The sequence below is a fragment of the Ochotona curzoniae genome, unplaced genomic scaffold, assembly GCF_017591425.1.
Source record: "Ochotona curzoniae isolate NIBS_2020 unplaced genomic scaffold, NIBS_Ocur_1.0 contig_2144, whole genome shotgun sequence".
Taxonomy (NCBI): domain Eukaryota; kingdom Metazoa; phylum Chordata; class Mammalia; order Lagomorpha; family Ochotonidae; genus Ochotona; species Ochotona curzoniae.
Genome location: NW_024465342.1, coordinates 95,874 through 167,962, shown reverse-complemented (window position 1 = coordinate 167,962; position 72,089 = coordinate 95,874). Strand labels below are relative to the sequence as shown.

Sequence of the window (72,089 nt, the reverse complement as noted above, 5' to 3'; positions counted from 1 at the left end):
CTGTGTTAAAGTACAAAAGCGGTGATTATTGTAGTGTGTAGAATTTGCCACTGGTTCACACTTAAGTATCTTTAAGGCCTCAGACACCATCACACTCTTAGGCCCATGGCCTGTACTTCCCAGGTTCATTTAGACTTGAAGACCAGATTAACACTAAATATTTTATAATCAAACATTTGTATAGATAAGTCAAACATGGATACTGCATCTTCTGAATATTCACGAAACTTTGGAAAAGAGAAATAGGACTGCTATCTGTTCAATCACACCATTACTATGAATGGTTCTTGTTTTAGGACATGCAAGTTGCTATCTGGGAAAGTTTTTACAATTTCTCTTTTGGAGTCATTAGGCAAGGAAAAAGGAAACTCACACACAGTACACAATATGCCTAAATTCAGATGACATGAACATCTTGGTAAGGAAGTAAAATTTTAAATTAGTTGTGAGATATAATGGTCTTATTTTGTGTAAGTTGGCTTCTTATGTTTGGGGACTGTTTTCAATGATTTCATTCCATATAACTCAATTATAATTAAAGTAATAAGATTGTGATCACCAGCAAGTATGTAAAACTATGATTGACAAACAGTTTAACATTACCAATTTATGTAAAGCTCAATTGTTTTTTATTAAAATTTATTTATTTTTATTGGAAAGTCAGGTATACAGAGAGGAGAGACAGGGAAGATCTTCCACGCTTGACCCTCCGAGAGGCTGCAATGACCAGAGCTGAACTGATCCATAGCCAGGAGCCTCTTCCAGGTCTCCACATGGTTGCAGGGTTCTAAGGCTTTGGGCCATCCTCTGATGATTTTCCAGGCCACAAGCAGGGAGCTGATGGTAAGCAGGGCTGCTGGGATTAGAACTGACACGCTTATGGGATCCCAGCACATGCAAGGTGAGGGCCTTAACCATTAGGCTACTAGGCCAGGACTTTACTTATTATTAGTATTGGTTTTAATCCAATGAAGCTTTAGTCTGTTTATTCGAGTTAAGCTAATGGAGTGTGTGTATATTGTACCACCACAAAGTTTAAATGCAGGATCAGAATTTCACTCTTTGAGACCATGATATGTGATGAATTTAATTTGAAGATTAATTATTTAACAAAAACTAACACTTAGGAATCCATTGTTCATTCACATTCACAGAGCAAGTATGCAATGGCTATGGATGGCTGGTGACACACACTGGAAAGCAAGCAAAACAAACATGTCAAGAGCAGCAGCAAGTTCTGTTGGATGACACTGCTAAGGGAAATGGTAGAGTGACATTAGCAAAGACCACCCCCCCTTCTAAAAGAGTTAGTGAAGGTTGTGCAATTTATCATCTTCATTAAGTGACATGGTGACAACAGCATGGAGCTTGCTTGATACCCCTGACTTCAGTAAACAGGCTGCTTCAGTACTGTAGTGGGAGTAGACCCGGCTTCCAGGCACATGAGGTTGTGAGAGTATTTAATTGCATCAAAATGTGTTTATCTTAATGTGTGCTAAATTGAGTCTATGTACCTATCATGCTTAAAGACTGTTTTACAAAATTACCTCCCCATTTTCTGTGCCTTCTGTTAATGTATATTGGGTATCAGGAGAGATATACTGTTACTTGGCTATGAAATAGCTCCAAATGCTTACATTAGCAACATCTTTCGTAGTGATCACTATTTTAAGCTATTCCTCACACCATGTTCCATTAGACCATATCAGGTCCTGTACGTGAGTTATTAAACGCTGCTACTTGACTTCAAAATTACAAACCAGTCTAAGTGTAAGAGAGATACTTTCAGAGTTAAGGCCATGGTAAGAATATGTCCCATCAATCACTTCTCTGAGGACTAGAATTGCCATTTTACAACAGGGCCATCACTGTTTTCTCTCAATCTAACCTGAGAAGCTGTAACAGCTGTTACTGGAACCACAAGCTGTTGTCTAGGCTCTTATTATTATAGGTTCCATGCATTGCTCAAATTTTCTTCGCAGAGTATTTTCTGTAAAGGTAGATCTCAAATCGCATTTAGACCGGATTTCCAACAAAGTGCATTTGCATCTTAATTAAGGAACCAGATTTAATAATAAAATTGAAACTGATTTTGTGATGCAGCGCTATTCTATGGAAGATATTCTTGTGACTTGTGTTGATTAAAACTGCTCCTAGTATGACCTGAAATTTGTTACTCTGTTTTCACTTCTGTTTGTGCTGTTTTAGCTTGTTTTAGCTATTTAGGGTCCCCTTATGTTCCCATATAAGTTTCAGCATATTTTTTAAAAGGATTATTCATTTTCATTTAAAGGGCAGATTTTACACACACACACACACACACACACACACACACACACACTCAGAGAGAGAGAGAGAGAATTTTCCAGTTGCTGGTTCAATCCATAAACGGCCACAATGGCCAGAGCTGAGCTGGTCTGAAGCTGAGAATCAAGTTCTTCTTCCCGGTCCCCCATGTGGTTGCAGGGTCCCAAGCACTTAAGAACATCTTCTACTGTCTTCCCAAGCCAAAAGAAAGAGTTGGATTGAAAATGGAGCAGCTGAACACAAATTGCCAACCATATGGATGTTGGTACTACAGGACAGAGGATTATCCTGCAGTACCATCATTGCAGCCCCAGCTTAAGGTTTTTAGCATGAAATCATGCTGTATTTTGTCAAATGTTTTCTCCATATTAATTTAAGATAGACGCATGGTTCTTATTATTCAGTTTATTGACACAATTGCATGTGTTGAGACTTACCTTGATACCCAAGGGATTAATCCCTCTTGTCGTGAGTGAATGTTCTTTCTGATACAATTTGTGAATTCTTTTAGCTAGAATTTTGGTGAAAAATTCTGCATCTATGTACACCAGAGAAATTGGTCCACAGTTTTTTTTTTTTGTTATATCATTTTCTATTTTGGAATCAAAATGATTCTGGCCTCAGACAAGAGGTTTGTGGATATTTCTATCTTATCAACTGTTTGATGGTTTGAGAAATGAAGGAAGTTCCTACTGAAAAGTTCAGTGGGATTCAGCAGTGAAGAAATCTGGCCCATTCCTTTTCGCAGTAGGTAGGAGCTGTGTTTGCTTTTCAATCGCTGTCATAGTTATTGGTCTATTGAAGTTTGCAGTGTCTTCCTCACTCAGTTTTAATAGATTGAATGCATCCAGGATTCTATCAATGTCCTTAAAGTTCTAGGATTTGCTGATACTTGCTGAGTGTAGTAATTCCTCTTGATTCTTTTTCTCTACTGCCTTGTTTCATGTGGTTTTTAACCTACGGTTTTATTGAATTTGGTCTTCTCCCTTTGTGTTCACTTCAGATACTGGCACATTAATTTTTTTTTCTCATTTAAAAATCTTGTTTTTACTTTTACTGAGCATTTATAAATTTTATTTCAGTATTGGTCAGAATTTCAATAATTAAAGTACTGTGATAATGTGATAAATGTATTCAGTTTGTATTTTATCAATGAAGTTTGTATTCAGTGTAGATGTAAGAATTGAGAAATATACGGTAAAATATACTCCACTCTATTATTATGTTAACCAGCAGTGTTTACCATCATTGAATTTACCATATTTATTTTTTGACATTTTAATGCTATTGGCATCATTACAACATTAAAACATTTTAAGGATTTCAGATGAAAACATATGTGTGAGTTGATAGTGTTTATTGATGGAATAAAGTCAGCTGGCAAAATCAACCATAATTTGCTCCACAGAAGGATTTTTTGAATAAAATGGACAAATTCCAGAACAATGAATATGGGAAACATTCGATAGGATTGAATTGCAGGAAGGTGTCACTTTGGAAATGGAATTTAATGCAGGTAGTGCTAAAACATAGAATATCACTCTCCAATACAGAGGTGATAGTTCTAGAAGTCCTATCAAATGGTGAAGACTTTACTGCTATTTTCAAATGTTACAGCATATTGGGTCTTAAAGTCTTCACATACAAACTTTTGTTTAATGGCTTAAGAAGCAAGAAATTAAGGTACTCTGAATGCCTGGGGCCTAATTAAATAGAATAGAGCAGAATACACATTATTGCTAATATTTTTAAAGATTTATTCATTTTTTATTGCAAAGTCAGATATATAGAGAAAAGGAAAGACAGAGAGAAAAATCTTCCATCTGATGATTCACTCCCCAAGTGACTGCAATGTCCAGGGCTAGCCAGTCAGAAACCAAGAGCCAGGAGCCTCTTCCAGGTCTCCAATGCTGGTGCAGGGTCCCAAAGATTTGGGCTGTCCTCAACTGCTTTCCCAAGCCACAGGCAGGGAACTGGATGGGAAGTGGAGCTGCTGGGATTAGAACCGAAGCCCATATGGGATCCCGGTGCATTCAAAGTGAGGACTTTAGCCTCTAGGTCATGCTGCCGGGCCCAGAGGACACATTATTTATGCTTTTGTAAATTTGCCATTAGATAGATTTGCTAGAGTTATCACCTCCTTATCTTGTGTGGCGAAATATACATAACATCTGTTATTTTGCTTCTTATACTCAGCAAGAATATAGTGATTGCTTCCTCTGTTTCTTCCATTTTAAATATTGTTAAAGATGAAAATACTATTCTCACGAAGATAATATTGATGGATAAGTTTCACAACCAAAATGAAATTGAAGAGGCACTTTTTACACATAAATCATTTAAAAAGAAAATTGAACTTGAAAGTTTTGAAGGAAATAAGAAATATTGATGATGGTGACAATTTTTCTATTTTGAACATTATTCCCTTTTGTTATTGCAAAGCATTTCATTACCACTTCTTAAAAAACTTCACTATGTTTATCAGTATTTAAAATCTATTCTATAAACATAAATACTAAAACTAAACTCACTTTAAGAAAGCATTTGGACCCCACACAATATCCTAATGGCTACATCTTTGCCCTGCAACTGCCAGGATCCCCTTTCCCTGAAAAAGCAGTAGAGGATGGCCTGAAACCTCGCAACTCTGCACCCACAAGGGAGACCTGGGAGAAACTCCTGGCTCCTGGCTTCAGATCAGCTGAGCTCTGGCAATTGCCGCCACTTGGGCAATAAGCCAATGGAAAGAAGCTCTCTACCTTTGCTTCTCTATAAATCTGGCTTTCCAATTAAAAAAAATCTAATTAAAAAAACTGAATTGACACTGTATACTTTCATGTAATATTCACTTCATTTGTGAGCCCAAACAATAGTCGAATGGTAAATCCTTGCCCTGCAACTGCCAGAATCCCCTTTCCTCTGTCCATTGTGCAGGGACCCATCATTGTGTAGAGACAGTGGGAGACCTGGAAGAAGCTCCTGGCTCCTGGCTTTGGGACCAGCAGAGCTCTGGCGATTGCAGCCCCTTGGGAATGAACCAACAGATGGAAGACTTTTATCTCTATTTCTCATTATCTCTAATAAGCCTCCTTTTCCTATTAAAGTAAGTTTTTTTTTTTTTTAACAATGGACTGTACACTTCCATGTAATATTTGTAAGTTAATAACTTTAAAAATATAAGTAAAGAGTATTTTCTGATATGTTTATGGTAGGTAGAAAAGCATGGCACCATTCTGTATAACAGGAACCCATTGGCATTCCCTCCTGTTAAAAACTCAACCTTGTTTAGTGTTAGAATATTACCTGCTTTATATTGCCATTAAGTAAAAATGCTGTAAAAATTTCTCAAGTATCTTAAAATATTTCGAAACTTTGGAGAACAAAGTAAATATCTTGAAAGTACACTAAATTAGCTCAAGTTTGGTGAAACTGATTAAATAACATTTAATCTTAATAAATAGCCTAAACTAAATCAAGTTGAAAATATATTACAATGAGAGTAATTTGTAAAACTGAAATTCAAACACATAACAAATTATAAATATACTTTTACAAATATGTTCACATTTACAATTACATATTTAATTTGAAAAACTGAGTGTTTTATGTCTCAAAAGGGTAATCTCTAAGCTTGATAGAGGCAGATAATTTTAGTGCCATTTGTCATTTGTCATCTGAGAAACTACTTGCTCTTAGAGAACTTTGTCCTTGACACAGAAATAAAACCCACAGCTAAGCCTCTGTTGTGAATCCATTGCGAGACGAATGCTCAAGATGCGGCTGTAGAGAAGGGAAGGCAACAGCTCATCTCCCTCCCGGCCCATGACTGTCATTTCACCTGTAAAAGCAGGACAGCCCAGGCCTTAGTGTCATTATAACAGGAGCCACTCTAGGTAAAAGGTAAACTCTCCTGGTTTCTAGGAGACAGCAAAGATTAGCTGGGTTTCAGTTTTCTCTCCTGTGGACGCATTTCTCCAAGGCAGGCCTGCCTCGGCAGGTTTCTGCTCCCAGTCCCTGTTAACAAACAAAAGCAGTAAATTAATTTCAAGACAATACCAGCCACAGCTGGTTTCTCAAACTATTCCCACTGGCCCAGCAGACTCAGGGGAGCATCCCAATGGTTCTCCTGAGGTGGCAGCTACTCAGTGAAAGAATGCAGCCCCTGTGAATCAGGAAACTGTATCTCCAACTCCAATCATAATCACAAAAAAATATTTTACCCTTGCCTGGGGATATATCCCTGAGCCAGGGACTCTGCATTGGGAGCAGAATGCAGCCTGCATTTCCTCTACTTTCCTCTACTCCAGGTTAAGTGCTTTTCTGAGGGCAGGGAGACACACCCCTTTACAGCAGCACAGAGACTCAAGGTCAAGACAACTTATCCAAAGATGCCACACCCAGTGTCCAGTACTGTGTCACTTCTCCATCAGTCTCCACTGCCAGTTGCATTCAGTCTTTTTTATTCCACACTGCTTTTGATTTTTACAGTGAAATACTTTTAATTTGTTTTATAACAGCCAAATTAACCCTCCAGTAAGTGAAGAACTCAACAAGTCACAGAGGTTGTGTTCAGATATTTATAGCACCAGGGGTTCATTTACAAGTAAATCAAAATCTAATATAAACAATGAGATAAAGCCTAAGCTTAATTATCACTATCTAAATACATGCTTTATCTTGGAGGACGTCCACAGAGCATTAACTATACAAAATAAAGAACTGACTTATTTTTGTCTGCATATTCAGAATTGATATTCTCTGAATGCCATCTTATTTTCAATTCTTGCTGATGCACAAATTCCTTAATGATTAATCTGCTGAACAGATTTTCAGCAGTACATGTTAACAACAGTCAGAGAGATTCTCCCCCATGAATAGTCAGTAGAAGTGTGTCCTCTGCCCACCCTCACTCAGGAGGAGATAAGAACACAGTGTGACAACTCAGGAGCTATTGGCCTTTGGATACCTGAGGGAACTTCTGAACAAAGTGCCTAGAACCTATTTCACAGGATTCTGTTCATGCTGGCATTGCACCTTCCTATCTGAGAACACATTCGAACACCGCCCTGATACATAATGGTGCCTTACATACAGCCAAGAGACTGGAGACCACCTAGAGACATCACACTAAACCCAAACAAGGCAGGCACTGCATCATTTCCCCTTTGCTGGATTGCCAGAGTGTCTCTAGTAGCAACACCACCTGCAACAAGCATCGCTAATATTTTGATCATACTAGAAAGGATGACTATACTGGTATATCAGAACAACTCAAAGAGATTTTATGCTTTAGCAGATTTTCTGTAATCTGGCCATGAAGAAATGTCATCATTACTTACCAAGAGAGTAAAAATGTTACAAAAGAGACACAATTTAAAAATAGAACTGAAGACGGGTTTCTCCTGCATGTATAACCCATGAAAACTCACTGTGACTTAAGATCATGATGTGGGTCTGGCATCATGGCCTAGTGGCTAAAGTTCTTGCCTTGAACCTGCCAGGTTTCCATTTGGGGGGCCGTTCTAATCCTGATAGTCCCAATTTCCATCCATCTCTCTGCTTGTGCCAAGGGAAAGAAATCAAGGATGGCCCAAAGCCTTTGGACCCTGCACTCACATGGGCGACCCGGAATAGGGTCTGGGCTGCCAGCTTTGGATTGGCGCAGCATCAGCCGTTGTGGTCATTCGGGGAGGGAATCATCAGAAGAAAGATATTTCTCTCTGTCTCTCCTACGACCTGCATATATCTGACTTTGAAATAAAATTAAATAAATCTCTTCAAAAAAGATCATTAGATCATTATGTAATCCTTTATCTCTTTTTTTTTTTAAGTTAGTGGTATAAATTTATTCATCAGATGTAATGTACATGTTTATGTCTTAGACTGGCCGAATAGCTGAAGACTCCTGTGTGGAGTTCTCTGTTATGTTAAATGTATTATTTATCAAAAGTAATCTGTAGTCACAACAAATAGAGATAACGTATATAAGTGGAATCTATTGAAATGAGAGCTGATAGAAAAATTATCTGTGTTATTAGACAAGTAAATACATGGTTCCCATTGGAAATATTAAAGTAAGCACCTAAACCTACTCATTATATATTATTTCATTGCTATTAATAAAATAAAAAATGTATGATTAAAATATATTCCTAGTGATATGCATGTGTACTTGGATTTTTTTTTCTTTTTATTATTAATGGGAATCTATTCTGCTCTGTTTATCTTTTTGTTTATTTTTGTGCTCATATAATTTTTATTTATATAACTACACAGAAACCTCTTGAAGTTTGGCATTGAGATGATCATAGCTTTGTTTTTTATTGCTTAATGCTGCTTTAGCCATTTTGGGTTCCTTGGATTTCCATATGAATTTTTTAAATTTATTTTTTGACAGTCTTGACATAAATAGGGTAAAAAGATTCAAGTGCTACAGGAAGATGGGCAAGACAATTAGTTCCATGTTTCCTTAATATATCTGATATAAAAGGGATTTTAAGGGCGAAGCCCCACCCAGTCTCCCACCCACCCCAGGTCCCAGATGTGGGGCATGCACCGAGCGTCTTGCTCAAGTGGTTTTGATAATTCAACAGTTCTAAATTGCTGCCAGTTTCACCACTCCAAGCACGATGAGGTTGTTGAAGAATCCACTAATTGGCATAGTCCATCACAGAGTCCCTGCAGTTTTTCCCTGCCAACATGTAGCTGAGGTGGTTGATTGACTTGTTCTGTCCCCTGTCTTTTGATGGTTAGGGTTCTGAGTCCGGAAGCTCGATTGGGGGATCCCCAAAGAAACATTGTCTGAGGTGTTCCCAGTCCAGATTCTTGTATGTACTAGCAAGTACAGGGCCAGGGGCAGTCCATCACTCCAATAAGTTGTTGGTTGCAATTGCTGAATTGGTTCTGTTTCCATCCCTGTCCTCCACTGGAACCAATGGGTGTCACAGTCCAACCTGGTTCTGCCCAGCACATACAAAGCCCTCACACTAACAAATATGGGCTGCAGCCTAGTTGGAGAGACCCACAATAACCCCCACCAGGCCTGCCCCCTGCCCTGGTTTGCCAGTATGTGTGGCAGGATAATCCAGTCTGTCCCACATCCTTTCTGCTCTCATACATGCTCTCAATGGGTAGTAAACCTTGTTCTATCTAACCAGCTCAACTACCCAGCCTTCACAGATAGTGTTGGGTGTCTCTCAAGCCACCCCAGCCCCTACCCTAATTTTCGTGCCCTTCCATGGGGGGGTGGCAACCCAAGAGGGAGGAGCCCACTGTTTCCCTCCCAGGTCTCTCCCAATCCCGGATTATGCATTCTCCAGGTGGTTCTGTTTTTTTAACTTGACAGAACCAGTCCCCCAGTGCCAGCTTCGGCCAGCTGATGCTGTGGCTAGGCCCCAACAACCCTCACCAACTCCAATTGTAGATTGCACCATCAGGAATAATCAACTCAGCCTGGTTTTTCCCTGATCTGGTCCACATGAAGCACACAGGTGCTGTGGCCCTGCCTGGTCTGGTCTACCCCCATCCCAGCTCATGCTCTCCAGTGGGAGTAGCTGTCCAGCAAGGGAACCACCCCTTATTCTCCTGCCAGCTCTACCCCCTCCCTTCCTGACTCTCATGTGTGCTGGTTTGGTGCTGTGGTCACATCTGGCACAGGCAACCTCACCTTGGCATTCTGTGTCATGTACTGCTTTTTTTTTAAAATTTATTTTATTTTTTTTCACATTTTATTATTATTGCTATCATTTTACGATACAGTTCCATATTCCCCTATCCCCTCCCCAATTCCCCCCCCCCCCGGTTCCTTTATATCATTATTAACATATAGTTCTTCATACTTAATCATATGTTCATCATTGCGGGCATGGACAATGGCAGAGAGTCCAGAATCCTATTGTCAAAATATAAACAGTTTCACTGTAAGTCTATCTTTGTCTGGAAACAGAGATGCTGACCACACTGCATCCTCACATCTGGTTGTTAGTCTCCATTACATAACTACTGTACATTCCCTTAAATGAAAAGTCATGATACAGAATCAACAATAAAAAGAAAAATAGAAATTTACAATGCCATGAAGTCAAATGACATGTTAATAGATATGACAGTCTCCATTACACAACTACTTTACCTTCCCTTAAATGAAGAGCACAAAACAAAATCAACATCTGAGAGAAAAAAGAAATTAACAACACCAAGAAGTTAAACAACATGCTATTAAATGTCCAACGTGTAGCTGAAGAAGTGAAAATCAAGAACCTTCTTGAAGAAAATGATGCCACTGCATGATCTACGAGTCATTGAATGATTTAATCAGAAGAAAGTGTTTTGAGGAGATGAAACCAACAGAAAACAACAAAACCCATGTGATATAGTTTCCGCTGATCTTTGTTGGAGTGTGTCTCCTCCCGACAATAAACAGATGGGTTTTGTTTTTTAATCCAGTCTACTAATCTATGATGTTTGATTGAGCTTAAGCAATTTACATTCAGAGTTAAATATACATAGGTGGTACTTTGGTAATGTCATTTTAGGAATGGGTTGTTCATTGATTTAGTCTTCTGTTGTCATTTTACTGGGATGTTCTTCCCATTTGCCTTTGGTTTTGGTAGGTGCTACTCCTCTTCTCTGTCAAGAGAACAATTGAAGTATCATTTGTAGAGCAGGTTTGGAAGAGGCAAATTCTTTTAGCTTTTCTTTACTCTGGAAGAATTTGATTTCATTTTCAAAGATGAAAGAAAGCTTAATTGGCCTTCTTTTATATGTCAATTGATGTTTTTCATGTGCACATTTAAGGATCTTTTCCTTATGTTCAATTGAAGAGAGCTTGATGATCATATGTCTTGGTGAAGATCGCTTTTGATTAAGCCTGTTGGGAATTCGGTGTCCCTCCTGGATCTTGTTTCCCAATTCTTTCTTCAGATTAGGGAAATTTTCCTTGATTATTTCATTAAATACATTTGCAAACTCAGCTTCTCTTTCTACACCTTCTGGGACTCCCATAACTCTTATATTTGGCCTCTTAATAGTGTCTTTCAATTCTTGAATACTCTTTTTGGCCTGATCCAGCTCTGCTTCCAGCTTTTTGTTTGCTTCCCCCTGGTGACAGGAAATATCTGCCAATTCTGATATTTTTTCTTCTGCTTGCTTCATTATATTTTGGAGACTCTCCACTGTACTTGTAATTTGCTCTACTGTGTTCTTAATTTCTCATATTCCAGCCTTGATTTCCTTTACTGCTTCCTTAAATTCTTTGAACTCTTGCATTAACTTCTCATTCTTGACCAGAATTTTTAAAATGAGTCTTACGGATTCTGTGTCCCCCATTTTCTCAATGTCTTCCTTAGTTAACTCTGAGGTTGGCATAGGGTTTTGCTCCTTTGCAGGGGAGTTTTCAGTAATATTCATTGTGCCTTTGTCTCTTCTTTTGCTCTTGATCATTGTACTTCTGGTTAGTAGAGTCTTCTTCTTGGGGCAGGTTTCTAAGCTGTGTCACCCACAGGTCTACAATGCGATTTTACTTATTGCAGTTGGTACACAACTTTTTGCTTGCAGCCACTTGTGCCACAACCTCCAGGGAGTTCCAGGTCTGGCTTCTTATGTCAGATATCCACCGTGGTCTCCACAGCCCAGCTCTTGGCTCACCACTCTCCACCTCTTGTTACACCGTGCTGAGGCTGCACTGTTGTCTCTGCAACCTGTCTCCCTCTTCTGGTTGGAGTGGGTTTCAGGATTAGAGAGACACCAGGTGTCCTATCTAGTTAGGTTGTTGGTGGCGCTGATCTTGTCGGAACTTGGTGGACGCTAGGTCTGGGTGCCACACGGACCTGTTTTGACCGGTACAATGCCACAGTCAGTATTATTTTCCTGCGGCACCTCAGCAAGTTCTCGCAAGCTCAGCACATGCGCAGTTCACTGTTGCCCCCTGCAGTCCCAAAGCTTTTGCTGCAGTGCGCAAAATGGCGCCCAACGTGCTACCACAACAGTTCTTGATCTGCTGGCTGTCAGATCCAAGGGTTACCCAGACCTGCCCCGGATGGAACCTGTAGAATGCCACGTCATTGCAGTTCACTGAGTCAGAAATGAGCTCACTCCCTCTCAGAGCATGCTCAGTCCTTTCCCTTGCCCTTTCCTCCTTAGGCAAAATGGCGCCCAATTCAGCTCTAGGGGGCTGACTGGGCTATGAAATCCTCGCTGTTCTTGCACTGCCCGCCTGGGACCTGCTGCTCTGTCTCCGCTCCTGGTCAAATCAAATGGATCAGCAGGACAGACAGTGCCCCATCTGGGTTCACCTCCCAAGCTCCCAGTGAAAGTCCCTTCCCACCTGGTTGCTGGCGGAGCTCCGGCTGCTGGTGGAGTTTAGATCGCTGTGCTGGAATATCATTCACTGCAACACCACACTGCTGTGCCCGCTGCTTTCCTGTGTCTGTCAGTCTCCAGGTACCCCTCTGCTGTTGTTCTGTCCTCTCCTATTTCCTGAAGTATGTCCTCTCTGCTTCATTCTGGTTAAATGCTTCTTCGTCCGTTTAAACGTGTCCTTACCCTATTCCGCCATCTTGATTCTCCCTTGTACTGCTTTTGTTGCCACCAAACCTGGCTCGACCCACATTCTGTTCTAGCATTCGGATTTGCCAGTGGATGATGTGAACTGATTCAGCCTGATCTGACCCCAACCCATGCCAAATATACGTCAGTGGGAAGCTTTCCATGACCTGTTCATGGCTGTTTCCTTCCACGCTTCTTGTGCTTACTTGCAGGGTCTGTGTCATGTCAGAGGCGTTGCCCAGGCTCCTCTGCCAGAACCCCTCCGAATGCCAGATTTCACGCATACCAGTGGGTCCATGAGCCAGCACTTCTCAGTTCGCCTCCTATCCTAGAAGGAACAGTGGCTTATCTTAACTGGACCTCAACCCATTTTGGCTCTTGCTGTTGGATGTTTCAGCCCAGCCATGGCTCGTCCATACCCACATAGAGCTCATACATGGCTCAGTTGGGGTTGAGACCTAGCCCAGTCCATCCCACATCTACCCTGGTCCTCCAGAATACCAGAAGTTGTTGCAGTCTGACCCGGCCCGGTGCGTCTAGTCCCCGTCCGCACTTGTGCCAAGGGAGACTACAACTGTAACCTGATCAGAACACAGCCTCCATTCTAGCCCATGCACCCTTTATTGGGAATCTCCACCCAGCTATGATGTCCCCTTAGCTCCCTAACGAGGTCTGTTCCCAGCCAGTGTTCAGCATGTCAGTGATTGCGCTGAGTTCGGCACAACCCATCACCTGTTGTGATCCCTGCCTTAGACACTGTGGCTCAGCTTCCAAGGCTCACGCAGACCAGTTGCTGCAAGAACCTAGCTGGGCATGGCTTGTGCTCCATCCTGGTTTCTAATTTTACTTGTGGGCTAAGGTTTTGCTCAGTACTGCCCGGTGCACCCGTTCCACCACCTTTTTATACCCTGATGAGCAGTTGGAGCTACTTTGTCCAGCTTGTCCTACCCCCAGGCCTGGACCACATGCTCACCAGTGAGAGCTATAACTCACCAGGGGAGTTTCCCAAGTTTTTCTCCTTGATCCTGTCCCAGACCTAGTTCTCATACGTGCCATTGGGTTTTAGGCCAGTGCCTGGCATAGTCTGGCCTTCCTTTTGGCCTTGCATGAGCTGGTGAGCTTAGCAACCCGGCCCATCCCACACCCTATACAGAATGCGCATTTGGGTGCTGCTGCCTTGACCAGTCCAGACTGTTGTCGGTTCTTTAATCTATGATTGACGGCAGTTCCTTGGTCACACCTGGTTTATTCATCACCACTCCATCTCTTGAAGAAACCTATGGGGCTAGATTTTCTATAGGTTTTGGCCCACACATACCCCACAGAATCTTCTCCCACATATGGTTCTTTAGCATGTTTGTTGATGGCATGGCCCTGCTTAATGTGACCAGTCTCTGCTGGGTCAGTTCTGTTTCTAGCCCTATCATCCACTTTGACCAACGGGTATTGTGGTCTAGCTCTATCCTATTCACTTCATACTTGGTCCTCACACAAGCCAGTAGGACCTGCAGCCTAGTTGGAGTGATTCCCCATAACCCCAACAGGCCTGCTCTCTTCTCTAGTTCTCATGCATGCAAGTATGTACCTCAGGCTTGTTCAGTCTGTCCCGCCTCCCATTAAGTTCTAGTACTTGTCAATGGGCATTGAAGCCTAGTTCGACCCAACCAGCCTACTATCCAACCCACACACACACTGGCAGATTCCTTTCTGTTTAGCAACCCCTTCCCCTGTCCTGGTTTTCATGCTCTCGAGTGGGAGTGGTTACCCACTTGGGAGGTGCCCACTATCTCCCGACTAGGCCACTCCAACTCCTGGATTGCACACTCTCCAGGTGGTTCTGGCATTCAACTTAACAGAATTTGCCCCTGGTGCCAGTCTCTGTCAGCAGATGATGTGGCAAAGCCCTACCAACACTTGCCCACTCTAACTTTGCTTGTACCATTCAGAACAGTCAGCTCAATCAGGCCCTTCCCAATCTAGCTCACATGAGGCCCACAGGTGTTTCCCTCACCTGTCTCAGCCTTTGCCTTAAATGCTGTGGCATAGTATCTCTATGTCCTGTAGACCAGTTGTTGTAAGAGCTTGGGTTGGAATGACATGTGCTCTATCCTGATTTCTATTCTTTTTTTGTGAGTTGTAATTTGTTTGGCCCTGTCTAGTCTGCCCCCTTCCAGTTGCAGCTCAGCCCACTCTGCATCCTATTTTAGGATGCTCCTTTGGATGATGATGCCTTGACCTGCCCAGAATGCCATTGGTTTCTTTACCCATAAATGATGGCAGGTGCCATGTTCATTTCTTGCTTAGCCCCTAGCCACCCCAGCTTGCGAGCTAACGTGAGGGACATGTATTTCCACAGGGTTAAGCCCACACTTCCCCCATAGAGTTTACTCCCAGGCCAAATTCTCTCTCATGCTGTTAAGTGTCTTGAACCTGCCAATTGTGACCAGTCCACTGTTCCACCACCCAGTCAAGTAATGGTGCCCAGCTAGACAGGCCCCCATCCATAGCTTTGGTGTGGACTGGCGTGTGGCAATCAGTGATGTTCTATGCTAATAGCTGATGGCTGCCCAGGGCACTGGAGACTAGGGTCTGGTCTGCCCTGCCCCCACATCTCCTAGGCTCCAGCCTGTAACAGGAGGAGGGGCCACAGGAGCCAGTTACGTCACCTACCTGGCGGGATTTCAGGTGACCAATGGCACACCTGAATGGACATTCCTTGCATAGTTGGGGCACAGACAGCCCCTTTGCCTCCCCACGTGTCTAGAGGGGTATAAAACTCCTCCACACGTATCTCAGATGCCCTTTTCGCTTCCCTCTTCCTTCCCCTCTGCGCGAAGGGGGCCCAGGAGCGGATTTTCCAATAAAGCTTCCATCTCAACTCTGAACAACTTGCCGATATTATTTCACCAAGCGGGCGGGCGGTCGGTGGCCATCATCTAACAATAGCTCTTCTCAAGATTCTTAATTTGGCTGGTGATTCAATCTAGCTCAAATAGATCTTATGGACACCCCCTCCAAACCATCAGGTCTCACTCCCCATGCTTACCCGAAAGTTCCAGGAACCTGTAATCAGGAATCACCCAGAATTCATCTCTCACATACACTAAAGCTGACATTATTCATAGGAGTCCCTAAGCAGCAATTTCATATCCTAAAACCCCCAGAACTTGCCGCTGGGCAGCCAGCAGGCAGAGCCAGGCACCGTTTGATGCACTGCCCTCCCAAAGCCAAGGACTCAGTCACTGACTTTTCGCAGTGGTATTGGTCTGCTGAGTCTCAGGTCCAGCCCAGCAGGGGTGCCCCCCAGGGTCGCCACCCCCAACCCCAAGCCCCGAATCCCTCCATATGAATTTAAGTATAATTTTACCTAGATCTGAATAGAATGTTCCAGGTACTTTGAATAGGATTGCACTGAATCTTTAGGTTGATTTCTGCAATATAGACATTTTGATGATATGAAATCAACCAATCTGAATGTAAATGATTTTAATTTTATGGCATTTTATATTTCCCTTTTTAATATTTTGTATGTTTCATGATAGAAGCCCCTTATATCTTTGCATATATGTATTCCACTGTATTTATGTTTTTTAGTTATTGTGCATGGAACTGATTTTACAAGTTATTTCCCAGACAAAGAATTGCTTGTATATGCAAAGAATCCCCGTGTTTCATCCTGAAACTTACCAAATTCACTTATGAGTTCCAACAATCTCCTGGTAGAGTTTACACACAGAAATTGTTTAGTCATTATGGAAGATCATGATGATGGAAATTTTCCAAGTAGAGGAAAAAAGGAAATGATGCAAAACAAACAAGAATAGTTATACAAAATTGTGGTGCAACATGAACTGACATATAAAGGAATGCCAATTAAACTCACAGGAGACCTCTAACAGGGAACTCTACTGGACAGAAGAGATCGGAGCAAAATATTCAAGACTGTAAAAGCAAAAATGTTTCGGCCCAGGATAATGTACCAAGCAAAATAACATCGCAAGACTAAATCAATGAACAACCCATTGCTAAAATGGCAGGAACAAATTAACATCCATTCATATTAATCCTAAATGTAAACAGCTTAACTCATCAATCAAACATCATAGATTAGTAGACTGGATTTAAAAACAAAACCCATCTATTTGTTGCCTACGGGAGACACATTTCACCAAAAAAGACCAGCAGAATCTGCATCTGATGAATTGTGAATTTTTTGTTTCATCTCTTCAAAACATTTTCTTCTCATTAAACTCTTGAATGACTCATATATCATATAGTAGCATCATTTTATTCAAGAAGGTTCTTTATTTTCTCTTTCATCCCTTTAGTGACACACTGGTCATTCAGTAGCATGTCATTTAACTTCATGGTGTTGTTCATTTCTTTTTTTTCCCTTTCTGTTGTTGATTTTGTTTTGTGGCTTTTCATTTAAGGAGATGTACAGTAACTGGAACAGAGACTATCATATCCAGATGTGAGGATACAATGCAGTATGCATCTTTACTTTCAGGCAAAGATGAACTCCCAATGAAACTGTACTGTATCTTGACAATAGGATGCTGGTCTCTGTCATTGTCCATGCTGGCAATGATGGACATGACTGTGTATGAAGATCTATACTACAGTAATAATATAGGGGAAGTCATTGAGGAGGGAGGGATTTGGGGAGGAGGTCAAAGAAATCCCAGAGCCTATGGAACTGTATCATAAATGATAATTAAAACAAGTAAAATTAAAAAAAAAATCCTTGGGATTCACTCTTTTCCTCACTATGAGCAATCAGCTTTATATGAAAAAGGATATTTGTACTATTCTTGTTATTGCACTGGAGGGCAAAAAAAATATATACTGTACATCCAAGATAAACACACAAGCACACACACACAATCACACAGCAGTTCATATACAAATTCTGCTACACAGTAACATTCCCTGCCGTGTCAGAGACTGAACTGTTCTCATGTCTACTCCTTGTGCACAAGGCCCTCCTCCAACTCCTGAACACAGTTCTACCTGCAGGAAAGGGCCATGTGGAGTCGTCTCTGTCTACTGTGAACCAGGAACCCCAGTTTCTGAGTCAAGTGTCACTTTGTCCTCCTATGTGGTACCATTGAGATCACCACATATGCAGCGGTTTCCTCAGTATCTTGGAGATTCTGTCAGGGGGTTGAGGGCCTTCCCCATTGTCCCCAAGTGTCCCACAGCTGAAACAAACAGTCTGCCACACGCATTCAACATGTAGTTCCCAGCACGACAAAGACACATGCTATGTGGTGTGTTTGTTACTTGGAGCTCGTTATCTGAAGGGCTGCGTTTCAGAATTATGTTTCCCAAAGATAAATAAGCGTGGTCAGCAGCTGCGTAGTAAAGTGAGTCTGTGAAGTCTGGTTTGAGAAGGCAGCCTGGGAATTTCAATGTCTGAGACCTCTTTGTATAGAGAAGTGTCCAAGGTGACTGTTGGACCGGCTCTGCTGGACATCTTTGCAACATTGAAAGGTGATTTGTAACTCTGTCTTCAGTTCTTCTGAGAATGTTTTTTTTTTTTTTTTTTCTGCTCAATTACCAGTCTGACCTCACCTACAAACACAAAATTTATCAAACATTTCTGCTGCTCTGCCCATTACTATTAATTTTCCTTTATTTCTGCTGCTATCCTAAGCTAAGGGTACTTGAGCACATGGACCTGTCCTTAATTATAAGCAGTCTTTGAAAATGTGACTGGAGTGGCATTTTAGGATAGCCTAATCAAGGAACCTGAAATTAAAACCAGAATCAGGACCCCCCAGCCAGGAATTCAGCCATGGCCTATGAGTATCCAAGTGCCATTCAACCACTGTTAGCCCTTTTCTTCAGAAACCCAAGACACCAGACAGAGCAAGGGAGGCACATAAAGGGACTTCATTTGCATGAGAAGGGCTGCTGCAAGGCAGAGGGACAGCAGGAGCAGAGACAGCAAGAACAAAGGGAAAAGTAGCATTTACAACCTACAGGTGGATACAGGGAATGCGGGGTCAGGAATTGGCAGTTGTGGCTATAAGGGGACAATAGGGATAAATGCCTCAAGGAATTATTGAGCACAGCCTTCAGGTATGGTGTCATGAAGTACAGCCTATTGGAGGAGAATGCAGCTTAAAGCTAACAGGCTAAAGCTAGGTGAGTGGGCTTTAGGGAGACAAGACCTAGGGGAAGTAGACGGTCTGCATAAGCAGGTTTTTAAGGTGGGGCTGGATGGGGGGTTCTTGTCAGTCTTCCAGGTCACCTTTCCAGTTATTTCTTATAACCAGTGCACCAAATTCCCAGCTCTCATTGAGGTTTTGACTTGCATTTTGTAATAGATAATAATGAATATATTGAAACACATTTGTTAGGAACAAGTATCTCCCTCCCTTTAAAAAAATTTTAAAAATTCTTATTATTTTTTACAGCTTTTTTATTGTTAATAACATTGTATTATGTGACATAGTTTTATAGGTGCTTGGATTTCCCCCGCTCCTCCCACAACCCTCCCCCCATGGTGTGTAACCACAGTTCAAGTTCAGTTGAGATTCCTTCATTGCAAGCACATACCCAGCATTGATTTCAGCATCTTATTGTCCTGATAACTTTAACAGCTTCTTGGGGAAGCCTTCCCTGTTCTGAAGGCAAAGCTAACAGAATAAATTCCCAGTCAGTTAAAAGTCCCAACAAAACATCAACAACAATATATAGTGTTATGGAATTAATTGACATAGTATTGAGTAAACAATATGTTAAAAATAATGCAAGTTCAATTTTTCGAAACACATGTGTTGAGACAATATCAATGACAGGATGAAAAAAAATACAGGTTAAATTAAGGCAAATATGTGGTATCTAACCTTTTGGGATTTGCTCATTTCCCTTAGCATTATAGTTTCCACTTTGGCCCATTTAGCCACAAAGAACTGCAGTTTTTTTTTTTTTTTTTTTTTTTTAGTAGCTGAGTAGTATTCCATGGAGCAGATGAACCAAAGATTTCTTATCCAGTGTTCTGCTGATGAACATTTCAGTTGCTTCCATGTTTTTGCAATTACTGATTGTGCTGCTATGAACATAGGGGTGCATGTTGGTTTGTCGTAAAACAGGTGTTTTGGATATATTCCTAGGAGTGCTATTGCTGGGTCATATGGTATGCAGATTTTGAGTTGTTTAAGTGTTCTCCATATTGATTTCCATAAAGGCTATACCAATCTGCAGCTCCACCAGCAGTGGAGTAGGGTTCCCTTTTCCCCGCATCCTCGCCAACAAGTGTCGTTGGTGTTCTTGTTTATGTGGGCCAATCTTACTGGTGTTAGGTGGTACTTCATTGATGTCTTGATTTGGATTTCCCTTATTGCCAGGGAACTGGAGCATTTTTTCATATGTTTGTTTGCCATTTGGGCTTGTTCCTTTGTGAAATATTTGCCCATTTCCCGTGCCCATTTCTTGAGTGGTTTGTTTGCTTTGGTTCTTTGGTTGTTTTGAAGTTCTTTGTATATCCTGGAAATTAGCCCCCATCACCTACATAGTGTGCAAAGATCTTCTCCCACTCTGTGGGTTGCTTTTTTACTTTGTTGATTGTTTCCCTTGCTGTACAGAAGCTTCTTAGTTTGATGAAGTCCCATTTGTTTATTCTTTTCTCAAATGCTATTGCTTTTGGTGTCCTTCTTAGAAAGTCAGGATCTATTCCTAGGTCTTGCAGGGTATTTCCTACATTTTCTTGCAAGAGTTTGAAGGTTTCTGGATGTAGGTTTAGGTCTTTTATCCATGTAGATTGGATCTTAGTGTATAGTGATAGATGTGAGTCTATCTTTTTGTGTCTGCAGGCTATCAGCCAGTTGTCCCAACAACAATTACTGAAGAGGCCTTCCCATTTGCTTGGACTGCCATCTGTCTTTTTGTGAAAGATTAATTGGCTGTATCCGTGTGGGTTCCCTTTTGGAGCTTCTATTCTGTTCTATTGATCTTCCTCTCTATCTTTGTGCCAGTAAGCATACTTCCCGAGATGAAGGAGAGACAAAGCAAGAACTCTTCCTTCCACTGGATTACTTTCAAAATGGTCATAGTGTCTGCGCTGAACTAACTGGCGTCAAGGAGCCAGTATGTTCTGGCCCTTTAACCATTTTCTGTTGCTTTTTAGGACAAATGCAGAGAGCTGGCTCAGAACCAGTGCCCATTTGGGATGTCATTGCCACAGGTGGAAGATCAATCTTATGTATTTCATTTTTGCTTGAAAAATATACATATAATCAGAAAATATATATGTATGTATATGTATGTGTGCATGTATGAATATAAATATATATGTGTGTGTGTATATATATGTATATATACCCTAACTGAATCTATGGGAAGAGTACTGTTGCTGAATTCTTTTGCGTAATTCACATATTCTTATACTAATCATTGTTCCCATAAATAGCTTAAGATATTTTCTGACATTCTCCCAGTGGAAAATGTTTGGTGATAAAGAGTCGTAGTGTGATATAATCCCATTTGTGTGGTTTGGTTTTGTAACCTCTGCCTTTGCGGTCTTATCCAAATTAGATCAGCTATGTTGATGTCTTGAAGTGTGTCCCCTGTATTTTCACACTTAGGCTCTTGAGCTGTTTTGAGATGTTGAATAGCGTTAGTGATGGGAGGACAGGGAAGAGGGTTCAGTGTTCTCCATTGAATACCAGGCATACATTTATGAAAGCTACTTCATTCCCCAGAGTTTTGTGAATCTTTAATGAAAATGTTTACTGCACATATACTTATTCAATAGTAGGATTTCTCTGCCATTGTAGTATGTGTCTAATTTTATGCTATTTTTATTAAAATGCCTTTGGAATGTGTTAAATCAGGTAATCTGATGTTTTCAGGTTTGTTATTTTTGTTAATTTTTTTGTTTGTCTTTTTGGACTGTTTTGTCCCTCTGTATACATCTTAGGTTTTTAAATGCTTTTTTGCTTTTTTTTTTTTTTTTTTGGAGGAGCGGGGGTGGGATGGTTTTTTGTTTTGTTGTTCTGCAAAGAACATCACTGGTATTTTATTGGGGACCAGTGAATCAATAAGTTACTTTTGCTAGTGTAAACATTTTAGTAATGTTAGTTCTTCCAAAACCCATGAACCTGTGGAATCTTTCCAATGTGTATTTATGAATGTTTAATTTCTTCATGCATGCTTTAAATTCTCACTCTAGAGATCCTCCACATCTTTTTTCATATTCATTCATATTTTTTAGTTCTTAGGGCTATTGAGAATGCAGCTCATTTGAGATTTATTTCTCAGTGAGTTTATTTTATACATCTGATATATAAAAATGTTTCTGATTTTGTGTATTGATATTGTAATTGACATGTTGAGTGAATTCATGTATCGGGTCTAAACATTTTTGGCAGAGTTTTTAGAGTTTCATTAACACTGTCATGTCACCAAGAAATAGAAAACTTTTATTTCAACACTCATTTGGAGAAGTTTAATCATGAGTGGATGTTGAATTTAATCTAATGCATTTTCTACCACTATTGAGATAATAATCTGTTAGCTTTCATTCTGTTGATGTACTGTGCTTATTGACTATGTCTCTTGAATCACCCTCATGTCCTTTGCATAAACCCCACTTGACCATGGTGGGCAACCCTTCTGTTGTGCTCTCATACTTGATCTGCTAAGAAACTTTGTGAAGAATGTGTTTGTGTTGAGCAATTGGTTGCAACTGGCAGGAATTTCTCAGCTATTTAACTTCTTAGGCTTTCTAATTTCCTACTGCCTTAATCTCTATCTTCATTTTTAAGGATTGAAAACAATTGAAGATTTCTTCACTTCTTGGAATCTCAAACATCCCGAAGCAATCTTTATTTTGTATGTGTGTGAATTGAATATTTCATGACATTTATTTTTAAACTCATATATTCTTTTTTTTTCTGCTTGGTCAATTGTGTTGTTTAAGCTTTTAACTCTTTTTCTTTTTTCTTTTTTTTTTTTGCAATTGTTTTAATGAGATTTCTATTATTTCTGCTTGTTTTACAAGATCTTTTTTGATTAATTTCTCATTCATGTCACCAATTATTTACCCGGCTTCCTTCAACTTAATGTTTGTATTCCTCTATATCTCTTTGAACATTCATATAACTCATTCTTTTTGTTTTTTTTTTTTAAGATTTATTTATTTATTGGAAAGTCAGATATACAGAGAGGAGGAGAGACAGAGAGGGAGATCTTCCGTCCAATGATTCACTCCCCAAGTGAGTGCAACGGCTGATGTTATGCCGATCTGAAGCCAGGAACCAGGAGCTTCTTCCAGGTCTCCCACATGGGTGCAGGGTCCCAAGGCTTTTGGCTGTCCTCGACTGCTTTCCCAGGCCACAGGCAGGGAACTGGATGGGAAGTGGAGCTGCCGGGACTAGAACCGGCACCCATATGGGATCCTGGCATGTTCAAGGCTAGGACTTTAGCTGCTAGGCCATGCCACCAGGCCCAAATCATTCTTTCAAATTGTTCATCAGGCATGTACTCAAATGTTTCAATGGGATATTCTAAAATAGCACTGTCTTCCTTTGAAGTCAGAATATTGCCTTACTATTTCATACTGCTCTTTCCCTATACTGATATTTGGTGGATCAATTAAACTCAATGCTTTTAAAAGGTTGCTTAATTGTAAAAGAATGTTTCCAACAGATATGTCTTCAGCTATGCATGTGATCTTAAATTCCAGTTGATTCTGATACTATTCCTATATCTTAATTTACTCTTGTTAATGGCATCTGTGGAGATTTCTGGTAGATGTGGAACATGAGATTATTCAGATTATGTGCAAAGTGGAAAAGAGTTCCTTAATTGTCAGTAAAGAATGATCTCTGTCCATAGGTAAAGTAAAGTTGGGAAGAAATATAGACCACGATTGCTGAAATGATATGTCAGATGCATATGCTAGTGTAGTATTCAGTTGTACTGTGACTTCACACTGTTTCTATCACAATACTGGCATCCCAGGTCTTCATATGTTACCATGTTCTCAGGTTCCCTTTCTGAGTTCCCATGTTGTTTTTCAGGTATTTACACCAAAAATCAAATTATCTGTTAATGATTTAATTATTATCAGTGAAAAACATGATATATGATGCTATATGATTATCTTGCTCCCACACTTTGCAATTTTCAGAAACCATGATCAACTCTTTTGCACCTGGGTCTCAACTGCAATTTATTGGGTGTTTTCCATGAATAAACTGCAATCATGGGATATGTGGAGATACAGAATTACATGTAATTAATTCTTAGATACAGAATTTAGATTACCTACTCAAGACCTAAGAAGACCTACGTTTTAGATATGAAAAAGAGTTTCAGATGAACACAAGGAAAAATATTTTCCTTCAGTAAGTTAGGAAAGTGCAAGAGACAGAAATTTCACACATGAAGAAGTTGAACTAAAAGGAACATATAGACTTTGGAAGTTTCAATGAGAGAAAATGAAAAACAAAAAATTACAAGTAAAATCTTGTCCATATACATTAGATTAGTAATTCTAAACTGGGTGTGGCATGGTATCTTAGTGGACACATCCTTACCTTGCACGCACCAGGATCCTATGTGAGTACCAGTTTGTGTCCTTGCTACTAAACATCCCATCCACTTCTCTGCCTGCAGCCTGAGAAAGCATTAGCGGGTGGGTCAAGGCCTAGGGAGCCTGAACCCATGTGGGGGATCCAGAGGAAGCTCCTGGCTTCTGGTTTCAGATTGGCCCAGCTCTAGCCATTGCAACCACTTATGGATTGAATTAGTGAATGGAAGATCTTTCTCTTTTTCCTTCTCTCTGTGTATCTGACTTTCCAATACAAATAAAATATATCTTAAAAATTCTAGATTACTTAAAGTGTAGAATTTACATTTTCACATTATTGTAGCATCAACCATGATTTGCACAATACCAATTATATTTTTATTAGAACAAATTAGCAACAAAACACTGACAGTGACATAGACATGTCCCGTAAGAATCTCAATATTCAGGGCAACCTGATTCATATTTCCACAGTACAGTTGAGAGGGATGAGATGATGATATCCACTCAATATATAATTGCAAAGAAACTCATCTTGCTGGGGAGATTCTTGGCTAATGTTCATGGTTTGATGCTACCTAGGCCTCCTCTGATGGCTGCATAAAAAAATCATCATGTACATGCCGCAGACCAGCATCCTTCCTACAAAGGAAGCATTCTGGGACAAGATATTCATGAGATATGGTGTCGTGATGATGGAGTTCATTGAGGAAAGTGAGCAGTATTTACTGATATTGAGTAAATTGGTCTTGTTGGAATGAGCTACAGTGTAGATAAGCATGTTGCTGTTGGAAGACAGGTTGAGTGATCAAAGACAGATTAAAGCAACTAGAACATGTTTTGTGAGTTTATGTTTAAATCATGACAAGTGGAAGAATCCGGGATTAATGGTGATGATATGGATGATGCTCAGGGGGCAGGTGGTACATATTGAGAGACTGCTCAACACCCTACCCATGTATAATAAAAACATACACTTTAATTTGTTTGGAAAAGGCAATGATTTGAACATGTTTGCAGATAAAATATCTGCAGAAAATAAGTAGCATTACTATGTGGACAAATGCCACGTGACAGGCAGTTATATCAGTGGGCCTAAGCCTATGAATCTCACAGATTGTGAAGAAGTGGAAGACAAGGAGGAAGGCATTGGCTAAGATTCTAATGCCAGCTTGATGAAAATACACGTATTTATTCATAACATAACTTGGGCTTGTATATCATAACAGACTCAAACATTTCAGATATCTATAAAACGTAAGACATACTTCATGCCATTAGTGATATTTCTTGTCATAAAATCAATCACAAATAATCATCTTATTTTACTCTCTTTTTTAATGAACTCTGAATGTTTAATAGAAATTTTTGTTAACAAAACATCTACAGTACTTTCAACAAAAATGCAGTGTTGTTATAATATCAGTCTTTGATGACTTTGAAGATCCCTCTACTATATGTGGGGTTTTTAAAAGACTGGTATTTTCTGCGGTTGTGTGGCTACAAAGGTTACTGTAGCTTAGGTACACACCAGCAGAACACTAGAGGAGTGGGAAGATCCACAGGGGTGCCCATATCAACAGCATTGACTGCCTGGTGATGATATTACACAGCATGTCTTTGTGCTACAGTGACCTCTCTGGCCTAAGACACCACAGAAAATATAAGCAAAACACTTAAGGAGAAGAAAGAACCACAGACTACCCACATTAGTGGCAGGAACTGCCTGGTGGCTTGGGGACAAAATGTATGTCCTGAACAGAAGGAAGCAAGATGAAATCCACAGACACAAGCAACAAAGCTGCAGGCCTTCCCTGCTACACCACTCCATGTGCTGTAGGCAGGGAAAGAGAGAGAGCGGCTCCACAGTATTCACAAATTTAGAAACAACAAACACAATTTAAAGGCAAGATTTGCTTGAAGCAGGAGGCCACAGATCTGAATGGCTATAGAAAAAAAAAAAAAAGCACCATAAACAAGGAGACCAATGTTTTCCTCAAAAATGAACAAAAGACCATATCAATCTCAGAGCTGTAGGATGAGATTATTAAGGATATCCCAGACAAGCAATGAAAAATTTATAAAACTCTAAAGAGACTGTGAGAAACAAAAACAAGAATTCAAGCAATTTAAGGAATATAACAACAAATTTGCAATGTATAAAACAGGTCAAAATGGAAATACTTGGTACAAAGAATACAATAAAGCATAATAAAAATGTGACAGGAAGCATCACCAATAGAATGAATGAGGTACATGAAAGAAAATCAGAACTGAGAAACAACCTTTTTGAGAACACACCATCAGACGTATTGAAGAGAACCTGAATAAAGCAAACAAAACAAACACATTCCAAGAATTGAATGACAGCACCAAAGAATAAAATATCAGAAGTACAGGAAATGTCTAAAAGGGTGGACAGTCAGGATAGGAAGAAATATTCAATGAAATTATAAGAGAGAACTTCTCAAACATTGAGACCATAGGAGAAGACAAATTCAGGAAGGGCAAGGAACCCCAAACAGATTAGATCCATAAAGATGCTTACCCAGACACGTTAGTGTCAAATCCCCTCAATTGAACATGCGGAAATCATACTGAAACAAGTCCATGAAATGGATCAGATAATATCAGATTCTGATATGTCAGAAGAGACCCTTCAAGCAAGAAGAGAGTGGAATGACATTTTTCAGATCCTAAAACAGAAGATCTTCAAACCCAGAATAATATATTCAGCAAAGCTCTTATTTGTGTTTAAAAATGAAACAAATCATTTCCACACTAACAAGACGCTGAAGATTTCAAAAACACTAAGCCAGCCCTCAAAATGCTACTCAAAATTTCGCTGAAAACAGAAAGAAAGTTAGCTTCACTCCACAACTGCAAGCAGGAAGATTTTCCCATTAAAGTTCACAAAAGAAGCCAAAAATCCCAACATAAAAAATGACAGGACCATCCATAACCTGTCAACATTAAGTCTAAACATAAGTGACTTAAACTCTTCAGTCAAAAGACATAGATTATCACCCCCCCAAAAGACATAGATTAGCAGAAAAGATGAACAAAATATAACCTGTCGATTTGTTGCCTACAAGAGACACAATCAATTAGAAAAGATATATGGAAGCTGAAGGTGAAAGGATGGAAAAGAACATATCATGCCACTTGAAAGGAAAAAAGAAACTGGTGTAGCCATTTTAATATCAATTAATTTTGTTGGAAGTTATTGTCAAATACAGTTTGAAGCCATGTTTGACAGCAGTGAGATTTTATAAGGCACCGTCCCCATGCTAATATCAACTGCTTTTTATTATTGTTTGTTCTGCATGCATGGTTGAACATGAAGGTATTAGATCTTTGTTACCTTCCTATGAATTGTAGTTCTCTATAATTCTGTCAGGCAATAGACACAGAGCTCACATAGAATTAGATATGCGTTAAAGCAAAAAAAAACATAGTAAGTGAAGTTTGCATCTTAAAAATAGTGAACAGGCTTGCAGTCTGATAATAGATATATTATAGTGGATTATTTATGCAGATATGGCTTGGGCAATTGACTAATCATCCAGTAATTAGACCCAGAAACCTCTTAAGGTTAGCAATGCTAAAACAATGGGTACTATATCTACAGCCTAAAAAAGGTACACTGTAGTTTGTTGCTCAACAGTTAATCTCAGATTTACAAACTTCCAAACTTAAAATGTAAATTTAAGTAGACATAGATTTTTGGATTGCAGGAAATTTACAAGTTATTTTCTAGGCCAAAAGCAGGGAGCTGGATGGGAAGCGGGGCTCATGGGATTAAAATCAGTGCCCATATGGGATCCCGGTATATGCAAGGGAAAGACGTAAGCCACTAGGTTGCTTGGATGGGCCTGAGGATTAACAACAAAATATCGGGCCGGCGCAGTGACGCAAGAGGTTAAAGGTCCTCACCTAGCACGCCCGGGATCCCATATGGGCGCCAGTTCTAATCCTGGCAGCCCCACTTCCCTTCCAGCTCCCTGCCTGTGGCCTGGGAAAGCAGTCGAGGACAGCCCAAAGCTTTGGGACCCTGCACCCACGTGGGAGACCCGGAAGAGGCTCCTGGCTTCAGATCGGCATAGTATCGGCCCGTTGCGCTCACTTGGGGAGTGAAGCATCGGACGGAAGATCTTCCTCTCTGTCTCTCCTCTCTGTATATCAGCCTTTCCAATTAAAAAAAAAAAACAAAAACAAAATATGCATGATAAACAATAATGAATGCGTATTTCAGAATAGTAGAGAGGATTTTGGATATACCAAGGACAGAGAAATGAAGAAATAATAAACACTGAGATGTTAGAATACAGCAAATATCATGCTCTGATTATTTCATTTTTTACTCAGGACTGAAATATCATCTTGCATCATATCAATTTGTACAATTACTTTCTGTCAATAAAAATAAAAGCTATACTTAAAGAATAATGATGTATATGAGTGGTAGAATCTCAGGAGAATTGCATTTGACCAAGAGTGTTACTCACCTTCTCCAAGCTCATTGTTAGTTGCCAACCCAGAGGAAGGGAAAAGAAAGGCCCTGCCTGAGGGTGGAGATACAGAGCTGAGGCTTGTGCTCCGGTGTCTCTTTGGGGGATCATAGAGAAAGATTTATTTGTTGCTGTTGTTGTTTTGTGTTGTTTTGCTTTATTTTCTTATGTATCTTTCTCACCTCTCTGCACCTTCAGAGAGCACTGCTGTGTTTGACCCTGGAAATGCTTCATGTCTTTCCTGGAATCCTTCCTTGTCATCTGTAAACCAGATGTAAACCAGGGTGCTTTACAGCATCCATGTTCACTGCAAGAGTTAAATGAACAGATTACGCAATGCACATGCCAGTGACCAGTAAGCAGAAAAACAGGTTTTCTAAATACTTTTCTGTGTTGTCAGGTATCCTCATATCAGTAGTCACATTTCACCAATCCTCTAGTCTTAGGTACTGTTTTACATTGCAGCCTAAGAAAGCGAAAAATTAGAAAAACTGAGATCATAACACAAAAGTGAATAACATCTCACCAATAAGCATTGGGAAGTGACACCAGAAAGAGACATGGTGAAGTGAAAACAAAACTCACCATGCTGGGAGGGAAAGTGCACAAAGCCTGGCAGTCTGTGAGAGGAAGAGCTCTCACCCAGGCTGAAAGCCCAGTGCTGCCAGATGTCCCCAGCTTCCCTCCGACCTGAGAAATGGAGTGGTCTTGGGTTCAGGATATTGGTGACTATGCACAACACAGTCTCCTTCCAGAACCAGACATCCAGGTGCTGCTGGACATATTGGGAAGTGATAGCAACCTCTCCTTGGGTGCTCACAGCTTCCTCTTCCACAGGGACAGTGGTGCTGAGACCCTCCCTCTGTGCACCTGGTCCTGATCAGCTCTGTGTGGGGCAGCTTCCTTTCCTGACCCAAAGGCAGCCCCCCTACACTTAGCACTTACTCACCTGAGCTGTCTGCAGAGACTGGCAGGACTTGTGCAGACTAGCCAAGCCAGGTCTGTTTATCCTTGCCTGAGTCCCCGTTCTCAGGGACACTTTAACTGCTGTCAGTATGTCAGTGCGATAAGGATGGCTCCAAATGCATGCTGTGGATCCTTGGGGCCAGCTCTGCCTCTGCCCACTGTGATCTTCAGAAACAGCCTGATCACGATTACACTGATCCTGCACTGACGAGCAGAAGGCAGCACAGTGATGAGCGTGTCTCAGAGGGTCCAGGTGCCCCGGACTTGATTAGGATCTCAGCTCACCTCTGTCTCTCACCACCAAAGTTTGTGAGCCAATTAAAAAAAGAATCTGAGAGTCAGAAGTAGACACTTCTTCAAGTTTACTTTTAGCCTCGTAATTTATTTAGGCAATCAAAACTGCATCAGAGAGGTTTTTTTTTTTTGATTGATTAATTGCACAACTTACATCATATTTCACAATCTCTTGACATTTCTGCTGATACGGCTTAACTTTATCCAAGTCAACTACACATAGAAAATCTTATAGATGCACAGAAAAATTGAGTTGCAGTTCTTCTTTCTCAGAGAAGAGTGTTGGTATATTTTTGAGCTGTCTATTGCTTTTGTGTTGTTGCTCTGTGTGCACACGTTGCTTCCTTAAAATAGTTTTGTCTAATATACATCAAAACAATTTTCAAATATCCTTTCTGAGCATTTCTGCATACTCTATATTGACCACAAAGGCTGACCACAATCAGAGGCTGCCTTGGAATGTCGTGTCCAGGAGAGGTGTGTTCCTGTCTGCTCATGCTGTTTCATGACCTAATTGATGGTTGATGTATGGAAATAGCTGACTGAGTCTTTCCCATGCGACTCTGCACTTCGGTGTGCATTTCTTCTAAGTGTCCATCGACAGAAAGTCATAATGCCACTGGTTCTGAATATTTGAATTCCAAATTCACAGTCCAGACCTCACCGAGTAGGGCATGACCTCATTGTCATGATGACCTGTTACTTCTGGTGTCCTAAAGCCTTTTCAGAAATGGCCTGTTTCTCATCTGGGCGGGAGACAACCAGGAAAAGGCAGCAACTGGGTTCACACTGTGTTCCCCTGCAGTGCTGACCACTCTCATCACCTTTCATGCTCTCCTCCCCTAGTGGTTAGCCCTGATGCTACTGCAAAGATCTGTGCTGTCCTGTTGGGGTACAGTTGTAATATTATCTTGGGGTGACAATGTTCCAGCCACAGGAGCAGTTATGTTTCTGTCACCAATGACAGGTAACCAGGGAAGGTGGGAGGAGGACCCAGTGCAGCTGGCCCAATGGACAACTCAAGGTTTCCTTACCCAATTCTAAGTCACCCAGTCCTATGTCCTCTGCTACATCCTAGGAATCACTAACCACTCTGCTTACCCAGGCCTATCTGGGGCTTGGAGGAGATGCATTTCCGCACATACCTGCCTCCTGTACACTTGGAGTGCTTTCATGTGACAGGTGAGCACCCCCAACTGCATCGTGTGAATGTGCTACAACCACCCAGACTCTGTCTGTTTGAGTCCAGGCACAGAGAGGATGTAGGCTTTGGCAATTCCTTAACAAGGACACAGGATTTCTCAAGTCTGTACCATGTGTATGAGAAGGTGAACGCAGCATTGGTAAAGAATGGAGCTTTACTGTGTATTCATCTTTGTCTAGCACTGTTAGTACACTAAATCATCTGAGGTATCTAAAACAAGTATTGGTGTTGCAGGCATAAACAATCCAATCAACATTTCAGTAATAAGGTTTTTTTTAAAAATTTTGAATGAGATTGAGATATGGAAAACAGAATTTGAAGAGAAAGGTAGGGGATTACAAAGATACTGAAAGAAGCAGCACTACCCACACTCATTTAGTCAGCCAATGAGGTGATTATTTTCTTTGTAGTGTCACCATCACCGTGTCTTTGGTGAGCCGTGTCTTCCCTACCCCTTCTACATCTGTAAATGGGACAAGAGATGAGATTGCAGAATATTATGCTAGAGGGATCTGAGGCCTATTGCGACCCTGCATGGACCAGAGGCAAAATTCTGGTGCTTTGGACTGTATTTTCAATTAATGTCCTATGGAAGAAGAAGAGAGAGAAAGGGAGACATAGAGGGAGAGAGGGAAAGAGAAAATGAGCAGGAGGAGAGAGAGAGAACTTTGAGAGATTTCCCATCCTCTAGTTCACTCTCCAGATGGCTGCAATGCTCAGGCCAGGCAAGAGCAAACAGGAGCCAAGCGTTTTCTTCAGGGTTCTAACGCTGCAATACAACCTGAGCACTTGCACCGTCCTCTGTGTTTTCCTGTGCATTAACGGAGATCTGATCGAAATGGAGCAGCCAAGATACTAACAGGCACTCACACGGGATGGAAGGGGCCTCTTACCTATTTTACCCGCCACACTGTCAGCCCTTATACTAAATTGTAAGTGATCAGTTTAGTGGCACTGTCTACATATATAAGGTTGTGCAACTATCGCCCCCATCCATTCTAAAACTTCATCATTATCCCCAAAGAAACCCTGTATTCAGGAAACATGGACTGAACACTTGTATGTGCATTCAGTACCCAATGCCTTTGTTCTATTTTCTACCTGCTTGAATATTTCTATATAGAAATCTCATGCACACGAGATCACAAGCACGTTTGTAATAAAAAATGGATTACATTTGGCTTCTCCTCTTAGACCCGTGTGGATTGAAGAAAATGATCTATCCACTATGAGCTTGTTTCATCATGCACTGGAGCAGCTGATACTTAAGTTACCTGGAAAACAAAATCAAATAACATACAAGACGGTAGTGTAATTCTGAGTGAAATGTGCTGAAAGATAGTGAGTATGTGTGGAGTAATATTTCCCTTTAAAAAGAAACAAATAAAAACAAACAAATAAACAAATAAAAAACTGTTCTAAGGATCTGAGGAGAAATGAGGGGCATCTCCATTACCCACCCCCCACATTCCCCTCCCAGGTTATACCTTAACTTTCTTTGTAGTAAGAGTGAAAGACAAAAGAACTAAATTCAGATACAGGACAAATGGATTTTGCACAGGACTCAAGGGGAGAAGTCCTACCTAAATCTTGGCTTTGCTGTTCAGCCTCCTTTACCTCATACTCAGCTATGGCCATTCTTCTACAGGCTGAACCACTTTTCCAGGACACCTTACCCAATAAGAGGTGACTCTTCTCATTCAACCACATCGTTTTCAGGCAAGAACCAGCTTTAAACAGCCTCCCTGCTGGTAATCCAGCTCTGGGATTCACAACGATGACATTTGAAAAGCAAAAGAATGCTGCTTTTCATTGTCCTTCCGTATTTTATGAGGACACATTTTCATAATAGTCAAGCATGTTAATCCATGCATCATGGAGCACAATTGCTTGATCATTTGTGGAGAAGGTAAGGTGAAGATTCTACTTATGACTTTACCTACACTGGATGTTTTGTTTTGAGTCCTGGCTACTCCTCTGAACAAGTTTAATAATGTGAACCCTAGGACGCATCTTGTTGCCTTGGTCCCTGTAAACCATGGGTGCTATCTAGCTGCAGCTCTGCAATTCCTACTCCTCTGAACAAGTTTAATAATGTGGACCCTAGGAGGGATCTTGTTGCCTTGGTCCCTGTAAACCATGTGGGTTAGCTAGCTGCAGCTCTGCAATTCCTATATTGGCCTCATGCAGTCCCAGTTTTCCCTGGCATGAGGGGAATAAAGAACCTGTGGGAAAACACATACTCTCTCTATTGCATCCCCCTACCTTCCTCCTTATTTTAATCATTATGCTCTGAAAAAAAATCAAAAAATTTATGTAGATTGAAGTTTCCCGGTTTTTCTCCTAAGACCCTCTTTTACTATTTTATTAAAAGTCAGGTCCGCAAGTTGCACATTTTCACAAATTTGTTTTCCTGAGAAAGCATTTCTCTATCACTATGAGAGAAACTGTCTAGATACAGAATTCTAGGTTGGGTATTACTTTTGTAACTATTTGAGATTTAATGGTTATTTGATTGTAATTGGTTGGATCTGTCAACAAATGACTCCACATTCTCAATGTTTGCATTAAAAATGTGAGCGAAATCTGCAGTTATATAAATACTCCATTTCTAAACAACCTCAATATCAACTGCATTTTCCTGCCTATTAAACACTCCTGACAAAATTTGCAGGTGTCTTGGGAAGGTTAATCATACACTACGTATTTGTAGCATTCCATGTAGCACACCATTAAGCACTCTATAACACTTCTTTTTTTCATTTGATTACATGTGGATGTTTGAAAATTATTCTAAGTGCAACCTATCCCAGTCTTGACTGGGAGGAGAAAGCGACCTCAGAACATCTAAATTGGGGATGCTTGGGAAGTTCAGACAAACAAAATTATATTCCGAGTTACATGGCATGGAGAAAAGTTCTCATATTATTACAGTGTACTCTCATACTTTAATTTAAAAAGCTAAAATCATCACATATACTTTTAAGACTCCTTAGGAAAATGCTAATATTTTCTGTGTATACCCATATACCTTATTTAAAATACATTCTAATTTTCCTTGAGCTTCTATGAATGCTGTTGTCTTAGTTTTCTTTAGTTTGATTTGTCTGTATATGAGCTTCTTTGGACTTCTACTTGTGTTTGCTGGATTTCATTAACATGATTTATGATTTTTTCTACATCTTGATAGATTAAATAATCCTGGAATATAAACTGGAGAGTTTAGTACTAAGTGATGACGCTATGTCTCCTGTCAGTCTTATGAGCAATAGTACTCTGTTGGTTTTTACAGGCCTTTGAAAGCTTGAATTCAGGTTTCAAGATCAAGTTCTAAGTTGTTGCAAAGCCAGCTCCAGTGTGAAAGAGTATAGTTCTGTGGGTGTGTTCAAGTGGTGTGGGTGGTGGCTCTGGCTTGTTTCAGTTCTGTTCTCATGGTGAGTTATGTCCAGACCCTCTGACCACAGCTCATGGTGTATGTAGCAGTACAAGAGAGACCCCTTAACTGACTCTCTATTGACTTTTTTGAGCATTCTGCTTGCATGGAATTCTAGGTTTTATCCCTTGTGAAGAAATCCTGGCCTTTCCCTGCTTCTGTTCAGTTCCAAACTGATTTGAAACTGCACAAAGATTCAAAGTGAGTCTGATGATCACTACAGGACAGAAACTACATATCCCAGATGGAAGATTCTCATCCTCTCTCTCTGTCTGTCTCTCCCTAACTCCCATTTAAAAATAAATAAATAAATAGATAAATAAATAAATATTTAAAAATGTGAATCTTTCATTGTAATGTAATTGTGATGTTACATCAATACTAGAAATTATTAACCACAATTATAGTTACACACAAAAAAATCATGATTTCACAATTTATTGGTGTGTTGCAAACAAATGATTCTGATCTCAAAAAACTAACATGATTTCCTATGTAGTTTAGATGTTTATAGCAGCCATTGAGTCATCATAATCAAGTTAGATGGCATAAATCAACAGTGAACAATTTTTTTCATGTTTTATAATTTCTATGGAAACCTCTCTTTTGCAAGGATTTTTATTCATTTTGCACCAAAATAAATTTGTTTTCATTCCTTGTCCATAAACTTTTGGAGCAACTCTTTGATTCTTTTGCCTATTTGTTCTTCACAAAGAAGATGTGAATATATACGGTGTATATACACTTACGTAAACATCACATTAGCCCACGTGTTTTTTGGAAAAGTTGTGTGACTGAAAGTCCCTTAGAATCCATTGTAACGGTGCTACTGATGTTACGTGTAAAGTGAATAGTAGTGTGGGCATTTGGTGCAAGTCAGCAATGAAGCCACTTGGTATGCAAGCATCCCATAGCAGAGTGCCTGGGGTGGAGTTCTAGCTGCACCACTGAGTATAGCTCCCTAGCAAGCAGGTCAGCAACAGAAATAACTCAGATGACCAGATACTGCAACCCCTGGGAGACCCTGATTATAATCTTGGCTTTCACTTTATGCCTGATGTTGTCATGGTTGTATCAGATATTTAGGGAATGAATTAATAAAGTGGGAAATCTTTCTCTGCCTTTTTTGGATAAAATAATTTAATTAATACTTTAAAATTTTGAAAGTTTAGTGGATTAAATGGATTTGTTTTGAATACATGCTTTTTACATTTTGAAGTCACCTATGACATCCAATGACACATATTTTAATTTTCTCACAGTATTCAATTACAATTTTTGTACTAACTTGAGAGATTTGTACAGTTAAAATGTCTTGACTTTACTTGTACATTATCATATATTAAAACCCTTTTACTTGCCAAACACAATTCCTGAAATGAGCAATATGAGAGTTCTTGTCATTGTAGAAGTTAAAATCTATGGAATCAGTTATTGAATTTGAGCACATTAAAGTCTATTAAAAAGTGAATAAGTCTAGGAGCACTGTGAATTATGCAGTCCTGGTTAAAGTAGAGGACAGCTATGTAAATCTCAACATCAATAACTACACATTCTAATTTACACTGAAAATTTATCAGGTAATCACCTGATATGTTTCAAAACCAGCGTTATTATTTGTAGTAATATTTCACATTATTCTATTGAAGAGTTGTATTTGAATATGTACACTATGTCAGTTTAAAAGTGTATTTTTTGTAATGTGCCATGTCTCAACAGGCTAATACTGCACCCTCTTGCACCAGTATTCCTTATAGGTACTGGTTTGTGTCCTGGCAGGTCCACTTCCAATCTGGCTCTCTGTTTATGACCTGGAAAGGCAGAGCAGGATAGTTCAAGTGTTTGGGACCCTGTATCCTGGTAGGAGACATAGAAAAGGCTTCCGCTTTTGATCTGCTCAGCTCTGGCTGTTAAACAGGAGATTAGATACCTTCTTTCCCTGTCCCTTCTCTAGGTAAATCTGCATGAGAAATACGATACATATATACAGTGTATATATATATACACATACAATATATACATAATATATATAGTTTTAATATATATATATAAACTTTGTAAAAGTATATATATACATAAGTAAATATATATACTTTTAAAATACACTTATTTATATGCTTTTATATATAATACATATAGACTTTTTAAAACGTGTTGAATTTAAGCAATTTGTGGTGCAGATTCATCATAATCATTGCCTTTGCAATTCCCCCATCATTTGCTTAAAGGTGTCAGTTACCGAGCATTTATTTATTTATTTAAATATTTATTATTTTATGGTAGAGTTCCACTGGCTCTGGGATTTCCCCTCCTCCTGCCCGTTTCCCCCTCCTTCCCGTAATGATTTCCCTCCTGTATTACTATGGATAGTCCTTCATGAGCACCTAATCAGTTTTGCATAAATGGAAATCTGTGTGACTGGGACACTTGGAGATGACAGGGGCAATGCAAACATACTGTGGGAAACACATGTCGCTGAAGCCGCACAGTTTGATTCTCTTAGCAGCTTGAATGCTTACTACATGCATGACACTAAACACACAACTTAGCATTTCAATAAGATCAACTTTGTTGTTCTTGAAAGGAAAGCAGGGTAATGTAATATACATTTTACAATAAATAGTGAGATATTTTCCGCATTTCCTCCCTTCTCTCCCAAATTTTATTGCAGAGCAGTCTCACAGCAGATGAAATATTAGGCATGAAAATAATCATTTGTAGTTACTATGTAATAAGTAAAAATGCTAAATAATGTTCTGGCATTAAAACGTGAAAAAACCATTGCATTTGAAAAGTTAACTAAAATGTACCATATATAAATGTAGTAAAGAAATTACAAGGATTTCTCTTTACCTTTTCTGTTTTTCAAATGTCCTGTAATATGATTATTACTCTTATAAACAAAGCAAAGCATGTATTCAAGTTCTGCCATTCACTTCTTATAGACAGGCATGCAGCAAAAATTTATTTAAATTTGAATGTAAGATTAAAAGCCTAAATAACATTTCCATGAATTCTTCATCAATAAATGAAATTAAAATGTTGTACTCTATTCTACATCACTATGTTCTTTCTAATGAGAACACATAAACTGGAAGAAATAATTGACTCATATAGACTTCTCCTATTCACCAATACAGCTGGGCTCATTTTAACTGTCTTCCTGAGATGATGCACCTAAACAATATATCAGGAGTGTGCAGATGTTCACTTTTGAAAAAAACTCAAAGTGTACAAGGATAACATAAAAATTCCACTGAATAATTGAAAAAAATTATCAGTGGTAAAGAATTTGGACTCCAACATTACACAGAACTTTAAGCAAATTTCAGTTCTTTCACTGACAGTTTGTGTGATTCTGAGCTTCTTTATGTTTTACGCCTTTGTAAGCCTCATTGGTTTTTTTGGCAATCTGGGGACATACCTCACAGAGAAGTAATGAAAATTCAATGAGATAGAAAAAATCATGTAATTCATAGTGCCTGATACAAAATACTGACTTTTACATTGAAGATTATTCAATCATAATTCCCCATTGAAATTACCTCTGACGTTACCACAAGCGAATGTTTATCATTAATATCTCAATATCACAAGATACAAAGATAGGGACAATGCATTCTCTATCCACTAAAGTATTCACAATCAGCCAAAGCAACATACTTGTCAAAGTTGCTATTAAAGTTGACAAATTAGGTAAATGACATATTTGAATTATGTATGTTTCCATGGAAGTAAAAATAATATTGGGGTAGTTCATAATGAAGAAATTATCACTAATCTCAAAGGAGATGAGTTAGGTCTTCAAGACGGGTCATGGTTTTGCTCACTAATCAAATCAAAACAACATACAGAATGCATTCTGTTTTTCTCCCCCGCTGTCTCTCTGCTTTACCGTTTGCATCAATAAATAAGTACAGACATGGTGTAAAAGGGCAGTCATGTCTTGTGGGAACAGTGAAGCTGCTTGAGAAGTCTGTCCCACATGTCAGAGCTCCTAGGTTTGACTTCTGATTCCACTCCTGGTTCATATTATCTGCACATGCACAGTCCCTGCCAGTCACAGGATACAGATTCAGCTGCAGGCTCCTGGGTTTGATGGCTCCCAGGGCTGGTTCCTTCAGGTGATGGGGGAGTGAAACAGAGGGCAAATACGTGCCTTTTATAGTGTCCTTTCCCTCTGTGACTCCAGATGAAATAAAAACTATAGAAAATTAAAAACATAATAAAATATAAACGAATAGAGTAAATAGTACACAGGGAAATTAATTACTTCATCCATGTTAATATCAAAGGGTAGAAGTGTGTAAAAATAATTGAATGAAGATTGTGATCTATTGGTAAAGATTTTGCACAAACACTGTTTTCAGTATTTGGATTTTATTCAGTCACTGAGTCAAAGGGGTTTTAGTAATGAATCTAGACGTAATTTTAGAAACAAATTTTTAAACTCCGTGGTTTAGCACATGACTCTTCATAAAGAATCTGTGAAGGCCATCCCAGAGTGTGAGAAATAGTATGGATTCGCTGGTGCTGATGGAGTGAGTGATACAATTGCAAGCAGTGATGCTAACGGGAGTCCTGGCTGCTCCACTTCTGATTCAGCTCCATGCTCATGTACAGGGGGGGAGCAGTCAGGATGGTGTAAGTCCTCAGGCCTCTGCACCCACGTGGGAGTTCCAGAAAAAGCTTCTGGTTCCAAGCTTTGAATGGGCTCAGTCTAGCCCTTGTGGCCTTTGGAAAGTGAGCAAGCAGCTGGGAGACGTCAAATAGAACTACTAAGAAATCTCTAAACAGATAGAACATAGTGAGTAAACGTTTTATCTAGTGTCTTGCAAATCAATGGTTGAATTCTCCTCCACATTTGGAGCTGATCACACCTATGGCCACAACCTGTGAGAGCAAGACAGAACTTCCTATCAGCTGCTAACTTGTCATGGAGGGATGTGGAACTGAGGTTTGACCGTTTAGGCAGTTGTCTCTAGATACAGTTTAGTCTCAAGTTCCAGGATAAATCTTTCTCAAGTTGTCCCCTATAGTCAGCCAAGATGCTTCGATTTTTGAAAACCAGGCAATTGCTGAGAAAGCAGAATCCCCAGAGCACCCAACAGTCCTGCCCATCAAGCCTCCAGCGCATGCGTACCAACTGGACCTGACCAGGCGTGGAGTGCGCATGCGTCTCACAGCGTTGCCTGGCGACGCTCATTGTGGATTGAGGTGGGAGAATCTGGCAGAGGCCGCAGCTGGGCTCCCTGCAGGGCTGGCGTTGGGATCCTCAGACTGGGAGAACCACTGATAGTGTCGGGCACAGAGGTCCTGCCTCCCCGTATAAGAAGGGCAGGGTCTCTTAAAGTCCACCTGGTGTGTCCATGGTGGGCAGGATGAAATCACAGGTGGGACAAGAAGCCTCGCAGAGCAACCAACCAAGGGGAAGAAGGCACAGGACAGGAGTTCCCCGGATCAAGACAAGTGGAGGACACATTGGGAATCAGAGCAGGTAACACGGGCTGCGAGCTGGGCTGGGTACTGGAGGGTAGGAGAAACGGGCCCTTCAGGACCCAGGGCCCAGACAGGCCAGACGCTCCTGTGACCAAGGATGCTGGGCCCCAGGCCTGGGATGCTGTGCCGCACTGGTTACATTTCATATTAATAAGAAAAGAGAAATCTTAACAGTAAATTATTTTAACCAGAGAGAACCACATAGCTTTTCGTGTCAGGAAACTGAGTTACTGAAGTAATAAACAGTATAATTTGGGGGCAGGAGTTACGATGTGGTGAGTAAAGATGCTGCCTATGATGCTATCGCCCCATGTGGCATTTGTTCCTGTCATGAGTACCCCATTTCCAATCCAGATACCTGCTGAGGCACCTGGGAAAAGCAGCCAGAGACGGTTCTAATGATCTATGGCTTTCCCCGCTCAGTGCTGGCTCTTGTGGCACTTGGAGTGAATTAGCATCACTCTCTCCCTCTCCCGCCCTCTCCTCTCTCTATCCCTTCCTCTCTCCTTCTCTATTTAAAACACTACAATTGGCAAAAGGTCTCAGAAGAAACACGAGTTTCTAGAAATTCCACAGTGAAAAAAATTACTAAAGATGAACTTAAAGCACATAATTCCGAGAGTTGATTTGCTAAAAAAAAAAAAAAAAATCAAGACCTCCGGGGTGCTGGTAGAGCACTTAGTGCACTGTTCAGAACGGCCGTTACCCACACAGGAGTGCTGAGTTCGAGTCCTGGTGGTGGCTCTACCCATCATGAACAATGCCAGCCGCTGGTGTTCTAGTGTCAGACTGTATGTATTCATAATTATTAAACATGTTTTGTTACCCTCCCTTTTCTCCTTTTTGCATAAGCTTTGGATTAAGAGCTGTTCCATGTGAAGTGAATACTGTGATTCATTTGTGGTTTTCATTTGCTTGATATGTTTTTTTCCAGTCCTTCATGTTCGTTTTCAGTTTCTGCCTGTTTTTATCCTTGATGTGAGTTTGTTGGGGGATGAATATATTTTTTTGCATTTTAAAAGTCAGGTCAGTAGCCCTAGAGCTTTAACTGGGGATATAATCCATTTGCCCTTAATGGTAGCTTTAACACATAAGAACTAATTAGTAGAATTTTTTTTATATGTTACAGATTACATCTATTTTATTAATGAATTTGACACTGTTAGACTTTTTTTTTTTTATGTTTACTTCTCATGTAGGGTCTCCAAAATTCTCATAATGTTGGTCTGTTGGCAAATTGTGTCTAGGAAATATTTTGTCTCTTCTTCATCGTAAAGCATATCTTTATCTTGTCTGAAATTTTTCTCTGTTTTTTTTTTTCTCTTTGCTTACAAGATTGTTTCCTGGCCTGTAAGTTTTAACTTGCTAAATCTTTTCTTTTTATTTTTATTTTGAAGTGTTGAATTTTATGCAACAATTTTGTAGAGTCTGGAATTTCTCCCAAAATCCTATCCCCAGATTAATATTTCCAGTGCTGGTGCAATAGTACAGTCCTTCATAAGGAGTCATGATTCCATCCGTCTGTTATTTACATGTACCCAGACATTGCTGGTAGAGACAGTTTCAGACAGTCCAGCATCTTATTGTCTAGACATTTCCAACAGTTTCGTTGAGAGTCCATCTTTGGTTTGGAAGCAAGGACACATGTTGCATTGTATCCCCACATCTAAATATGGTAGTCTCTATTATAGCATGATGATTCGTTCCCTTAAGTGAGAAGCCAATGCAGTAAGGTCAACAACCAGCATGACTAAGAGCAACAATAACAAAAACAAAATTGCAGCACCATGTAGTTGAAAAAATACACCAGTGAATAACCAATGCATGGGTGACAAAAACACAAAAGCCTCTTTGGTAAATGGATTTGACAAGAGAAAAGAAAGTATTTGGAAGAAAAAATAAATCTTATAAATCTAATTTTGTTTCCCTTATAGTAACTTGGCATATTTTCCTTACAATTTTATGATTTTCTACATTTCATCATTTGCTTAAAATTTAATGATAGCAAGTCTTGGAGAATTAGTTTTGCTCTTTACTGAGGTTGGGTTCTTTGAAAATTTATATGTATATGTATAAACACATACATATGTTTGCTTATATATGTTCCAAATTTGTGAAGTTTTTAGTTATTATTTCAGTCTTCTCTTTTATGTTTTATGTTTCCTTATAATTTTTTAATGGTTTTCTACATGTCAGAGATTCTTTCTTCACTATTTATTAGTCTTTATGTTTTGCTGAGTTGCTTCAAAATTCTTTTGTTTGTATTAGAAATTCTGCTGTGTGTATGTTAGATTTTTATTTATTTATTTGAAAGACAGGGTTACAAAGAGGTGGGAGAGATTTTCCATCTATCCTTTTACTCTCCAAATGGCCTCAGTGGCTGTGACTGGACCAGCCAGAAGCAAGGTGCCAGTGGGGTCTTCCAGGCCCCAAATGTTGGTATAAGGGCCTACATGCTGGGGCCACTCTCTGCTTCGTGAGGTACATCAGCAAGGAGCTGTGTTGGAAACATAGCAGCTGGGATTTAGGTTGGCATATTTGTAGGGTGCAGGCACTGCAGAGAATGGCTTAAGTAGCTCTGTCATTGCACTGGTCTCCAAATTAGATTTATTTAGCCCTCGCCTTGACTTTTTTCTGTGCTAGTATCCCCCAGTTGAATTTTTATCACACTGAAGTTTCCCAGTCTAAAATGTGTTCCTTTTACTGACTTTTTAATCTCTTTATTGTATGAATCAGTCATATCACCTGTCGTTTCCCTCACTCCTTTCTCCCTTGCTGTCTGTGTTTTGTTGCATCTTATTTCCTGCAGGAATACTATTTGACTTCTTTTACAGAAATTACATGGGTTTCCTACAGATAAAAGTATGTTTTTTGGAGAAGTACTGAGTTTTCTTAGAAATGACATACTATCATGTTCTTTTCATATTTCCCGTGTTCTTGCACTTGCAGTTGCACACCTGGCGTAATAGTTTTTCTTATGCAATAGGTTTTCTAATTTGACTTGTGTTGTTGTTTTGGCTTTGGTTATGTTTGAGTATAGGATTGTAACTTCTAAAGGATTTCTTCAGTGCTGAACAGTGTCAGCAACTTGTCTAGTCTGTTACAGTTTGTGGAGATGGTCACAGTACTGAAATAGGCATAGGCTTCCAAAGGTGTGTTTCTTAGTCCCTCAAGTGCTGGATGTCAAGAACATTAGATTTTTTTCTTTTACAAAATTTCCAGGTTTCTCATGTTTTCGGCACAAGGGCCTTTTCCCTTTTCGTGAGGCAAGAGTGACACGTGGCCTGTGCATGAGTCGCTGTGGCCCTCAGAGTGCGTGATGTGGATGGGACCCCCTCCTGAATGATGCTGCGGTTTTAGCTCCAATGACACGATACTCAACCCTGGTTAGTGTTAAACGGACATTGTCCAAGCCGTACATTGTGAATTCAAGGTACACTAAGAACTCCTCATTTTTAATTGCTAGCCTTAGTAGCCTACATATAAGCAGGCGCTTCCCTCAATACCACAGTTTGTCCCAATGACTCTGAGGAATGAAACCAGATGTCACAGCCCTGGAGCACTGGGGTACAGTGTGCTCTTTCCCTAGATCTCCCAGGTGAGTGCCAGTTTTGTTCAGTCATTGTGAACTGAGAGCAGCCAATTTCAAATGGAGAAATAGTGCCAAGGTCCTCTAGTTCCTGCAGGCAAGTGCAAGCATCTTTAGAACTTATAGCAGTAGCAGCCAGGCATCTCTTAAGCAAAATGTTATGCCCAGTGATATAAGCCTGTCCCCAAAACACAAATATCATATATCCTCTATGACAAAAGGCAACCTTCATGCATAATGCAAAGCAAGCAAATAGGTAAATGGGTAGATATGTATAATCAACTAGATAAACCAAATAATGGAGACTAGCATGTTTGAAATAAGGATGTGTTGCAGTGTGCATCTCCAAGCCTAAATAAAAGATGGACTTTAGTGAATCAGTTCAATATATCTTGATAGCATAATGTTGAATTGTCTTTGTTCTTTTTTCTAAAATGCATTTATTTCTTTTTTACTTGAATGGCAAATTTATAGAAAGATTCAGAAATGGTTTAAAAACATCTTCCATCTGCTGGTTCCTTACCTAAATGGCTTCAATGGCCAAGGCTGAGCCAATCTGAAAGCAGGAGCCAGGAGCCTCTTCTGTGTCTCCCACATGGGGGCAGGGTCACAAGCTCTTGGGCCGTTCTCACTGCTTTTCCACACCAGCAAGCAGAGAGCTGGACTTGAAATGGACCAGTTGGGAGATGAAACAACACCCATGTGGGATGCTGGCCCTTGAAATTAGATTAGCTGCTGGACAACAGTGACTGTCCCAATCATAGATTTTCTAACAGCCTATGTCTACAATGCCATGATATATTCAAATAGCAGAATGTTTACATGTAACTGTTAATAAAGGACTGTCTACCTGAGGGAAACAATGGAAAGGGAACATGAGAAAGGGGAAAGAAGGGGAGAAAACAGTCTGTATACCTACAAAACTGTATCAGTGACAACAGTAACAACATATATTCAATATAGAAAAGCATCACTCACAACATAAATGTGTCAGATGAAGTGACAATGTGAATGAGCTGTGATAGGACAACGTTGATAAGATACACTGGGACATACACCCCTGGAGATGACTGTGCTGTGATAGGACAACGTTGATAAGATACACTGTGACATACACCCCTGGAGATGACTGTGCTGTGATAGGACAACGTTGATAAGATACACTGGGACATACACCCCTGGAGATGAGTGTGCAGGCTATCTGAACTTTGGAAGGAGATAGATCCAAATTTTCAAACATCTCATGATACATTTTATTCATTAATTTATATATTAAAATATTTTATGTTTATTGGAAAATAAGAAAGTCAGATTTACTGAGAGAAGGAGATAGAGAAAAAGCATTCGTCCACTGATTTGCTCCCCGAGTGAATTCATTGTGACTCCAAGTGGCCAGTACAGCTAGCGCTAAGCCAGTCTGAAGCCAGGAGCCAGAAACTCCCTCTTGTCTCCCATGTGGATGCAGAATTCCAAGATTTTGATCATCCTTAGCTGCTTCCCTAAGTCACAAACAGGGAGCTTGATAGAAAGTATCCATGACACAAACTGGCACCTATATAGGGTCCTGCAAGAAGCAAGGTGAGGACTTTAACTACTAGGCTGTCATGCTGGGATCCTCATGTTATACACACACACACACATATGTATATATATATATATATATATATATATATGTATTTTTTTAACAATTTATTTATTTATTGGAAAGTCAGATATACAGACAGAAGGAGAGACAGAGAAGATCTTCCATCTGATGAGTCACTCCTCAAGTGCCAATCTGAAGCTGGGATCCAGGAACTTCTTCCGGGTCTCCCACGCGGGTGCAGGGTCCCAAAGCTTTGGGCCATCCTCAACTGCTTTCCCAGGCCACAAGCAGGTAGCTGGATGGGAAGTGGCGCTGCCGGGATTAGAACCGGCGCCCATATGGGATTCAAGGTGATGGACTTCAGCTGCTAGGCCACGCCGCCGGACCCTTCATGTTATATTTTAATCAACCAATTTTATTGTCATTAAACCAATGAAAATCAGTTCTGATCATTTGGTATTAGAAGATTATAAGTATCAAATTAATTTTGAAGATTAAATAAAAATGTATGTATGAATGCCCGTAAGTAGGTGTTTACTGCAGCTTATTTTTCCTAATACATACCACTGTATTGAAGCAGTGAGTTAATCTTACTCTTACTGTGACAAATAATCATAATTTATCCTGTGTAGGAGGTAGAACTGTAGTTTACAATGACATCATATAGGTTAAAATGAAATGGAGGAGACTAGTTTCATGGTTCTACATTCACAATGCCAATTTTCTTAGTTTTCCACACCATTTGCTGAAAACAGCTAACCTTTCTCCATGGACTGATTTCTCTTCACTTACCAAAATTAGTTGATGGGAAATGTGATTGTTACTTTTTTGGATTTCCTCTGCTTTCTATTGAGCTTCCTGTCTATCTTTGTGCCAGTATCAGGTTGTTTTGTAAACTTCCCCGGAATCAGTCTTGAAGTGTGGTGTCATGTGTCCAGCTTCTTTTTGCTCTTTAAGATTGCATTAGCTATTCAGTTTTCTGTTTTTTCCAGATGAATTCTAGCATTATTTTTTCTTGATCGTAGAAGAATATTATACTTGTTTTGATTGGGATCATACTGAATCTGTAAAGTCATGACCATAATAGCTTTTCTTTTTTTTTTAATTTAAGATGTCTTTATTTTTATTACAAAGTCAGATACACAGAGAAGAGGAGAGACAGAGAGGAAGATCTTCTGTCTAATGATTCATTCTTCAAGTGAGAGCCACGGTTGATGCTGTGCCGATCCAGAGCCAGGAGCCAGGAAATTCCTCCAGGTCTCCCACACGGGTGCAGGATGCCAAAGCATTGGGCAGTCCTCAACTGCTTTCCCAGGCCACAGCAGGTAGCTGGATTTGAAGTGGAGCTGCCGGGATTAGAACTGGCGCCCATGTGGGATCCTGGCGCATTCAAGGTGAGGACTTTAGCCGCTAGGCCACGCTGCCGGGCCCATGACCATAATAGATTTTCCAAGTTTTTGTGACCTCTGCTTCTTTCTTTAATATTCTGCAGTTATCTCCACTCTCCACAAAGCTGTAAGTTATTTTCTTCTCATAGCCACATGGTGGCAAGCTAACTCTTTAAGAGTAACCTTTGTGTATATGATTAGCATCCTAGTTGAGCATGCCCAAGGTAAGCATTTCTTGGTAAATGACTGAAGCGTCAGCATATCCCAGACTCCGCATTGACTACCTTGGTGAAAGTCAATCTAAACAACACAACATTCCTTGCTCACCATGCCCTGTGTTTTCCATACTCTGCTCTTTTAATCCTTCTCTGGCTTCCTCTAGACTGATACTGAGACCTGTCCTACCCTATGACACACCTGCCGAGATTATTCAAGTCCATGTTTAGAGATTCTATTCCCCAGTAATTTTTACCTCTTCATACAAATTTATGTTAAGCATCTGTATTATTCTAGACCATGGTTATAATATTTATGTCATTTATTATATGTCAGGTGTAGGATGTGTTTTTGTAAGATGTCTTCTCAAACATCACTGCATCTTGGCCATGCTGTTATCCTGTCTGGTAACTGATGCTACGAATCAACTTTCCAGCTGAAGAAATTTACCTTTACTGAAGATGAATAGCTTGCTCAAATGACTCATACATACTGATTATACTGCGATTCTAAATCTCTTCCTTTTCTATCCCCTTAGAAGACTTGCTCTTTGAAAATAATTTTGATATTCACTATCAGATTTCCATAATAGGATCTCAGTATTTGCACATCATATAAAAATTCCATTTCTTTGGTGTGTTATGATGAAGTCAAGATTCACTTTTGTACATCTTGTCATAAGGGGTGATATTTTTGTTTTCAGAACAAAAGCTGTCTTACACTTAAACTTGATTTAGGTTGCCGTCTTATCCTGTCCTGCTATGATGCCATTAGTGCTCAGGTGGGAGTTCATTGTTAATTCCAAGAATGTGAAACATCCCACCATTTCCCGTGGAATCAGGAGTTATCCTTGGATTTAGGCAAGGAATACCTCCCCATTATTGGAAAAAGGTAATCAATATGGAAATTACTGATGTGTCCTTTCTGAGAACAACATCCAATGGACAGAAAATCTCTTGCAAATTGTCAGAAAGTTATTGGATTTCTACATTGTGGATTTACTTGTTACCAGGGAAAAGAAGGGACAGGTGAGAAACAAGCTCTAGCATCAACCGGGAAATTCACCTACTGCCCCTCAAGATCAATAGTGCCTGGGGCTCCTCTGTTTGTACAGGAGCAGGTGGGATCATGATTTGGTGTCCTAGAGAACAACCTGTGTCATATTGCATTGCTGCAAACCAGGAGACTGATGGTTTTCTCAACATACTGAGAATGGGCCAGGTGAAAACCCATGCTTCTCAGGGCACTAACACATGAAGAGCTCCTCATAATGACAGAGAAAGTATATTGGCTTATTATGTCTCTGGGGTCTTCTACCAGGTTACCCAATAGGGCTTCCATCATTTCAAACTCCTTGCATTCCCTTTTCTAATCTTCTTCCTAGCCCTCTCTAACAGATATTTAGAACCTATGCATGTGTGGGGAAGATTGGTTTAAGATCTTGTCTTGATAAGGTTTTCTCCTTTAGAGATTCAGGAACCCATGCAAGTATTTAGTTGTGGTGTTTTCAATATTTGTGTGAAGTCCAGGATCAGCTCTCTGTCTCCTTGATAACACAGGGAGAGTTGTTCAGTAGAGCACCCTAAAGCGCCTTGTGTAATCCAATGGAGAAAGCAATTGTGGCACCAGTCAGTCCTTATGCAGATTCCTTAGGATCCCATCATGGCCAGTGGTTGGAGTTTATTTCACCGAGTTGAGATAGTTGTCATTGGTTAGAATGCTCAAGGCAGTAAGCATTTTCTGTGTGTCCATTTGCATATTCCATCTTATTTTTCTCTATTGGATAGATAGTTTCATTTAAGAAAAAGTAAAAATTTCTCCTGATCAGATAATATAGGGCATAGGGCATTTTCCAGGTGCTAATGTACTTATCTAGGTCATTGATACAATTATCTGGACCTTGTTTAAATGTTGATGCGTATTAAAAGGAAGCAGTAACTCCTCTAGTTGGGGCTTAAGAAACAGGCATCATCTGTGACCCTCTTTGCAGAATGCTGGAAGCTTGTTCTGAATAAAGGAATGCTGGGCAGGTTCTCTGAGCCTCTTCTTTATGGTTAACACAAAATATGGTGGGAAAAAATGTACTCTGCCCCTGAAGATGTCTCCAGTTTTATTTAAAGCTTACCTTACTTTTTCTTTTAATTTTACTTCTTTTCATTATTATCATTATATGATACAGTTCTAGATCACTGCCCCAATGCTCCTCTCTCACTGAGTTCCCCTTTATCATTCCTATAGTACAGTTCTTTATACACAGTCATATGTCCATCATTGCAGGCATGCACAGTGGTAAAGAGTACAGCCTCCTATTGTTAGATATAACCATTTCATTGGGAGTCCATCTTTGTCTGAAAGTAGAGGTTCACACTGCATTGTTTCCTCACATCTGGATATGATAGTCTCCATTACAGCTACTATATATCCCCTTGAATGGAAAGTCACAATGCAAAATCAACAACAGGAAGAAAAATAAATATTTACAGTGCCATGAAGTTAAATAACATGCTGCTAGATATGGAAGTCTCCATTACACAGTAACTATAGTTTCCCTTAAATGAAAAGCCACAAAACAAAATAAACAGCAGGAAGAAAAAAAAATCGACAACACCTGAAGTTACATAACATGCTACTGAATGACTAATGTGTCACAAAAGAAATGTAAAAGAAAATCATGAATGAGAGAATCGAGACGACAGAACAGGGTAAGAACACATTTAAACAGATCAAGAATGATTAGCCACTGTGAATCAGAGAGGGCACATTTCAGGAAATAGGTGAGGTCAGAACAAAAGAAAAGGGGTTTCTGGAGACTGACAGACACAGAAAAGAAGTGAAGACAATGGTGTGGTATTGCAGTGACCCTCAGACCTGATGGCCAGCAGATCAAGAACTCCAGCAGTGGCATGTCAGGCACCATTTTGTACAGTGTGGCAAAAGTTTAGGACTGCAGGGGACAACAGAGAACTGTGCATGTGCTGGATGGTTCCCATCTGTGGAAATAGGACATAGGATCAAGTGATGTTGGCGTCCCTTAGTTACTCATCTCATTTTTGATGCCACTAAATTTTATCCTGGGCCAAGCAGACAGAGGAAGAAATTGTGACTCTGATTTTCCAACTCCAGAGGTGGTCCTTGTCTGTTGCCAGGACTTAGTCATATATTCCCCCAGTATTACCAAGTCACTAGTGCTTCTGTTTTGAAAAGCTTTGATGTGGGTGCAGTCAGACTCCAGGAAACCAACTGAAACCTGGATGACCAACAGTCCTTTCTTCCTGTTCTCAGTGCTGTTTAAACCTGAGGTTTACTGACTGTGCATCAGAGCCTGAATCCGGATGTGAAACAGGCAGAACTGCTACTGGGTTTCTTTAGTTAGAAGTACATTATGTCATTCTTGAATTCCTTCACTTGAAAAGAGTCCCTGATGCAAAACAAAAGTAAGTTTACTGTGTGAACATGAAAAATCTCTGTCTCACTGTCTACAAGTGCTGCATGAACAAAGGAGGGAATCTAATTGGCTGTATCAGGGTGTGCATGAGAACACGCTAGAAGTTTAAAATGAAGAACAGGAAAGTTTATCATCTTTGGAAACAGGAGGAAGATTGTCAGCAAATCCCACCATATGTCTCCCTACCTAGATTTTTCTATCTTTATAATATGTGGCTATTATGCTCTTACAATATTATGATGCTATCTTCAATTGTAAAATCTGAAAGAATCTTTGTTTTATCTCAATTATAAACAATGTGATGGCATAATGAACTGCTATATTACAAAAACCATTGAAAATTCAAACTCAGCTTTGACATCATACCTCTGAATGTAATTTCAAAATGAGCTGTATTGTTTTAAAGCCACATTATGATCTCATAAATCACTTTTGTAATGTTATAAAACCCTAAACCAACTACTTTTTTGCAAGAACAAATTGTGAAACCATAATCCACCATGCTGTCACAACAATTCATATGACAAGTACAGCTGTGATGTCATGAATGGTTGTTTTAATGTCACACACCAAATACTGTGCTATATGTTTAGTTGTGATGTCATACAAAGCACATAGAAATCAACAATTTGTCACAATGAAATGTGAATCATAAAATGGCTTTGTGAAATCATCCAAAAAGCAATGTTTCACCTTGAGAATTTTATAAAGCATAATTTGGATATCAAAATCAATTGTGATTTTGTCAAAATAAATTTAAAGCCAAAACCACAATTTTGTAAAATTTAGATATCATTGCATAGTGATTAGCTCTTAAAAATTCTTGGTGATAAGGTAATAGAAATCATGCTAATATTACCCAAAATATTGGCATGCCATTACCAATTATGGTTTCAAAAAGGTATACCATCACAGTCAATTTTTAGATTGTAAATCAGCTTTATGCTTTTGTAAATATTCTAATATCATAGATCTACAATTGCGATATAATCACTTCCTGTGTCTTGGAGCAACCATTGTGCTGTCAGAATAAATTTTGCTCTTATGAACCTACTATTTTCATGTCCTAGTGAATTCTGGTGGTAAAAGTAAACTTTATGGTGGTGAATTAATCTTTATGTCATAACTAGAAACTGTAATGTCATAAAACATCTTGCTTTCATCACCAGTTGATGATATGGTGATATAAACATATGGTGATGTCATAAAGAATTGGTATGTGGTAAAAAAGACATTGAATTGCCATAATTAATTTTGAAGTGATCAACTAACCATTTTGCCATCACAATTTTCATAGCATAGACCAAATTATTAGTGACATATGAAAAAGTGTGATGTCATAAAGAATTTTATCTTATTAATCACCATTCTGATATCACAAATTTGTCATTATGCCATCAGAATTAATTTGATATCAAAAACCATCATCGCAATGTCATAATCAATGTTGACTTCACACACCATTATTTTTTTGCCAAAGTAAAAGAACCTTATAAGTGACACATGGCGACTACATTTATGATAACACAAAACTGCTTTTTTAAATTATTTTGAACTGTGGTATCATAAATGTACTACTGTGCAATCAAAATCAATCCTTTGATGCCATAAGCCCACACTGTATCCTATATAGTCTTTTTGATGTCATATTCAACTGATTTTTGTTTCAGCACAATTCTGATACATGCTTTCCCAGGTAACTTGATACAAACATGTGATGCAATAAAACAATAGTGCTGCTATAATGTATTTTGACATTATTTTTATAAAGTCATAATCCACTGATTTGGAATAAACATTCTTATAGCATAAAATTGATGTATGATAATCATTTTTGATGTCATAATTCAGTCATTGTGCTATTATAAAATACATGTTATTATAAAGTTACCATTATGTCATAATCAATTCTGATGTCATTAACAATTCAGGTGTCAATAAAATCAATTTTCATTGCATAATCCATAATATCATATTATATTCTAATATTAGAATAATTTGCTGTTTGATAGCCCATTATTGTGATGTGAACATTTGACTGTGATTTCATAATCATTTTAACTTCAACTACCAAGAATTTTGCTTTCATAATGAATTTTTGTGCCATAAAACTCTGATCTATTATAAATACATTCATTACCATAAACAATTGACACATAAAATCCAATTTTCTATTATAAATTTACCTTTTTGAAATGCAAACTGAGATGTCATAAAAATCATTTGCAATCGAAGTAATTAAATTCAAGGTCATCAAACAATCTTATTGCAAAAGATATTTTTAACACATTTAAATATTAATCATTCAACCTTTTGGTTTCTAACTTTGCTTTGACATAATCTTAGTCATAAAACTTATTTAGCCCTCATTTATTTTGATGTTAAAACAACCACCATTTTATCATAACATTGCTATATTGTCATAATCATTATACTGTAAATTACAATTTCGATGTCACCTTACATTTATTGTTGTGATTTTATGACCTCCAGTGAATTTTCCAAAGAACTTCATAATGCCATAATGAACTGGTGATAGTTGGTAATTCTTGTATCATAAACCTACTGTTGCAATATAGTAATCAATTACAATTTCACAAACCAAAATTCTATCATCATAATAAATTTTGATGCCATAGATCAACACTCTGCTGCAAAAATATTATCATACTAAAACTAATTTGTATGTGATCCACTGCCAATCTGATTTCATAAGCCTCCCGCAATGCCATCATAAACAATTACAAGGTTTTGTGTATCATTATTATATATAATGTCATAATCCCCAGTTGTGCTATGAAAACCCTTCTATTGTTCCATAATACTCAGTGCCATATACTTCAATATATTGGGATTAAAAAATACTATTGTAACATTATCTATTGATATATCATAATCCGTATCTTAATTTTACCATGGTGATTTGATGAGTGGTTGCGAATTTACCAATTATAATGTCACATCAATGTTGATGTCTTATATTTCCATTGTAGCAGTATAAGAAAAAGGTTGATGTAGCCTTTCACTGATTTGTGATACATTGTGACATATCACCAGATATCAAGCACCTACTATTACACTGTCATATTCAATTGTGCCATCAAGAATGATTACGATGTCATATCCATCATTGTATCATTGTAATCAGTTCTAAATTTATAGTGATTTTGATAGCATAAATTGACTACTATGCCATCACAATCAATTTTGATGCCAAAAACACATCCATATTGCAATAGTAGATTTATGATACAAGAATTACCAACTATCACCAGTTCATTATGGCATTACAAAGTTCTTTGGAAAATTCATTGGAGGTTCTAAAATCACAACAATAAATTAAAGGTATCCGAATGATAATTTGCAGTATTTGAATTGATTATAACACTGCATTTTTGGGTTAATACTTTACAATCGATAATGATCTGACAAAGGTTTTAAAAATAAAATGCAGGTTAAGGTTATCAAAATTCATGATTATGACACAATGTTTGGTGTAAGACATCATAATTGATTATGATATCTCATTGGTAGGTAAATGATAACAAAATCATATCACATATATATTGAATATGATATAAACATGTTTCATGAGAATGCAATGATAGTTTCTGTAGTATATGTTTATCTCCATATGGAGATGTATGCGGTATTGTCTTTACCCATTGATTCACTGATGGGTGCCTGGGTTGATTCCATTTCTCAGGTTTTCTGAACTGAGCTTCAGCAAACATTGAAGTACACATAAGTCTCATGTGCTGATTTCTTTCTTGGAAAATACTCAGAAGAGGGATGCATGGACCTCATAGCAGGTCAATTTCTGAGTACTCTCCAAACTGTCTTCCATAATGGCTGTGAAGTTTACATTCTTATGACAGTGGACTAGGTTACTTTTTCCAACATCCTTAGCAGCATTCATTGTTGTTGTTTTTGTTTGTTTTGTTTTTTTGGTTTTTTTCTGTATCATATCCATGCTAACTGGAGGGAGATGAAGCATCATTGTTTTTTGTTGTTGTTGTTACTTTTCCCTGAAGGCTATCATTATCCTGAATTATTTTTTTGTATATATTTGGTTGTCTACTTAGATAGCATTCTCGGAAGACTGCCTGCCCTTGTAATTTGCCTCTTTTTAAACTGGACTGTTTGTTGGCTGTTGCTGCATTTGTGGAATTCTTTTTGGATTCTGGATGGGCCCTTTATCAGCTTCATATTCTGCAAATATTTCCTCAAATTTCCTGCTTGCATCTTCATTTCCTTGCAAATTCATTTGCAATACAGAAGCTTCTTAGCTTAATACATTTCTAATTGTATTTTTCACAGCTTTTGGCATATTTTATGATTGTTTCTTATTCATATTAAGTGAGCTAATCCCCCATATTTTATTACACAGATTTAGAAGCATACAATAACTCCCATCCTCCTGCTTGCCCATATGCCCCACTCAACTTTCTTCTTGTTTCTACTTTGCCCTGATATTAATAATAATATATTTTCATTTCACTTTTCAATCACAGACTTAACACTGCATTAACAATGCTATTAACACATAGCAAATAGAAAGAAAAAAAAAACTGCTATTCATCAGTATTACAAAATGGCTTAAATGATAAACATATCCCAGGATGTCAGTCTCACTCACACAGATTACAGATACTATTCTTTGTGTTAGTTATTACAAGAAAAACATATGATGTTTATCTTTCAGGGACTGACTTATTTCAGTAAGAATAATAGTTTCCATGTGGATCCATTCCACTGCAAACCTCGAGGCTCCATTCATTTTTATGGTTCAGTCACATTCCATAAGGCATTTGTACCACATTTTATTTTTTCAATAATCAGATTATGGGTTTCTTGGATGCTTTCATATCTTAGCTCATGTAAACTGAGTTGTTATAAACACAAAGGTACCGATGACTCTATCATAACTGCCTGCTTCTACCAATAAGTTTCTGTGCCACAAACATCTTGCAGAATTTTCCCAGTGTTTCCTCTGGTAACTGATGGTATCTTATCATACCACTAGATGATGATGCATCTAGAATTGATTTTTGTGTGAGGCACAAGGTCACAATGCTGCTTCACATCTCTGCACATATGGGAACACTTTTGCCAGCACTGTTTGTGAGATTACCCTTTTGCAGGAACTGCTTTTAAATCAATTGTCCAAGATTCATTGGTTGTACATGTATGGGTTGATTTCTGAGGCTCTTGTGTACCATTGATCTACATGTCTATTTTTGTTTGTCTTTAACCGTACCAGTGTCCTGCTCTAATTATTACTGTGCTATTGCAGGTCCTGAAATCCATTATTCTGATGTGTCTGGCTTTGTTTTGGCCTTTTAAGATTGCTTTATTTTTTTTATAAATATGTTTTTTCATAATTAAAATGGTGAGGAATCAGATGGGCTGGTTGGTAGTTAGGACATCTGGTTCTTGGAGAAGTTGCTTTTTGAAAATATAAAATCTAGATCTCCCCCACTTTTCACTCTTTGAAGGGTACATTTTAAGTCAGTATGCTTGGGGGAAAGCAAAAGGAAAAAAGTCAGAACAGCAATCCCCATTTCTGAGTTATTGTTGACTACCTTGGAATAACCCTAACTAAAGATGTGGAAGACCTCTATCAGGAGTAAAACAAAATGGCGAAAAAAGTAATAAAAGATTTTATAGATGGAGAAATGTATTACGTTCCTGGATGCAGGGTCAACATAATCAAAATGTTCATATTGTGAAAGTAATATACAGATTCAATCCAATTCTAGTAAAAATCCTAAGAGAATTCTTCAGAATTAAAAAAAAAATCATGTATAAATGATATATATGGGACTACAAATAACCAAAGCTATCTTGAGGAGTAAGAATTCTTCAAGAATTCTTGAAGAGAATCCAGAGAGATCACAATTCCAGGTCTTAAGGTGTATTATAGTGTAATGATAATAAAACAGCCGGGTACTCTTACAGAAATAGAGAAGCGTATTAATGAAACAGGCTAGAAACACCAGAGGAGAGCCCACATATGCACAGCCAACTAATCTTCCACAACAAACTGTTAACAGCCCAGGAAAATGATAGTCTCTTCAACAAATGGAACAATTGGATAGCAGCCTGCAGAATAAGAAGGAAGATGCCCCACTTTGACCTTTACAAGGATCAAATCTAAACGGATAAAGGACTTGATTGTATCCAGAAACAATCAAATATTACAAGAAAACATAGGAAGCACTCTAAAAGATTTAGGCATAAGCTGAAAAGCATAATCTTTGAAGCCCAAAATAAACAACTAGGATTGCATCAAACTAAAGCTTATGTATAGTACAGGCAATGGTAAACCGAGCAAAGAGGCAACCAACACGATGGGAGAAAAATATTTATACATTGCACAACAAATGGGGATACTATCCAAGATATGTGAAGAGCTTCAGAAAAATATCAAAACAAATAAGCCAGTGAAGAAAAAGACCAAGGAAATGAACAGACAGTTTTCAAGGGAACAAACCAAAATGGGTGACAGACATATGAAAAAATGCTCAATCACCTTAGCAACAAGGGAAATACAATAAAAAAAACCATGTTGAGCTTCCTTTCAGCTCAACTGAAAACTGTCTGCATACAAAGATCTATTAATAACACCTGCTGGTGAGGATGTGGGAAAAGATATCCTACTTTGCTGTTGGTGGGAATGTAGGTAGTACAGCCACAAAGTCAGTGTGGTTAATGCTCAGAGAACTGAAATGTCATCTATCATATGACCCAGCAATCCCACTCTTGAAATACGTATCAAAAATAATGAAACCTTCGTATGAGAAAGCACCTTGCATCCCAGTATTCATTGCATCACAAATGATGATAACACAGACATGGAAACATTAATGCCCAATGATGGAGGACTGGATAAAGACATTTATTTTACATTCAATTCATGGGATACTATTAAAATTAAAACCCCCTGGGTGAAGAGAGCCTACAACAGCCTTGTGGCTTCTGGGAGTACCCAGGCCAAGTCAGATTCAATGCTTGGGGCCGTGGCCACAGCCACCACTACCACACAATGAGCCTTTACCAAGGAGGCTCTTGATAATTTACAAACTGAGTGAACAAATATCTCATTACTCTGGGTGAATATTGATAAGCAAAGTAAACTACTTACATAATTTAAGTTAAAAATTTGTCTTGATTTCTGCAGTGCGGCCTCTGCTACTCTTTGTGGCACATACTTCATTTTAATGTTTTATTAGATTTTGTTTTTAAGACTTATTTTTCTTTTTGCTTTTCTGTTTCGATAATCTTTACATAGTTGATTTAGTCAGAAAGTGTCAAGGGCTACAGGAAAGTGGGTAAGACCATTTTTTTCACATTTCTTGTGCATGTATCTGGGGTAAGGAGAGAAATAAAGGCAGAGGTGCCACCCAACCTCCAGCCCCATCCCAGGGCCCCCAATGTGGGCCATGTTCTGAGGGTAGATCAACAGTTCTGAATTGCTGCCAATCTCTCCATTTCAGGCACAATGAAATCTCTCCAGAATCCACTGGTTGACATAGTTGGCCTTATTGTCTGTGTTTGCCTAGAATTTTACTGGCAACATATGGCTGGGGCAGTTCATTGATTTGTTCTGTCCTCTGTTGTGGTACCAGGTGACCTCTTCAGGTTCCAATGGACTGCCGTATTCTCCATGTGCACCTGGATATGCTGTCCACTGCTTTGTCTGAGCCTCTAAGGAGGTTCAGCTATGACTCATGCACTTCATGATCAAACCATGGAACCTGAAATTTCCTCCATGGTTTGGGTTCTGCGTCTAGTGGTAATAATGAGGGTCAGTGTTATCCACACTTTCTGTCTTCTTAAGGTGCCTTGGGGCTTTCCTCTCAGCATGATATTTTAGGTTATCACTTTATGCAGTTAGAACTAAGCTGTATACTCATTTATAAAAGGTGTTTTAATGTACTTAATTTATAGGCAACTGTTCCCAAACTTTTTTCTATCATAATACTCCCACATCTGTAGCATTTATTGCAATTTTAGTCCAAGATAGGTAGGATTATCAAACTACATAAAACGCATAAAAAACATCAATTATACTTTTGGCAAGCTACTCACTTGTGACATTATGTAATTCACAAAACTGATAATTTCATGTCTAGCAGGAGTAATATCTAAGATTGATATCATAAACAGCGAATTTTCCTGACATTTTGTCAAAAAAAAAAAATCCAGCTTCATCACAGAACACACCTGTTCTTGGAGATTTCAGTACATGACACAGGGAAAGACATTCACCCAGCTACGTCTCTGATGTGAATCCATTGAGAGAGGAATCCTCAAGATGTAGTTATAGGGAAAGGATGGCTCCAGATCATCTCCTTCCAGGCCCATGACTGTCATTTCTCCTGCAGTAGAAGGATGGTTTGGGCATTGGCACTATTAAAGCAGGACCAATCCCAAGGAAACAGCAGTTTCTAGGAGACAGCAAAGGAGAGCAATTGGGTTCAAATTTTAACACCTGTACACTCATTTTTCAAGGCAGGCATGCCTGGGCAGGTTGCCTGCTCTCAGTCCTTGTCAACAGACAAAAGTAGAACAATAAGTTTGACTTTGTGGCCGGTACAAGCCACAACGGATTCCCCAAGCTAAATGCATTGCTCTCGGAGACTCATGTAAGCCTCCTCACTTCCTCACTGGTTTCTGTTGTAATGTTAGCATCTCAGTGAAACAACACAGTTCCTGGAAATCAGGAAACCATAACCTCCTGCAATCCTATTCATGAAAAGTGGTATTTTTGTCACAGGTAGCACTTTCCTGAACCAAAGCAACTGCAGTCATAGAATGTAGGTTGTTTCCTTGACTCTCTTCCTCCCCAGTGTCCATGCACTTTAAGGAAAGAGAAATGTTAGCCTTTACTTTAGCAGCACAGATGACCAAGGTCAAGATCACTTACTAAAGATGTTACACCGAATCTCTCCTGTATTGTGCCACCTCTCCTTCAGCGCCTTCTGCTAGTTTCACTCAGCCTTTTCTATTCCACACACTCAGAAGTACAGGAACCAGGTGTAATCAACAGTCACCTCTTCATTATGGCTTGCTTAAAGCTACATTTTAAACCTTATTAAACGAGCTACATCTTAGATCCTGTCTATGAATCCAGTATCTCCTAATGTCAAAGTGGTAATGTTTATCTTCCTCCCAAGCCTATGCACACCTGCACAAATCCTGCCAGACTCTTGGCTCCATTCCGGTGGACCTTTCAAGCACACTGTTTCATCCCGGCTGGAGCAGTTACCCATCTGAAGCCCATCCTTCCCAGTCAAATCTGAATGCCACTTATCCAAGATTGACTGTTGTGGAAACAAACATGTTACTTCTCCAATCTCAGGCTCACTGAGCAGAGCTGCTGTGATCCTTCATTTTCACTATTTGGACAAGTTCATTACCATTTTCTTAACTAGCCAATGTTTTAACATTCTTGGATAAATACAAAAATGTGTGCATATATATGGGCTTTCAAGCAAACATTTGAGAAGCAAAGATACTTAAATAAATATATAAAGTTTTTATTCCACTTGTTTGCTCCTCATAAGACAATAATGGCTAGGGTGAGGCTGGATGAAAGTATGATCCAAAAGTAATCCAGATATCTCGCATGAGTGGCAAGGACAAAACTACTTGATCATTCAACTGCTACATTCGAGGTTTTACAATAGTCAGAAAAAATCAGATTCAGGTACAAGACTCTAACATAGGCCCTTTATGCAGAATGTTGAAATTCTAACCAGGATCTTTATCCTAGGCCAAAAAAAATCTTACCAAAACCCCTACATATCTATTATTTTCCCAAACTAGAAATGCACAATGTATTATTAGATATGATCACCATGCAGTGAAGTGATTCACCAAAATGTTTACTTTTAGTCTTCCTGAAGGGTTGTGTCCTGCAACCAATATTGTTTCCAAATCTCTATCCTATGCTACCTAACCATCTCTGAAAATCAACTTTTATGCTTTTTTTAGTTACTTCATTTGAAGGGACAAAAAAATACTTTTTTTAAGTGCCTGAAGGAATCTCAGAGCTTTGCTGTTGCAAGCAAGAAGGTTACTCACAGGAGTAGATGATTATCACTACTTCCTACGTTGCTTCTCCCCAGTTAACAACATCACTGAATTTGAGCATCTGCTTCTGCAAGATTTCACCAAAGCATCATCGCCCTCTACTGAGCAACCATTATACAAACTCACAAATATTTTCAAATGGTTACATGATCCAGTAAACTCATCTCTGAATATATGATCTAGGGAATTGAAAACAATATGTTTATATCTATGTTTTTGCAGCCTCATTATCAATTCAAGTCCATCAACATTGAATCAATAACAACATATTGTATATCAGGACAACCATGAAGACTTACACTCGACTTGGAAGAGCTTTTTCAATAGACAGCAATTCACCAGTTCTTCCCATTTCATTTCACACAGAGCTATCTGTTATCACTTGCTGGTAACCATTCACCTCTTATTTCTACAGAGTGCAGGATCGGTAACACCTTAGGGATCAGCTGTGTCTTAGTCAAAACACTAGTTACCCCCGTAGCACAGAACAACATCCTAGATTCCTGGATTCTGATATTATTTTGAATAACCAAATCATATTTCCTCTTGACCTCCCAGGAAGTGCCAGCTGTATCCCAGATTATCCCAACTCTACATTAAACCAGAAAGGCATTACTTATTCACACAGTTCTAGGGTCCAGCCCCAAAAAACCAGAAAAACTAGCCCTGGAACTCTAAGCACCATTTTGCAAGTTATCCACCAGTGTTTTATTGATCGTGCCCTGGGAGGCCGTTGCCCTCCAGACATTTTAGCTCATCGGCTTGGATCCAGTCAGCACCCTGGAGAGGTGCAAAGTGCTCAAGAGCAGAGAATCTGGCAGGGCCATTGGCCACTTTGTGTTCCTGTTGCACGACAGGGTTCTGTCTTGTCAGTGAGATAAAATGCAACGGGCCCCACTCTATTCTCTGTGGCTGCTAGTCTGTAGCTAAAGATGCAGGTTCAGAAGCAGATTCATGCAAGGGAAGTACCCTATGCAAACCTAAAGTTGTAAAGCCATCCTGCCCACCGAAGCCCAGGTTTACACTAGCTGCCTTGCCAAAGAGCCAAACTGTGGATTGTGACTGAGGTCTTGGATGTCACTTGATCTGCTTACTGGTACAGCCTGGCTCTGGGTGGTTGTGGTTGTGGGTGTCCCTGGATTATGCATTCCATGGCAACTACCAAGTGGTAGGGATGGTGATGCTACAAGAAATGCTTACTGGGAGGTCTTGGTCCATACCGGCCTTGTCTATGCCCTATGTGGTGAATCACTGCCTCCTGTTTTGGTCCCATGAAAGTAAAGGAAAAAGACCTTTAATCTAGGGCAAGAAGCAAGCAGTTCAAGTGATTTCCAACTGGACAAAAATTCAGAGCAAGGGTTGGTGAAACACTTGTGGTGTACGCTGATTTCCCCTCAGTGCTCTCAATGAAATGTCTGGATATACCAGCTGATTTCCCCTCAGTGCTCTCTCAATGAAATGTCTGGATAAACCAGCTGATTTCCCCTCAGTGCTCTCTCAATGAAATGTCTGGATAAACCAGCTGATTTCCCCTCAGTGCTCTCTCAATGAAATGTCTGGATAAACCAGCTGATTTCCCCTCAGTGCTCTCTCAATGAAATGTCGGGATAAACCAGCTGATTTCCCCTCAGTGCTCCCTCAATGAAATGTCTGGATAAACCAGCTGATTTCCCCTCAGTGCTCTCTCAATGAAATGTCGGGATAAACCAGCTGATTTCCCCTCAGTGCTCTCTCAATGAAATGTTGGGATAAACCAGCTGATTTCCCCTCAGTGCTTTCTCAATGAAATGTTGGGATAAACCAGCTTTCCAGAGCCCACATTAGCATGAAGGCAGCTTTGAACACTGAGAAAGATGGCATGGACAATTTTCAGAGCATTTGCCTCCTCCAGCCATGGTGCTCCTGCTTATCTGACACTGGCTGCACTGGAGACTCTAAAAAAGAAATAAGTTTGAATGCTTCATCCACAGGGCTGTAACAAAGGTAATAACAGGAATTAGAATCTGGGATTACAGGAACAATGTAAGGATGACCTCTTTAAAACCTGAGACGTGGTTTAGATATGTTTACTTCTACTAGGAAAAATAGCAGATACCTTCCCTGAAATGATTAGGTGGAGCCTTCAAGACTTCAGACACATGTTTCCATGTTCGTAAGTTTTTAGTTTAAGAATTTATGATTTGACGCCAATTTAAAAATAGGTCTGGTTCGGTCCTTGGGCTCTGGGGCAACTGACGCTCCCTGCAGTGTGGCTACTGTGGGGGGTGCCCCTGCCGGGTCGGACCCAATGCGGGGGACTCACGCCAAAGACACTGCCACAAGGCAGTGAACGAGTCCTCGGCCTCCCCCAGGACCCAAGAGAGCTCTTCCCTCAGGGTAAGTCCGCCATGAGGGAACTTGGGAACTGGGTGGAAATTCCTAGCTCCGCCCAGCTGCTAAGGCCATGCGGCTGGGGGAGTTTGGGAGGAGTTCGGTCCTTGGGCTCTGGGGCAACTGACGCTCCCTGCAGTGTGGCTACTGTGGGGGGTGCCCCTGCCGGGTCGGACCCAATGCGGGGGACTCACGCCAAAGACACTGCCACAAGGCAGTGAACGAGTCCTCGGCCTCCCCCAGGACCCAAGAGAGCTCTTCCCTCAGGGTAAGTCCGCCATGAGGGAACTTGGGAACTGGGTGGAAATTCCTAGCTCCGCCCAGCTGCTAAGACCATGCGGCTGGGGGAGTTTGGGAGGAGTTCGGTCCTTGGGCTCTGGGGCAACTGACGCTCCCTGCAGTGTGGCTACTGTGGGGGGTGCCCCTGCCGGGTCGGACCCAATGCGGGGGACTCACGCCAAAGACACTGCCACAAGGCAGTGAACGAGTCCTCGGCCTCCCCCAGGGCGGCCAGTGCACCACATGGTGCCAGGCATTGCCTGCTGGCCGCCCGGAAGGGCAAACTCTGGGGTTTTCAAGATATGTAGTTGCTGCCTGGGGTCACTCATGACTAAGACTAGTTTGAATGTAGGTGCAAAGTGAATTTTCGGGTATTCTCAGTGACAGGGTCATGAAAGATTTAAGCAGGCAAGGGGACCAAGACCTAGTGGTTTGGGGGAAGTGTCCAGAAGATAATTTTAGTAAGACAGATGCAACAGCTCAATTATGAATACAGAGATGGAATATTAGTATAGAACATCACTGATCACCACATACTAGCCCACACCGAAGCTATGGATGGGGGCCTCTTTGGCAGTGTTGGGTACCATTGCCCGACTGAGTGTTGGAGTTGTGGAGTGGTCACATCTGGCAGGATCAAGACACTCTCCAGCACACAAGAGAACTTGGGCTGGGGGTAGGCTCTGTGGGGTTGTGTGGGCCCAACCCTTTGGAATACAAGTCCCCCGGGTTAGTTCCCAAGCTGGGGTTGCAATGGTCTAAGCTAGGTGTGACCACGCCATCTGCCATCACTCATGGGTAAAGGAATCCACAACAGTCAGGGTAGGTCAAGGCAGCAGCACCCAAATGTGCATCTTTAAACAAGATGTGGGGTGGGCCGGGCTGCCACTGGAAGGGGGTAGAATGGGCAGGGCTGAACAAACCTTAACTCACAAGTAACAACAGAAATCAGGTTGGAGCACAGCTCATGCCAGGTAGGTCCTTGCACATACTGATCTGTGTGAGGCAGAGGCACTAAGCCACAGCATCCAAGGGGCCAGGACAAGTGAGGGGCTCTGCCAAGCGGAGACAGAACAACCACCGGCCTACACCTGCTCTATGGCAGGGAAGAGGCCCGGTTGGGAAAATAACGGGACACCCTAGCTGGGTTGAGTTTCCCACCAAGGAGCGCATGGGCTGGAACTGAGGCTACATTCTGATCAGGATACGATCGTAATCTCACTTGGCACAATTGTGGACTGGGATGGGAAGCACCAAGCCAGGCCAAATTCCAACACCATCTGGTGCTCTGGAGGACCGGGGAGGGTTGTGTGACAGACTAGGTTAGGTCTCAGCCCTTACTGAACCATGTGTGAGCTGGGTAGGGGTATGGAAGAGCCATGGATGGGTTGAAATATCCAACAACAAGAACCAGCTTGGGTCGGAGGCCAGGCAGGAAAAGCCACTGTTCCTCCTAGGATAGCAGGCGAACTGAGTAGTGCTGGCTCATGGACCCACTGGTATGCGCGAAAACTGGCATTGGGAGAGGTTCTGGTGGAGGAGCCTGGGCAACTTCTCTGGCAGGACACAGTCCCATGCAGGTAAGCACAAGAAGCACAATAGGGAACAACCCAGAACAGGCAATGAAAATTATCCCACTGGCATACACATGGCATGGGTTGGGGGCAGACCAGCCTGAATCTGTTCACATTACCTTCTGGTGAATCCGAGCACCAGAACAGAGTGTGGGCCGAGCCAGGTTCGGTTGCAACACATACCAGTACACAACAAGTAATGCCAAGGTAAGATGAGCCGTACCAGATGTGGCTGCAGCACACAAACAGCACATGTGACAATCAGGGAGGAGGCAAAGCCAACAGGGGAACGTGGGCACCCCTGCTGGATAACTACTTCCATTGGAAAGTGTGAATACGGATGGGGGCAGTTCAGACTAGGCAGGGCTATAGCACCTGTGGGCCTCACGGTGAGCTGACTGTTCTGACTGGTGCAAGTTAAAATTAGAGTGGGTTGAGGGGTGTTTGGGCTTAGCCACAGCGTTAACTGGCAGAGGCTGGTACTAGGAGCCAATTCTGACAAGTCAAATGCCAAAACTACCTGGAGACGGCATACTCTGGGAGTGGGTGTGACCTAGTAGGGAAATAGTGGGCACCTCCCTCAGGGTTACCACCCTCACTGGACAGCATGAAACCCAGGCTAGGAGCAGGGGTGGCTTGACAGAAAGGCACCTGCCAGTGGGTGTATGGGCTGGATAATAGGTTGGTTGGGTTGAACCAGGCTTCAATGTCCATTGACGTGTGCGAGAGCTAATTGGGATGTGGGACAGACTGGACAAGCCTGCAGTGCATACTGGCAAGCATGGGAACCAGGGTAGGGGGCAGAACTGGTAGGGGTTTTGGGGAGTCGCCCCAACTAGGCTGTAGCTCCAACTGGTTTGCATGAAGACCGAGTATGAAGTGGGTAGAATCGAGCTGGACTACAACACCCATTGGTTCACAAGGAAGACAGGGCTGGAAGCCGAACGGACCCAGCAATCGCAACGACCAGCATATGCATAAGCTGATTGGTGTGACGAACAGTGTTGGAGTCTGTACTAGCAAACTCACTCAAGAATCAGATCTGGGATCAACTCAGATGAAGTTTCTTTGGATATTTCTCGAACTGAACTGCTGATCTTGGAACCCCAACCATCAAGAGACTGTCAGCCAGTAGACTCTGAATAAGTTTCATTACGGTTGGGACGGAGAGATTGGCAGCAATCCAGAACTGATGAACTATCAAAACTGTATGAGCAGGACCCTTGGAGCGCGCCTCATGTTGGGGATCGGGCATGAGTGGGAGGTAGGGTGGGGCTTTCCCCTTTGTTACTCCCCTAACCCTAGATACAGGGCAAAATGATTATATTAGTGTGGAAACAATGATATTACCCACTCTCACCCTGTAGCCCGTGACCCTTTGTACCCTAATAAACTAAGATTATTTTTAAAAAAAAATAGGTCTCCCTTTGATAATTTCAGGATAATAATGTATTTGGATTAATATAAGTTACATCCCTACAGTTAATTGACACTAAAGATAAGTGTTTTGATGTAACATTTCAGAGGTAGTGACAAGCCTGTGGTTAATGTTCTGTGTTAACTTAATTTTTAAATATTTGCATTCTTTTTTTCAAATTTATTACATTGTATTATGTGGCACAGTTGTAGGTACTGGGATTCCCTCCATCCTTCCCCCACCCCTCCCTCCATGGTGGATTCCTCCACCTTGCTGCATTGCCACAGTTCAAGTTCAGTTGGGGTTCTTTCATTGCAAGCTTATATATGGAAACATTTTCAAAATGAACTTCTACATTTAAGGTATTTCTGTGTGTGTGTAACATATACTTACACATATTACTTATTTTTAACTTAACATGACACTTTATAAAGGATGTAAAACCCAATGTGCTGCTTCAGTTTGTTAAAGTATGGAAGCTTCTCAGCTTGAAGTAGTCACATTGGCTTAGTTTGGCTTTGACTGCCTCTGCATTTGGTGACTTTTCTGATTCTTTCCAATTTCCTATATTTGGAGAGTGCTTCCTATTTTTTTCCAACAACTTGAGGATTTTTGGTACAGATTTGGGTCCTTGATCCACTTAGAGCTGGTTGTTGTATAAGGTGACGGAAGTCTTGCATCTTTTCTAATCAGGCTGCTATCCATTTGTTCCAAAAGCATTTGTTGAACAGACCAACCTTTGCCCTGGATTATGTTCTCTTGTTGAGGATAAGTTGTCTGTACATGTGTGGGCTTCCTTCTGGGGTTTCTGTTCTGCTCCATTCATCTTTACTGACTCTGTACCAGTGGAAGACTGTTTGGGGACCACTGCCCTATAGTATGTCCTGTAGGTCCTGAGGTCTGGAATTGTGATTCCTCCACCTTGATTTTTATTCTTCAGGATAGCTTTGGCAATGTGTGGTCTACTGTGTTTCCATATGAACTTTTCTATCACCTTCTCAATTTTTGAGAAGAATTTTGCAGAGATTTTGCTCACAATACTATTGCTTTTGATAACAGGGATATTTTGATGATGTTGACACAACCAATTCAGGAACATGGTAAGTTTCTCCATTTTATAATGTCCTCTTCTACTCCTTTAAAAATTCAAACATATTATTGTTATCGCTGCTATTATTATTATTTTATGGTACAGCTCAATAGGCCCTGGGATTGCCCTTTAACCTCCCCCAATCCCCTCTCCTCTGGGTTAGTTCCACTACATTATTACTATAGTATATTTCTTCACAGAGAGTCATGTATCCATCATTGTGAGCATGGACAATGGCTGAAGGTCCAAAATCCTATCATCAAAATAGAGTAAAACACTTTCATTGGGAGTCCATCTTTTTCCAGGAAGTAGAAATGCATATGGCATTGTATCTTCACATCTGAATATGATCGTCTCTATTACACAGTTACTATGCATCAGCTTAAATGAAAAGCCACAGACAAAATCAACAGGAAGAAAAAAGAAATTAACAGCACCAGGAAGTTAAATAACATGCTACCAAATGACTAATGTATGGCTGATTTATTGGCATATAGTAACTTGTAATATTTTCTAACAATTCTATGTATGTCCAAAGTATCTGTTATATTTCCTTGATCATCTCTGCTGCTCTTGATTTGTATCTATCTTAACCCTCCTTTTTGATGAGTTGAGTTAGTGGGGGATCGATTTTGCTATTTTCCTCAAAGCAAAAATGCAGCTCTTTGTTTCATTGAGCTTATTTTTTGTCTCTTTTTGGTTTGTTTCCTCCCTTATTTTGGTTATTTCTTTTTTGTGTATGCTAACCTTGGGATTGTTTTGATATTTTTCTAGCTCCTTCAACTATAAGGTTAACTCATTTACACGGTGCTGTTCAAATTTCCTAACATAAACATTGATTGCGATGAACTTTCCTCTTAACTATGCCTTGATTGTGCTCCATAAGCTTTGATATGTTGTGTTGATGTCTTCAGTTGTTTCAGTTATTTTTTAAAATTTCCCTTTTGAGTTAATCTCTAACCCATTACTCATTTAACAACGTATTATTCAGCCACCATGTGTTTACATGTCTTTCTTGGTGTTTTGACTTCTTGGTCTCTAGCAGCACTCCATGATGATCTGAGAAGATGCATGGTTTAATTTCATTTTTAAAAATTGCTGAGGCTTGTTTGTGGCCTATACCATGGTCAGTTCTGGAGAAGGTTCTATGCACTGATGTTTAAAAAAGTATTCTCTATCTGTAGGATGGGAGGTTTAATAGATATAAACTAAGTCCGTTTGCTACAGTGTCTGTTTAAGTTCTATTGTTTTCTTGTCGAGTTTCAGTTTCCTCTATCCATTCAGTGATATTAGTGGCATATTAAGGTCCCCAACTATTATTGTATTGGAGTTTTTTTTCCCTTTAAGTCCGTAATATTTGTTACACATAGCAAGTTACCTTGGCATTTGGTGCGTATACATCTATCATGGTGATCTCTCCTTGCTGATCGGATCCTTTGAACATTATGTGGTATCTTTCTTCATCTCTTTTAATGTTTCTCAGGTCAAAGTCTACATTGTTTGATTAAAGAATGGCTAAACAATTCCTTTCCACTCACCTGGAAAATGTTTTTTCATCCTTTCACTTTCAGGTTCTGCTGATCTTTGTTGGTGAGATGTGTTTCCTGCACGGAACAGATAGATGGGTTTTGTTTTCTTGATTCAGTCCACTAATTTGTGACATTTTATAGATGCATTTAAGGCATTTACATTCAGGGATAGTATGGATAGGTTGCAATTTTGCCTGTCATTTTAGAATTGGGTTGTTCCTTGGTTTTGTCTTTTGTTGTCCTTTTTCTGTGCTGCACTCCACATTTACCTTTGGTTTTGGTAGTTGTTTTTTAATTTTCTGTCAGAAGAACATCTTTCACTATTATTTCTAGGGAATGTTTGGATGGGGTGAGGAGTAGAGACAGAGAAGAAGATGTTCCATCCGATGGTTCACTCCCTAAGCAGCTGCAACAGCTGGAGCTGAGCCAATCCAAGTCCAGAAGCCAAGAGCTTCTTCCAGGTCTCCCACTCAGGTGCAGGGTCCCAAGGATTTGGGCCAGTCTCAACTGCTGTCTCAGGGCAAAGGAAAAAGCTGGATGGGAAGTGGAGCTGCAGAGATTAGAACCACTGATCATATGGGATCCCAGTGCAGGCAAGGTGAGGGCCTTAACCACTACACTATTGTGCTGGGCCCAGAAGATTATTTAATTTTCTAACAGAACTTTACTGGATCTATTATTCTGGATGAAAATTTGTTTTCCTTTTAGAATCTAGACTATGTCCCTCAATTCTCTTCTGGTTTGTTGAGTTTCAAGTATGAAAGTTTCCTGGAAACTGCTGTAGAAGCAGCCATGCCACACCTTCACTGCCAGGCTCACAGAGCAGAAATTCTGCTATCCTTCATTTATACCACAATTTTAGTGGTGCGATTTTATTTGAGCACAGAAATTCTTAAACTTATATATTGGGAAGCAAGAATGACATATTTTTAATTTAGATTTTTTTTTTTTTTTATGATGCAGTCCCATAGGCTCTGGGATTTCCTTTATCACCACTGTAAAATCACCTCCCTCCACTGATTTTCCCCGTATGCTTACATTACCCCAGTCTTTTAAAGATTGTCATACGTCCATCATTCTGCTATTTAAATGCATTCTGATATAGGTATAGACAGTGACAGAGTCAACCATCGTATTGTAAATACATATTAACTTGAATGAAATACATGTTTCCCTAATAGATGTCAAGAAATTAATGTATGTGCTATGAGTTCATTTTTTAAAGAATCATATTTAATTTTATATTCTTTCCGGGATGAATTTTAAAAGATAGCATCATATGCTTCAAGATTTGTTTTCACATTTAAAATTATCCAAAACACACACTAGTCCTTGCACTGCAGCTTTCAGGGCTGGAGAACTCATGCCAGGGGCTGGGATTATTGCAATGTGCTCAGGGATCTCCCACATGCTTGGGTTCTGGGTTGGGTGTGGGGAAGGTCAGGGCACCAGGCTGGCATGCTAATTGACCAGGCATCGGAACAAATATAAGTTTATGTGTCTCAGGCCAGATGGACTAGTTTTAGGGACCGATGCATGCAGTTTAGCCCAGGTAGGCTGGCAGGGCTCTAGATTGGCATGGACCCCAGCTGGAAGACCAAAATGGGGATCCATGCACTTTCAGGTGTGGGGGCTGTAGAATGCTTAGGGTGTGGAGGGGAGCAGTGAGAGTGGTAGCAAGAGAGGAGATGACTTCTGGGGATTAGGGTTAGAGTTAGTTGCCAACAAGGCCACTGTATGTGCAGGTAAGCAAGGTGACTGAGATGGAGCAGTTTCAAGGTGGGAGAATTTTTCTGAGTCAGTAAGATGTACCTGTCCAAATGGGAGACTTGACCTGATCTAGTTAGCACAGACAACCACCCAATGGCACACATGAAAGCTAGGGCTGTGGGGCCTACCTGTCTGTGCAGGACCATAGTACCTGTGAGTGTCCTGCCAAAGTACACTAGGGCATGGCTGAGCAATGACACTAATTAGCAGGTGAGAGAAACAGGTCTAGGGGGATATTATTAGGGGGATGTGGGCTCATCCCCTTGGAACTGCATATTTTCTGATTTGCTCAAGAACCAGGAATGGAAATGGGCTAGAAATGACCATGGAAGTCACCAATACTCATGGAACTGGGATTTAAAATAGGCTTAGCTGGTCCAGAAAGCAGCACTTGTATGCAATTCAAAATTCACATGTGTTGGAGGCAGGTTGGGCCACAACATCCACCAGTACAACCAGAAGCCAAGTCTAGAGGGTGGATTTTCCCAGGTAAAGGACTTAGCCCCTGCTGGCACACATAATATCTAGGCTGAAAGTGGGCTGTTGGAGGTCACAGCTCCCAATGTGGAGCATGTTGGTCAGGTCTGGGTGTTGATCAAGCAAGGCAAAACTGTTCCAATTGTTCTGCAGGTTTGTTGGCCGGCTACGGGAGTGGGTGCAACAACACACTGGCATGCACAGGATCCAGGATGGGTTGAGGACCGTGCCTGGCTAGGCTATCACACCTACCATGTTATATGAAAGCCGGGGAGCGGGGGCAGGCTGGACATGGATAGGCTGCAGCATCCACCAGCAAGAATTGTGGTTGGAGGCAGACATGAAGGGCCAGGTTGAAGCATCCAAAGGCAAAGGCCGAGGCTGAGTATCACCTGTCCCAGACTGAGTTAGGCAGCTGTCAGTATGTGCAAGATCTATGGCTGGCAGCGGACCTGATAATGGAGCTAAGAGTACTCTGTGGCTGGGTTCTAGTGAGAAAGAGCCAGAACCAGGGCAGCAATCTGACTGGATATGGCTACTGATTTCCTCAGCATGGGTGTAGACTCGGTCTGGGGTGCACCAAACAGGGCTAGGCTCTAGGACCAGCTGGTGCTTGTAAGATTCAGAGTTGTTGAAGGACAGGCTGAGCTAGATCCTAGAACCCATTAAATCATGTGAGAGCTGGGTCTGAGGGTGGCCCAGGCAGAGCTAGGCTGTAGTGCCCAACAGTAAGAGCTGGAACAGGTGTGCGCTAGTTGGCCAAGACCACTGGTACCCCAGGGACAGGAATTTTGCCAAGTCCATTGGACCATGATCCACATGATCTATGACTGGGAGGTGACATTTTAGAGGAGCTTGGAAAACACATCTTGCAGACTACAGTCCCAAAGTTAGAAGAAGCCTAGACCCAGTCGGGTTACAGCACCCACCAGCATAATTGTGCCTCAGGTTTGAA

The 72,089-nt window shown here is 40.2% G+C and overlaps 1 long non-coding RNA gene across 1 annotated transcript; it reads left to right on the top strand.

Moving 5' to 3' along the window:
* The first annotated feature begins 46,488 nt into the window (after positions 1-46,488).
* LOC121150500 lies at positions 46,489-66,814 on the top strand. The gene is made up of 3 exons (XR_005882976.1): positions 46,489-46,499; positions 58,769-58,774; positions 66,730-66,814. It is a non-coding gene; the product is annotated as an uncharacterized LOC121150500 (long non-coding RNA).
* Positions 66,815-72,089: the final 5,275 nt, after the last annotated feature.